At 54.4% G+C, this 70561-nt stretch overlaps 3 long non-coding RNA genes across 4 annotated transcripts; 1 reads left to right on the top strand and 2 right to left on the bottom strand.

Annotated features, from left to right (window-relative positions):
* Positions 1 to 5940: 5940 nt before the first annotated feature.
* LOC113611395 (uncharacterized) lies at positions 5941 to 7042 on the bottom strand. Its single transcript, XR_003429449.1, has 2 exons — positions 6815 to 7042; positions 5941 to 6261 (listed from the first exon to the last, which is right to left on the bottom strand). It is a non-coding gene; the product is annotated as an uncharacterized LOC113611395 (long non-coding RNA).
* Positions 7043 to 7227: 185 nt separating this feature from the next.
* LOC113611396 (uncharacterized) lies at positions 7228 to 9455 on the top strand. The gene is made up of 2 exons (XR_003429450.1): positions 7228 to 7343; positions 7989 to 9455. It is a non-coding gene; the product is annotated as an uncharacterized LOC113611396 (long non-coding RNA).
* Positions 9456 to 21654: 12199 nt separating this feature from the next.
* On the bottom strand, positions 21655 to 39039 carry LOC113611341 (uncharacterized). 2 transcript variants are annotated; one of them, XR_003429409.1, is made up of 4 exons: positions 28379 to 39039; positions 26120 to 28122; positions 25383 to 25451; positions 21655 to 24641 (listed from the first exon to the last, which is right to left on the bottom strand). It is a non-coding gene; the product is annotated as an uncharacterized LOC113611341 (long non-coding RNA). The 2 variants fall into 2 exon arrangements; XR_003429408.1 differs by having other exon boundaries at positions 21655 to 25451.
* Positions 39040 to 70561: the final 31522 nt, after the last annotated feature.

Below are 70561 nucleotides of genomic sequence, written 5' to 3' on the forward strand. Positions count from 1 at the left end.
AGGGGGAACTGCCTTTTCTGCCTCTTGTCAGCCATGTTGCTGCATCTCACTTCCTCCAGAATAAACCTCAACTCCCTCAGCCTGGAGTTTGAGGCTCTTGTGAGTTCGCCTCCAGCTCATGTGTCTGGCCTCCCCTTCCGCCTGAGCCCACCTTGTTGCCTGAGCCTCCCCTCCCCTCTGCGCTGTGTGGCTGCCCAGCCTGAGAGGCATTCTCCTCCTTTGGGGTTGAGTTCCTACTGTGTGATGTTACCAGCATCTCCCCCAGCCCTGGCAGAGGTGCCAGGCGCATAGCTGTGTTTGTTCTTTATAACTGACTGAATTCTATTTATTGATCTTCTAAAATGGAACACAGTTGCTGTTAATGTTTTCTTTTTCTTAAGCTTGTGAGATCTTTGAGTGAGATGGGAAGGGAGTGGCTCTCAATGTACAAAAGATTCAAGGAAGAATCAGAATCCCTCCCATAAAAGTAAGGAAATGGCTTTTACTTCCAGTTTAAGCAAGACACAGTGGAGAGTCTCAAATCTCAAGGTTGCGGTAAAGACTGTCGCGAAGCCTGGTTAGAGAACCCCTTTCCACCCAAGTCCTGGGTGGCAGAGGGAACACTGAGGACCCCGATCCAGTCACTTTCCTGACAAGGAGACCGAGGGCTGAGGTGGAACGTGATGGGCTTGGGCCCCAGGCTCAGACCCGATCTCCCCTCCTACGCTCCAGCTCTATGCTAACATATGAAATCCAACTTGTCAAATAGATATGTGATTTTAAAACCCTTAACACTCGTATCCCTCAACCCTGATGAAGAGACATGACCTCCCTGTGTGCCCAGCTGCCTGGCAGACCTTAGGGACAACTTCCCGTGGGAAGGACCAGTGATGCCAGCTCCCTCCTCCAGCTCCCCTCAAGGTCACCAAAGTCCCCACACACTTCCCTCCAGTCCTCTGTCACCTGGCTCCCCCATCCTAGCCTTACCTGGATTTCTCATTCCCTAAACATTCATTAATTTAACAAATATTTATTGAGCACCTACTCTATACGAGGCTCTTGCTGGGAGCTACGGCTATAGCGGTGATTGTGTCAGCCTGAGACCCTGGCCTGCTGTCATGTCTCTTTTTCACTAGGGTCCAGGGAGAGAGCTTTGAGTATCAATACTCAGCCCAGGGTGGGCCCTGCCTGAGTGGTACTCAGCCCTGATGTGGGCCTCGGGAAGTTTCGTCTTTTTTTTAATTTAAATATTTTTTTTCAAAAACAAACAACTTTTTATTAAAGTATAGTTGATTTACAATGTGGTAGTTTCAGGTATACAGCAAAGTGATTCAGTTATTCGTATATATATATATGTCTGTTCTTTTTCAGATTCTTTTCCATTACAGGTTATTATAAGATATTGAGTATAGTTCCCTGTGCTATACAGTAGGTCCTTGTTGTTTATCTATTTTATATAGAGTAGTGTGTATCTGTTAATCCCAGACACCTAATTTATCCCTCCCCCATCTTCCCCTTTGGTAACCATAAGCTTGTTTTCTATGTCTGTGAGTCTATTTCTGCTTTGTAAACAAATTCATTTGTATCATTTTTTAAAATTCCACGTATGTTACAGCATATAATACTTGTCTTTCCCTGCCTGACTTACTTCACTTAGTATGATCATCTCTAGGTCCATCCGTGTTGCTGCAAATGGCATTATGTCATTGTTTTTACGGCTGAGTAGTATTTTATTATTTTTATTTATTTATTTTGGGCCATGTTGGGTCTTCGTTGCTGCACGCGGGTTTTCTCTAGTTGCGGTGAGAGGGGCTACTCTTCGTTGCGGTGCCCAGGCGTCTCATTGCGGTGGCTTCTCTTGTTGCAGAGCATGGCTCTAGGCACATGGGCTTCAATAGTTGTGGCATGTGGGCTCAGTAGTTCTGGCCCGCGGGCTCTAGAGCGCAGGCTCAGTAGTTGTGGTGCATGGGTTTAGCTGCTCCGTGGCATGTAGGATCTTCCCAGACCAGGGCACGAACCTGTGTCCCCTGCCTTGGCAGGTGGATTATTAACCACTGTGCCACCAGGGAAGTCCCAAGTATTATATATATATATATATATATACATACATACATATAGTAAATAATGCTGCTAAAAGCAAATATTATATATGAATGCATACATATGGAATCAGTAAAAACGGGTATAGACAATCTTATTTACAAAGCAGAAATAGAGACACAGATGTAGAGAACAAATGTATGGATACCAAGGGGGAAAAGGGGGGTGGTGGGATGAATTGGGAGATTGGGATTGACACCAATTGTTCATTGCAGCATTATTTACAACAGCCAGGACATGGGAACAACCTAAATGTCCAATGATAGATGAACGGATAAAGAAGATGTGGTACATATATACAATGGAATATTACTCAGCCGTAAAAAGGAACGAAACTGGGTCATTTGTAGAGATGTGGATGGACCTAGAGTATGTCATACAGAGTGAAGTAAGCCAGAAAGAAAAAAACAAATATCGTGTATTAATGCATATATGTGGAATCTAGAAAGATCTTACAGATAAACCTATCTGTAGGGCAGGAATAGAGGCATAGACGTAGAGAAGGGACATGTGGACACGGAGGGAAGAGAAGGGTGGGACGAATTGGCAGATTAAGTTTGACGTAAATACACTACCGTGTGTAAAATAGATAGCTAGTGGGGACCTACTCTATAGCACAGGGAGCTCAGCTCTGTGCTCTGTGATGACCTAGGTGGGTGGGATGGGGGGTGGATGGGTGGGAGGGAGGTCCAAGAGAGAGGGGATATAGGTATACATATGGCTGATTCACTTCATTGTACAACAGAAACTAACACAACATTGTAAAGCAATTTTACTCCAATAAAAAAGAAAGAAAAAAGAAGATATATATACACTATTGATACCAGGAATAAAATAGATAACTAATGAGAACTTACTGTATAGCACAGGGAACACTCCTCAGTGCTCTGTGGTGACCTAAATGGGAAGGAAATCCAGAAAAGAGGGGATATATGTCTACGTAGAGCTGATTCACTTTGCTGTACAGTAGAAACTAACACATCTTTGTAAAGCAACTCTACTCCAATGGAAAGAAAAATCCTCTGTGCTCCACTGAACGCCTGATCTATTTACTGTCTCCATAATTTTGCCTTTTCTAGAATGTCATGTCGTTGGAATCCAAATACAGTATTGCAGCCCTTCAGACTGGCTTATCTCACTTAGCAATATGCATTTCTGGTTCTTCTGTGTCTTTTGTGGCTTGCTAGCTCGTTTCTTTTTTTCTCTAAAAAATGAATGAACATAACATCGTAAAGCAAGTATACTCCAATAAAGATGTGGAAAAAAATTAAAAAAATGAATGATATTTTTGTGACTGCCATGCATTCGTGTGGTTCAATATTCAAAAGGTACCAGAGTCCCCCTCTTAATCCCCTCCCCCAGGCACCTGCTTCTCTTCCTCGGAGGTAACTGATGTGAACACTTCTTGAAAGAACATCCTTCTGAAGATGATTTTATACATAGAGAAGCATTTTTCTCCGTCCTCTGTTTTCATTGTGTTAAAATACACATAACACAAAATTTACCATCTTACCTTTTTTAAGTATACAGTTCAGTGGCCTTAGTTTCATGAAATACCTTCTGCAGCCATCCCTGCCAGCCATCCCCATTACACTTTCCTTCTTGTGAATTGGAAACTGTCCCCGGGAAATATTAACTCCCCATCCTCCCCTCCTCCAGCCCCAGGCACCCACCATCCTACCTCCTGTCTTCAGGATTTTGATTACTCTAAATACCTGGATCGTTTCTTTTTATCATCGAATAATACGGGAATCCTTTTATAGAGCCTCCGGTGATTTGACGGGGGAGCTGGATTGAGCCCTTGGGCTCTTCAAAGGGTCCCCAGCCTGGTGAGCTTGCAACACCCTCCTTCAACCTATGAACAGCCCACTGGGTTCCCTTTCCTTCCCATTTTTGTAGCTGGTTGATCTTTTTAAAATTGATTTTTATTGTAGTATAGTTAGTTTCTGCTGTACAGCAAAGTGAATCACCTATATGTATACATATATCCCCTCTTTTTTGGATTTCTTTCCCATTTAGGTCACCACAGAGCATTGGGTAGAGTTCCTTGTGCTATACAGGAGGTTCTCATTAGTTATCTATTTTACACGTAGTAGTATATATGTGTCAGTCCCAATCTCCCAGTTCATCCCACCCCGGCTTCCCCCTGTGATAACCATAAGTTTGTTCTCTACGTTGATCTTTTATTTTCTTATTTTCCGGTGTTGGCATATCAGCTGCCCCTCCAGCCCCCCACCATGTCCCCACCTGTACTGTGAGATACGCTGCATGTGTCCTGTGGGCTTGGTCATCACTGCGCTGCTCCTTGGTGGTCAAGGAGCTGTGTGCTCCTCAGTGTGCCCATCTGCGCAATGGGTGTTAGATCTGCCGAGCAGGTATCTGTGGGCTCCAGGGGACTCAGGTTATAAGCTCTCTGCCTGTCGGGGGATGGTGCATTCCCACCGTGTTTTCTCTGGCTCCTGTGTGGGGTCCCTTGCGGGTGGTTCGTTCCTTCTCAAGACAGCAGGGAACCAGGGGTCTGGGTCTGCCCGTGGGGAGTGTGTGAATCAAAGGAACCGGCCGCAGCTGAAGCAACCTCGCCTGGATTCTTAATGCGGCCTCTTGACAGACCGATTGTGTAACGGCATTCCTCCCAAGGAAACACGTCTGCCCCCTCCGAGAAGGTGCGAGAGCTTCCCAGACACTGAAAGGGCCCTGCTGGGTAAATTAATTCTTCATTATTCCGTTCCCGGGGCTCCCACGTTGGCTCAGTGCCCGGCACACAGACGCCCGCCTGCACCGGGTCGCCCAGACGCGGGGGGCTCCAAGTGCCAGGTAGTCTCGGCCGTCCATAGAATCAGAGGATGAGTTCAAAAATGCAAATTCCCATCCATCCCTTGCCTCCTCCGCCTGGGACAAAGGGGCTGTTGTTGACATGCGAGCGGGCTCTCTAGTATCTAAATATTTTACCCCTAAGGACGCATAGGGTCACGTCCATCTGCACACGACAGCTTTGAGCAGGGCTGGGGTTCCTCCTCCGTGGTCATTGTTTACCCCTCAGCACCTCTGAGAACACTCCCACGGGACCGGAAATGCCACCTGCTGTTAAGACTTCCCAGTGGGGTCATCAAAACCCCGAAACTGGCCAGACTCAAAGCATCAAGAGCGCAGCGCCGACCTTGATGTCCCAGAAGTGGGCGTCCTGGGGGCACGGCTGCCGCGGGTCATCCCAGGCAGGGACAGGATATATCTTTACCGCGATGGAGCACACGCTGGAGGCTTTGCCTGCGAGTGAACCAGCATCCCTTCTCCCGTCTTTCCTACCCCCGCCCCCCTTCATCCAGGCTAGAGGCGGAAGTCCATCACCCCACCGATGAGCTGGGGGGTCCTCGGCCAGCTACCGAGGACCCTCAGTTTCCTCATCTGTAAAAGGGGGATGGTGATCTTGCATCCCCACGTTGGGATGTTGGGAATGGGAAGCGTTTGGGACGTGCCTGGCCTGGGGAGGAGCTCAAGAAACGGTGCCTGTTTCATCCAGTTGCTTTTCTTACTGATTCAAGAAACCATCACCTGGCCTGGGTGTGGGGGTCCCTGCCCCAGTGGGGTGGGCGGTGGGAAGGTCGTGAACAGGAAAAGTGCGGTCAGGGAATCCCTTCTAGGCGTCACCAAAGGGCCCTGAGTTTGGAGGTGACAATCAGAGCAGTGAGGTGGCCACAGTCACGGACACGGACGCCAGGCACCCAGCTTCACAGGCGAGGCTGCCCATTACCAGCTGGGGCCCCAGTTTCCCCAAATGTGAGACGCAGGCGGTGCTGGCGGCAGCTGCCCGTGGGGTGGTCTCGTGGATTAAATGAACGAGTTTGTGGGTGACGCGAGACAGCCTCCAGCAAGTGCGTCGTGGTGTTTATTAATACATAACTGTGTCTTCACCGTCACGCGGCTGGTATCACGGCGCCCAGAGGCCAAGACAGAGGACACAGAAGTTGATGGGGATTTTGTCCCTCATGGGCCTGAGGTCAGTGATCCACGCAGGACTCTTCTTGGAAGTGAGTGATCGGGAGGCTAGAGCAGGAAGCTCTCAGGAAGCCTTGTCCCTCCAGCCGCTGTCTCTCTGGGCTCCGGGCTCTTCCTGCCGCTTCCTTCCCAGGGCAGCAGGCCGGGAACCCAGAGCTGCTGGCAGGAGGCGTGGGCCGTTTCATGCACCTTGGGATGAGAGCGAGGTACAGGTGAGGCCATTGTTCTGGAGCTCGGGTGGGGATAATGCGTCCTGACAGCCCGGAGGACGGCCCCGCCAGCCTGGCTCGAGCCCCAGGGCGGCCCTTGTGGGCACCCGAGTTACAACACATCCTGTGAACGCTCTGGCCTCTTCATGTGTTTCCAGCGCTGGCGGCTTGGACACACCTGGGAGCGGCATGGCCCATTCACCAAGCGCTTTGGCGAAGGTCACCAACAGCTGGGGACAGAGCGTGTATTGTCAAGGGCGCCAGCCCGGCCTCTGTGCCTGCTGGCTGCCCCAACCACAGGAATTCCTCGAGCTCACCCTCGTTCACACCAGCCAGGCACCCACTCCCACCGGGGTTGGCCTCCCTCCCTCCCTCCCTCCTTCTCTCCCTCTGATGCTACCTTCAAGCCGGAGGCTGCAGCCTTGGCCAAACGAGCCTCGCCCACCATTTTCCACAACCTAATTGCCGCGCTGTGTCTGTGATGGGCACAGACCCAGGGCCCAGTCCTGCCAAGAATTTCCCCGTGTGAATACCTGCACAGGGCATCTCCTGTGGGAACCGGGAGTCACCCAGGGCCTGGCGTTTGTCCCCGGCTGTCTTGTGACATTAGGCAGATCAAAGCCCCATTGTCAACAGTTGTGTTCGCTCTGTTCGTCCGCTTGGAGCCCGTGTCCCGGGACTGCCCTTCCCTCATCTCAGACGCAGGGCGGGAGCTGACCCCCGGGACCGTGCTCCTGTTCCAGCTCCAGCACTCCTTCTGGAAGGGGTCCCACCGAAAGTGAATTGTCTTTTCTGAGTCTGAGGCCAGGCACACCCTGACGAAGAATGAGAACTCGGGGCAGCCCAGCTCACCCAGTGTCTTCAGAGCAGCAAGCTCTGACTTGGCTCTGCATGTAGCAGCTCAGAGGGGGAGAAGAATGTCACCGATGCTGGAATCACTGCCGGAGCTGGCGATGGGGGAATGGCAGCAGGAAGGGGCTGGGGGTGGCCGCCCCAGCTCGGCACCCCTTGGAGAGCAGGCAAGGAGGAAGGAACACTTTGACAAGCACGGAACACAGACCGGTAGGAAGGCGTCAGAGCCTCCCAAGTCCCACCATTTGTGCCCAAAAGGGGGGCAATCAAATGATTCAACTACCCGAGGGGCAATGTATGAGCTCGGGGGATCTTGTCACATCTCACGGTCCGTAGATCCATTGGTATGGGCTGCCTGTGCACGTGCTGAGCTGGGGGAGGAAAGGGCGCCCTGATGGATTAGTAATGTCTGTCCGGGAGCCAGTCTCTTGGTGACAGTGTGTGCGCCCCGGCTCTTCTGTGTTAGTCAGGAGAAGCTAGGTTTTGTTGCGATAACAAATAGGCCTCCAAATCTCAAAGGCTTCATGCCACAAAGGTTTGATTTTCTCTCACACAGAATCCAAAGAGAAGGGGGCAACTTCTCAGGGCATCTGTCCTCCCTGTGGTGAGTCTGTATCCAGGCTGTTTCATCTCAGCGTTCTGTGGGAGGATGGGCACACGGGGCTCTTCACAGCCTCAGCCTGGAAGTGACTTGGTACTTCGACTCACTTATTATCCAGAGCTACTCCTGGGCACTCTGCCCTCCCTGCTCCCTGGAAGTGCAGCGAGACTCTGGGAGGGAGGGGTGTGAATGGGATCCTGCCGGGTGTAGAATGTGGTCCCTGCCACACATGGTAAGATCCAATCTTCTTTTAGAGACGAGGGAAACGGTGCCTGGGCAGGGAGGTGACTTGAACCAAGCTGACGGAGGGAGCTGGCCGTGATCACAGTGTGGACCAGCCTAACTCCTGTGCTGGCATGGTTTTGGGTGGATCACAGTGCCACGCTGTCTAGATCCCCCTTTCCAGGCACTGCTCATCTGTCAGTCTGTGAACTCTGTCACCCAGAGGTTCCTTCTCTTACTGGGAAGTCCATTGGAGGGACCATGGACCTCGGCTCACTACTGATGGGTACTGTTCCCAGAAGCACCGTGTCCTCTCCAGTCAGTGCGGCATGACTGGGGGAAGGGCAGACCATAGGTGCCCAGGCTCCTGGAAGCACGAGGCCTGCCCCTTGACTGAGCGACCTCCCTTGTTCTCCAAAGACCACAGGAGCCGTACTCACACTTCGTATCTGTTACTGGACAGGAATCTTTCTGAGTATCATGACTTACACTCAGAAAGATTCTATAGCCAGTTACTAGAGCCAGTCAGTCAGAAGAATCTTTCTGAGTGTAAGTGGCTTATGCATTTGTTGAGAAGCCCAGGGATTTCAGCTTCAGGAATGGCTGAATCCAGCGGCTCAAATGATATCATCAGAACTCAATCTCACTTTCTTCATTTCTCATTTCTGTCTTCCTCTGAGAAGGCTCTAATGTCTGGATGGGCTCTGATTGATTTGATTGGGATCACATGCCCATTTCCAAATAAACCACAATAGCCAGGGGGCTAAGAAACACGGATTGATAACCCCTGGTCTGGGGAACATCCTTTGCATCTCTGGAACCTCATGGACTGAGAGAGGCTTGCACTGGGAGGGGCGCCAATGCACAAGAAACAGTGCACAGTGATGCCCCGTCTATTAGCAGGGGCACACGTGCCAGGGTCTTCCACGCTGGAGAAGTTGGAGAGCATTCTGCATCCAGGGCAGAGATGGGCATGGTTGCCCGAAGAGGCTGGTTAGGCAGAACTGAGGTCTGGCCAGGTGCGATATTGTGATTTTTAATAAGAAATATATATTCGGTCTTTGTCCCATTCCTGGTCCAGAGCCCCTAAAGCCCTTGGAATTTCCTGTGGAGAGAGCATAAAGGTGTCTTTTGTTATGTTAATAAGGTGGTTTTGGGAAATTACCTAAGGATGGAGGCTGGTTGTCAGAGGAGCCAACCACACAAACAGAGGTGAAAACTTTCAGTCCCACCTCCAAGGAGGGGAAAGGGGCTGGAGGTTGAACCCACCACCAATAGCTAATGATTTCACCAGTCATGCTGGTGCAATGAACCCTCCAGAAAACCCCAAAAGGATGGGGTTCCAGGAGCTTCCGGGTTGGTGAACACGTGCAGATTTGGGGAGAGTGGTGCTCGGAAACGTGGAGGAGCTCCACGCCCTTCCCCCACACCTCGCCCTGGGCATCTCTTCCATCTGGCTGTTCCTGTTATATCTTTTTATAATAAACCTGTAATCTAGTAAGTAGCATGTTTCCCTGAGTTCTGTGAGCTGCTCTACAAATTAATCGGACCCAAGGGTGGTGGGAACATCCAAACTATAGTCAGAAGCACAGGTGATAACTTGGATTTGCTACTGGCATCTGAAGTGGGGTCAAGGGCTCTTGTGGGACGGAGCCCGTAACTGTGGGGTCTGTGCTATCATCTCCAGGTCGGTAGTGTCAGACCTGAGTTGAACTGTAGGACTCCCAGCTCGCGTCTAAGAATTGCTCGGTGTGAGGGAACGACACGCACATCAGAATTGGTGTCAGTATCTTAGTTGGAACCAGAATCATACCAGGAAAAACACTGAGAGTCAGCCTAAGGAGCTGAAGTTTATCCTTCAAGCAGTAGGACCCACTGGGGGGTTTCAAGCACATGGGCCTGGTCTGATTCCTGCTGTGGACAGAATTCGACCGCTGCTCTGGGGTGTAGTATGGGTTGGACAAGGCAAGATGGCCAGAGGTAAGGGGGTTGTCCTAATAGCCGAATTGGGGCTGATTGAGTACCCGTTAAGCTCAGAGCTAAGAGTGGAGCTTAGCTTAGCTAGGAGCTGGGGCAAGCAGGAGACGAAGGGAGCGGGGAGGGTTGGGAGAATCACCAAGCCCTAACTTGGAGAATATCAGCTGTTCCGACCCCAGTCAAGAAGTGGGAAGGAAGCAAATAAAGCACAAGTTTTTCACAAAAGGCTCCGTGTTGATCCATCCACTATGTGCAGCCCCTCGGTCATAGCCTGATGACTCTTACTTTACACAAAGTGGTAACAGATTTTAAAACTTCTGTTCCTACTCAGTAGTAAATTAGGGACTTGTAAATTGGCTGTGTGTGTGTGTGTGTGTGTGTGTGAAAGAGAGAGAGAGAGAGACGGACAGCGAGATTTGGAAGGAGAAGAGCAGGAAGGGTAGCAGCTGAGATGAGATAAAGGAACGCTGTGAACTCCTTGGGGCCACTTGGTGTGGGACAAATAGTTTTACAAGAATCAATAAACCTTAAAGAAGCAAATCCCATTCGAGGGTGGGAAATTGTCACTAGTAGGTGTTGGTAGTTGCTGCCTTTGGCCACTTGAGGGCAAGACAATGGACAGTGACAGGGATGCACCTGGCTCTCTGTCTGGGTCTCCTCTGCTGACACCCCCTCATTCCTGAGAGCTGCACCCTCACACTGCTCCCCTCTGCCCACGGATGCCAGACCCTCCCAACCTGATGTGTGGGCTGCCCAGAGAGGAACCCACAGACTCCATGGGATGGGTGGGGGGATCCTACCCAGAAAACGTGGGTAGCATCACCCATGGGTGCACTTTTGCTGGGATCCTGGCCTCATTGGCTGCAAACCTGGCTGGGCTGGGCTCCAGACCTGACAGGGGACGGTTGTATAACCAGCAACACTGGACATCCAACCCCAAGGCCTCCTGGGAACACCAGGCTTTGCTTACTGGAGAAAAAAGGAAGGGAAGGGGCAAAGCCTACTGGTCCTGGGTCCCTTCCCACTTCCACCTAATGTGAGTGAGGGCAAGGGGGTGCTGGGTCTCCACTCCAGTACACGTGTGCACATTAACAGAGGTTCCTGGAGACAGATGTTATGGGCTAAGTTACGTCCCACCAATTTCCTATGTTGAGGTCCTAACCCCCAGCACTTCACTATGTGATCGTATTTGGAAAAAAGGCCTTTAAAGACATAATTAAGGTAAAATGAGGTCACTAGGGTAGGGCCTTTATCCCATAGGACCTGTGTCCTTATGAGAAGAGGAGATCAAGACACAGACACACACAGAGGGATGACCCTGTGAGGACACAGGGGGAAAAGGGTCATCTACACCACGAGGAGAGAGGTCTCAGGAGGCACCAGCCCTGCCCACACCTGGATCTCGGATTCCAGTCTCCAGGACTGGGAGACAATAAGTTTCTGTTGTTCAGCTGCCTGGTCGATGGGACCTTTGGAAAGGCAGTCCAAGCTGACTGTACAGACGCCTGGTTGCAAAGTAGGGGGTCTGCAGAGAGGCTGCAGGCTCAGGCCAGGGGAGAGCGAGTGCTGGGGACACAGGGACGAAGCAGGCAGGACACTCAGAGGCAAATGCCCACTACCTGCAGACGCTGATGAACAGCGTGTGTGCTGGGGACTCTGTGATGGACCCGCCTGGCCTTGGGCCAGAACACAGAGAGGTCAAAGCCACACTGGAGATTCCAGAGATTCCCGTTTTGAGGGATTTGCACGGCTTTAGGAAATCTAAGCCACGCCTCTCAGGTACTTCCCAAGCGCCCCCCTCTGTGATGCTCCCCATCTGGGTGCCCAGGACCCCAGAACACAAATAGCGGGGACCGCATCCCCGGTTCACTTGCTCCAGGCCTGGCCCCGACGCAGGTGTGCGCTTCCACATCACCTGTAACCATCACTGCAGCCTGGGACAGACGTCCTCACTCTACTATCCAGAGCCTGGGAAGGTCCCAGGAAGCCAGGGCCACACAGCTGTTGGGTGGCATGCCTGGGATTTGAACCCACATCCACTTGAAGCCCAGGCCCTCGGCCACTCAATCCCTGGCTGCGTGTGGACATTCAGCAAAGGGCAGTTCTTGGCCACTTTCGAAAGACTCCATGCGGTTTCTGGTGTGGGACCCTCGGCAGCTCCAGACCGGGCCCCATGCATCTCAGCTGGTCCCCTCGACCCCCAGCGTTGGGACCTGGGCTTTGGGGCACCAGGGCCCTGATGCAGGGAGAAGGTGTGGGGTTCAGGGCCTGGGGTCTCCAGGATGACCCCTCTGCTGGCCGCGAGGCCTAGCTTGTGGTCTCTGAGGGCCCACAGGGCTGGATCCATGGAAAGAGTTCTGGCCTTCTGTGTGCCCTGTTCCAGCCCAATCACAACACAAGTGGCAGTGAATTGCCCTGCATTCTGGAGCCGTGGCCACCGGCCCCTCCCTCTTGGGGTCCCTGCTTCTCCAGAGCAGGCTCTGGATTGGTCCCATGAGGACTCTGAGCCCCTGCAGACCCTGGGAAGCAGGCAGAGCTGTCAGGACCCCCAGTGGAGACTGAGGCCGCCCTTCCAACCCTGCCAGCCAGGGAGAAGGGCCAGAGCCACCACCCCGTGGGACACGCCATCATGTCGCTGAGCATCCCCGACTGGGGCTCTGCGTGGCCGGCGTCAGCGAGGGGGCACCTAGGAGGGCTGGTCCGGGAGGAAGGGAAGGCGGTGGGTTGAGTGAGTGCCTGGGATCAGAGTCACAGCAGGCAGGAATGTGGCCACTGAGAGAGCCACCTGCGTGACCCAGTGGAGGCCTGGGGTTGGTCTCTGAGTCTCGCCCAGGCTGTTCCTTCCACCTGGAAGGCCTGGTCCTTCCTCGGCTGGCCCTCAGCTCCTCTGGGAAGGGAAGTGGGGTGTGCTGTGTGCCAGCACTCTGCTCACAGCATCGTGTTCTGTCCTGCAAGGATTCCTCTGACTGCTCAGTCCCTTCCTCGGGCCACCCAGCTGGACTCACCTTAGGGTCAGCCAGAGGCCACCCCCACACCCTGCTAGTTTTAGACCTGGGGTTGATTTTCTGAGATTGCCTGGGAGGTATTTATGGGGGGAAGGGAGAGTCCCAAGAGGCAAGAAATTCACCCAGGAAATTGAGGAATCGGATACTTAGAGAAAAAACCCTTTCCCACAAGTGGCTGTGTCCCCTTGAACCTCCACACCTGTGAATTCCTGGCACTCACTGTTTATCTGCTGGAGATTAAAAATCTAAAAAAGTCAGCTGTTAGCATGCAAATCCCAGCAGAACCGGCCTGCTATGATTTGCATGGGAACCACAGCTCCTTCTGTGGCACAGCCCAGAAGGTTCCCAGTCTTCAGAACGGCCCCAACTCCCAAGCCAGGCAGGCCTTCGGGGGCCTAGGACAGTAGTTCTCAGAGTGGGGTCACCTGGCCACGAGGTAGAAATGCAAAGCCTCAGGCCCTCCTGATTACTGCATCAGAAACTCAGGGTAGAGGGTTGTGGAGAGGCGTTCCATGTTCATGGATTGGAAGACGCAATATTGTCAAGATGTCCGTTCTTCCCAACTTGATCTGTAGATTCAACAGGAGTCCAATCAAAATGCCAGCAAAACTGCTTCACAGCTATCAAGGAAACGACTCTAAAATCTAGGCAGAAAGGTATGGGTAGCAGAGCGGCCAACAGAATCCTGACAAAGGAGGAAACTTGGGGAGCAGGCTTAGCCATCTGTCTTAATGAGCCGTCCAGGTGAGTCTGGGGCACAGTCCTGAGAACCACTGCGAGAGGAAAAAAGCTGGGTGATGGTGCAGAGAGAGCCATGTCCTGAGGCCCCCTCCTTAGCAGAGCCCCTTTATATCTGCCCCCAGGGGCCCCTGCAGTCCTCTCCTGGTGGCAGTGGTCTGCGGTGTCTTTGATCCCTTGCCCATCCCACCCCCTGGTCTTTATTCATCAACCTACCTGGACTGAAGCCTCAAGGGCTCCACTCAGCCTGACTCACCTGACAGCTGACACCTCCATTCTCCATCAAACACACCCCAAAGTCCCTTTTGGGGCAGGGGAGGGAGCGAATCTGATCCAGTGGAGATGATGTTCTCTCTAGCATCAAGGATTGCCTGGGGAAAAGACAAGGAATAACACTTGTTTCTATCATATGTATTTAAGCTCTAATGTAATCCTGGCATCTCTCTCACACCCCTGCTGGCCACTGCTCTGGTTCATTCTGATATCTCCTCTCAGGACCAAGGGCACGTTCTTCCCCCTGGACTCCTCCTAAATTTCCAGCTGGTATCCTCTCCCAATGCTTCTCCCATACCTGCCACCAGAGTGGCCTTCCTAAAGCACAACCTTGTAAGACTTTTTATGTTGTGTACGTATGTGTATGTAATATGTATGTTGTGTACTCAACTTTTATTTTTTCTTAATGGCTTCTGGGTTTCCTATCTTGCTTAGAAAGACTTCCTGCACAGTGGTGTTATAAGAATATTTGCTTCTATGATCTTCCATATGTTTAGAGTTTTAAAAAAACTCCTTTACTTTGGATTCATTTGGAAATTACTCTTGTATATGGTGTGAGGTAGGGATTTAACTTTGACTTTTTCCAAATGGATCATCAATTGTCTCAACTCTTTCGAATAAAGAATCTGTCCTTTGTCATATTTTAAGTTCCTATATGTACTTAGAGGGGTTTCTGGACTCTTATTTCTTCCACTGCTCTGTCTGTCCCATGGCAGGAACGGTTTAATTACCGTGGCTGCAGAGTGAGTTTTAAATCTGGTTGGTTACAATCCCCTGCAGGGTCTCTTTCCGAAGTTGTTTTGACAATTTCTGCAGATTGATTTTTCCACCTAAATATCAGATTCATATGGTCCAATTTTTAAAAAATGAAGATTTGGTCTAGTTTTTAAAGCAATGACTCAGACCCAAACTCAGAAACTTGCTGGGATTCTGAATGGACTAGAATAAGTATATTAATACTTGGAGACCTGGCCAATTGTTATAGTCAAATCTTCTTCTTAGAGAACATTTCTCTTCATTGATTCAGGACTTGATTTAAGTTCCTCAATGGCGTTTTGTCATTTTCACGGTAGAGATCTTACCTTTGTTAAACCGATTTTGAAGTATTTCATGGCTCGCTTACCAAGGTTAGGGAATTAGGATGTGACAGGCCTGGGGGAAGCAGGGCAAAACCAATCACATGTGATGGCAAAGGGAGTGTCTAGAAAGCGCTTACTCTGTGGGGCCCGTGGCTATACCAGTTTGCAAGCACAGCTTGAGGAGATTTCCAGAGCCATGTTCATCTCTGAGCAAGATGTTCCCCCAGACTCCTTGGAGCTCACACTTGTGGTATCAGGATTCATCTGGAAATTGCCAGGTGGATGGTGACATTAAGGGGTGGGGCCCTCCCCTGTGCCCCCAGCATACACGTTTAAAACTGCTGGGGCCCTTTAAGACTTAAAGGGCCAGACACCAGCTTTGACATGGTGACTTGAAGTGTTGGAAGACCTTCAGTCTCAGACCTCCTCTGCGCGGGACCTCCTTCCTGCCCTGAAGTCTGTCCCTGTAGCCCTCCTTAGTGTCCCCTCTACGTATTAAAAATAGTCTTGTTCTCGGGGAGTAGAGATTCTGGTCGGATTTAAATCAGAACTGCAGTCTCATATCCAATCTACAGCCCCTTCCTACTCCATGGCCCTGCGGCCCCTCCTTCCTCCCAGGATCCACCCTCCTGGCCGCTCTGAAGGTCCCTTTTCCAGCTTGGCGGGATGGAAGACATGACCAGCCCTTGCGTGGCTGTGCCTTTGTCACCAGGCTGTCCTCATTGGGACCCCGGCATGAATCGCTGGCCCGGCTAGGAGCCCTCCAGCTGAGCCCCTGTGACTCCCCCAGCCTCCTCTCCAGGGAGTCCCCACCTGGCTCAGGGTGGTGGTTTCATCTTCTTGGGCAGGAGGGACCCATTCAAGATGACCTACTCCTGGCTTCCTTCCAGTTTCAACCACAGACAATACCAAGTGTCTGTGAGGATGGGAAGAAATGGGAACCCTCCAATGCTGCTGGTGGGAATGTAAAAGGGTGCAACCAGAGAGCTTGGCTCCTCCTTAAAAGGTTAAAAGCAGAGTTACCATAAGATCCAGCAATTCCGCTGCTAGGTAGATACTCAAGAGAAATGAAGACAGGTCCTCAAACAAATACTGGTACATGAGTGTTCACAGCAGCACTATTCATAACAGCCAGACAACATCAATGTCCATCAGCTGACGGATGGATGAAATGTGGCAGATACAATAGAATATTGTTTAAATAGAATATTAAATAGAATATTGTTTAGAAAGCAGTGAAGTACTGATATTGACACATGCTACAACATAGATGAAACTTGAAAACAGTATGCTGAGTGAATACAGCCAGTCACCAAAACCACTTATTGCATGACTTTATTTGGACAAAATGCCCAGAATAGGAGAATCTATAGAGACAGAGTAGATTAGTGGTTTCCTGGGGTTGGAGGGGATGGGGATAAATGGGGACTGATGACAGATGGGTACAGGGTTTCTTTTTGGATTGATTAAAATGTTCTAAAAAGGATTGTGGTGGTGGGCACACTGCTCTGGGAATATACTAAAAATACTTTAAATAGGTGAATAGTATGGTATGTGAGTTATGTCTCAGTAAAGCTGTTAGAAAGAATAGCCCAGCCATGACTTGCCTTTCTAGAATAAAGAGACCCAGGTCCGGGGATGGGGGTGGGGGGGGGCTGTTCTTTAGCATCTTACCTGCTCCTTCCTCCTTCCCGCTGTTGCTCAGCGTCCCACCTGCCTGGCTGTGGTCCCCTTGGCTCCTTGCTTCCTACAGCCCCCCATCCCCAGAGTAGGAGCAGAAGGTCTGCCCTCACTATCCCTTAGCACCCCCATAGCCCCTGGCTCCCTGGAATCACCAGAACCTCAGCTGTTGTGGGCTCTCCTCCCACTGTGTGGTCCCCACCCAACAGTTCATTTGCACCGATGAGCTTGTGCCTGCCCACATCCATCCTTCCACCCACCCACCCACCCATCCATCCATCTATCCATCCACCCATCCATCCATCCATCCATCCACCCACCCAACCATCCACCACCCACCCACCCATCCATCCACCCACCCATCCACCCACCCACCCACCCATCCATCCATCCATCCATCCATCTCTTAGTCTATTCAGGCTGCTATAATAAAAATACCCAATACACTTGGGTGGTTTATAAACAACACAAATTTATTTATTCCCCCCAGTTCTGGAGGCTGGATGTCAAAGATCAAGGTGCTGGCAGACTTAGTGTCTGATGAGGACCTCTTTCTGATTCATAGATGGCAGACTTTTCGCTGTGTCCTTACATGGCAGAAGCGGGGAAGGAGCCCTCTGGGGTCTCTTCTATAAGGACACTAATCCCATCCATGAAGCCTCCACCCTCATGACCTCATCACCCCAAAGCCCCCACCTCCTCATACCATCACCCTGTGGGGGGCGTGGGGCATTAGGATTTCAACATATGAATTTTGGAACGCACACATTTAGTCTATAGTACCATGTATCCTTCTATCTGCCCTCTCATCCCAGCTATCCATCCATCCACCCACCCACCACTCACCTACTCACCCACCCACTTGACCCTCCATCTACCCCGCAAGCGCTCAGTGAGCACCTGCCGTGTCAGCCTCCGTCTGGTGGGAAGACAGCTGAGTAAACAGACAGTGACAACTGGATATCTAGGGCCAAGAGAGAGAACATTTCCCACTTGGGTTCTGAAAACATGAGTCCACACGCCTTCTCTGCTCTGGGCTGCGTCTCCAAGGTAGCTGACCTGACCCATTTTACCCTCTACACCCAAATTGCTCCTCCTGGATTCCAAGGAGGCAGAAGGTGCCTGATCTGGGCTGAGACCAGGGCACTCAAAGCCCACACAGGCCCCAGCTGCCTCCCTGACTGGCCACACAACCTCAAGCAGTTTGCTGTCCCCCCACTTGGTCCCCGCTGCCCACACTGTGAAGGGACTGGGTTGGCTGCTTTCCAAGGCCCCTGCTGGGACTGGGCCACTTCTGCCACACATGGAACAGGTTGCCCGCCACTGAGCACGAGGCCTGCCTCTCTGAGTTCAGCGGTCCCTGGGCCTCCGTGGCTCCTTTGCTCCCACCTGTGCTGGGGCTACGGCACTGGTTCCGCCTCTTCCCCTAAACACCACAAACTGTCCTGTGCACCTTGACCCTGGAGCCCTGCTGAGCACCCAGCGCAGGGCCGGCGACACGGCGAGCAGTCGTGCAGTTTGGCCCGACGTTTTGCAGGGCACGCACTTGGTTCTGCTCTGCAGTAGCTATCTGGAAACTCTTCATCATTTTTGGACAAGAGCCCCTGCGTTTGGCCCCGCAGGTCCTGCCCATGGTCCTGCTGCCCAGGAACCCAAGCCCAGCCTGCAGAGCCCTGGCTCAGGCCACGCCCCCGTGTTCCTGTGTGGGAGGAGGGCTGGGGGTGACTCGGGGCTGGGACTTGCCCTCTCTGCCGGTCAGGGATGGACAGGCGTGCATTTCCAGTGCCCCCCCCCACCCCCGCTTGGAGACAATCGCTGGTCAGGAGCAAAATCATCTCTCTTCACGAGGGCATCAAAGCCGGGGTGCCGCCCGGGGTGCCTGCAGTAGATGAACAGAGGGTACCCAGAAGGGATGGGCATGGACTTTTCAAGCCAGGACGGTGTCAGAGCCTGGGTCACCTTCTGTAAAGTATGGCTTCCCTGGGGCCCAAGGCTCAGAGCTGTCACAGGGCCACCTGGTGCAGGTCAGTGTGAGTATCGGACAATGAAATGCCAACCAGAACAGCCTTCTGTAGTTTCGTCCAGAGGGGCCTAAACTCCCGTCCCGGCTCTCCTTGCATGTGAACGGAGCCATTGAGAGCAACTTCCGGCCTCAGGTTTCCCATCTGCACAGTGGGTGTAATCTCATCGGCCTCCAGGGTTGGGGGTGGTGGAGTGTCGTAACTGCTCTGGGAGGCCTGTGAGAGCCCACAGTGTTGTGCTGTTTTTGGACAGGACCACAGATGCGGGCCCTGTGCTGGCACAGAGGAGGCATTCAAGGAAAGCCGGTTACATGAAGGAAGGCAGGAACACATGGGTGGTGTGAGCTCCAGCAATGCGCCCAGACGCAAGGTTGCCAGGCTCGGGCCCTGTGGTGAGGCAAGGCCATGGCTGGGAGGGAGGGTGGGAGGGAGATGGGGCAGGAATGTCAAGGGGAAGAAGGAGCTGGCTGGCACTCAGGAAGGAGCAGTAAGTAAGCAGTGCCCAGGGGATTAGGAAAGCACCAAGCGGAAAGGAGAGGCGTGGAGGGCCCTTCACAAATCAGATGGGAAGCAGATTAGATGCTGAATCAGTTGAAGAGTCTCCAGCCGGATCAAAGGTGCTTCTGGGGGATGTGGATGGCTATTCGGGCTCAGGCTGGAAGGAGGAGGGCGCCAGGTGGCTGGGGAGCTGGGCCAGCTGGGACCTGCCTGGTGCCCACCTGGTTGCCTGCCGTGCCCCTCGAGCTGGGTCCTGCATTTGCCAGCTCTGTGGCCAGACCTCCTAGACGCTGGGGGCCCCAGAGACTCCTGGCTGGGGGAGAGCATAGCGGGGCGAGGAGAGGTCTCAGAGGGCAAACCCCACCAGCTTTATTCCTCCCCAGGGGACCCAGCCACCTGTCTAGGCCTTCCCGATGCCTCCTGAAGCTTTTGTCTCAGGCTGCGGGCTGCAGCCTCTGCTGGGCCGTGGGGCGCTGAGCTGTCTCTCCAGGGGCCCAGGTGGGGAAGCCGTCTGGCTCCTATGTCCTTGGTGGTGGTGTCGTGGGCTTTGATACCACGTTAATCCTCAGAGGAGGGAGACAACGGCAGGCGTCAGTCACTGAGTGTGGGTGGGGGGATGCCAGGAGCCCACGCCCAGTACCTGGGGCTTTCTAAGCAACCTCCTCCGGCCCCAACCCCACACCGGGCTGGGCCGGAGCCAGGAACCTAGCCCTTCGGGGCTTTGTGGGCAACTTGGGCAGTGTTTCTTAAAGAGGGTTTCAAGGAACACTGGTCCCATAAAATGTTCCAGGGAAAGAATTTCCGGGGTCAGATTAGCTTGAAAAACTCTGCTTCCTCCTGTTGGAGGCTCATCGTAGAGGCTCTGACCAGTCCTCAGTAAAGACTGCTTCGTCCTGTGATTCCCAAACTTCTTTGATCCTACTGATGTCCCGTGGAACTAGAGGTGGCTTTGGGAAACGTGTATCTGTGTTCTCTCCAAGCTAAGCAGGTGTCTGCAGTGCTGTGATCTTTATTTTCTCGAGTGGATTTTGTCTGCAGGGTGGGTCAGGTGCTGCCCTTGTCCCACACTGCAGATGCTGCATCGTTCCCCTTGCGGGGTGGGGCAGGGATAGGCATCAGCGACCCTCCAGAATCCTCCACACTGTGTGGGGCAGCGGAGCGTCTGCTCCCTCGGGAAGGAACACCTTTCTGCCTCTCTGGTGGGAAGGAAAAGCTCTGTCCTGATTGGATGCTGGGGGTCCCACACTGTTACAAAAACCATCAGAGCGGGTCTCTCCTCAGGCTGTTGGCCCCTGGAGAGTCTGGGGACAGGGGGTCCCCCCAATCCTGCCCAGGAAAGGGAGAAAAGATGGGAGGGCAGAGAGGACCCCGGGGCCCAGCAATGCCGGCTGTGCACAGTGGAGGCTGGGAAAGAGATGCCGGGGCAGAGAGGGGCTTCCCAGACCTCTGGTCCAAAGCTGGACAACCCGGAGCTGACCAGAGACCAGTGAGGAGCCAGTGGATATGGACGGTCAGCACGTGGTGGCAGGGAGCCACTCAGGGAGGTCACAGCGAGGGAGCCGGCCGGGTGCAAGGCCATTTGGGAAGGGTGGGATCAAGGGAATTTCAGGCCCCTGGTCAGGCCAAGGGGGATCCCCAGAGGCGGCAGAGTGCAGGTTTGGGCACGAAAGGGGGACCCCTGCCTAGGCTCACCTCCTCCCCAGCTTTTCCACCCCAGCCTTCATGTGAGACTTCCAGAAGTATCTGAACTTCCCGAGGAGCAGCCGGCAGAGGCTCTGCTCTCCTGGCCTTGGTGGGCTGGCAGCCCCTCCACACACCCACAGGGAGGGCCAGCCAGGAGCCTGGCCCACAGCCAGCCCCACGTGCTCTGTGGCTGGACGGCTGCGAGGGTGTTGGGTGGGCTCAGTTTGCCGAGTGGTGCAATGGGAGGCGCAGAGCCTTGGGAGGAGCTGGGGTCCCGGGCCTGTGCCAGGCGGGGATCCTGCCGTCAGGGCCCCTCCCCGGCAGCCGACGCAGCGTGGGAACGCTCGGGCTCAGGCTGCGAACGTTCCCGAAGATTGACAAGGTCCAGGGCCTGCGCTCTGCCTCCCGGGGGATAGGATTGACGGCTGATCAGTGGGGGGCGGGTAGCCCGGGCAGGGTGTGCTGGGAAGAGCGAGCCCCTGACTTCCACTGCGCCCCTCCCACTCCTCCCAGGCCTGGCCCCTCAGTTTGGATATCGGAGGGAAGGGCTGGGGCCCCCGCACGGCGACCCTGAGACGGTGGCTGCATTATGGCGGGAGGTCAGCTCCAGGCAGCCACCCTGCCAAGGCCGTGGTGAGCACAGCAGGGGAGGAGGGTGCCTGTGAAGGGACCCTGGCTCCCTCCGCCTGCCCAGGTCTTCCGCTGCCCCCCACCCCGCTCTGGGGCACGTGTGGCACATCGTGACTCCCAAACCCCCTCCATTCCTTCCACAGCCCCCCACCACCAGGCCCAGGACCTCCCAGACTCCTGCCCCATAAAAATCCCCATGTTCCTCACGCACCCCATCTTCCAAATGGACTCAGGATAGGGATGGGAAGGTGGTCCCAGAAGAGGGGTTGACCTTGGCCCAGCGCACATCTGAGAGGCAGACACCTTCGGCCAGGTGAGGTTAAGAGCCCTGACCAGCCGCCTTTCCAGTGCGGGCTCCGGTGACTTGGGTTTTCTTGGCCTGAATCTCAGTCTGCTGAAGCTGGATGAGCCCCGGAGACAGTCCCAGCCCGTGTGTCCGGAGACCCCTGACCTCTGAGAAGTAGCGCCGGGGTCTGTAAGGGGGCCTCCAGGGCTCCGCCGGCGGCAGCCGAGCGACTCCACCTACACCTGCCTGGGTTTTCACTCTGTCCGATTGCCCACCTGTGGCAGAGTCCCCAGGATGGTCAGGGCCCTCCAGGGATACATGTCAGGTCAGTGTCGAGGCTGGAGATGTGTCCCCAGCCCAGGCCTCTCCCTCCAGCTTCTCTAGTTGGGAGGGAAAGTGGCAGCTGCCTCCCCTCTGCCTGCCACAGGGCTGTTGGCACAGTAGCAGGGACACTGGTTCTATAAGGTGACTCTGATGTTCCCCAGGCAGCACCTGGACCACAGAGCTGGACCTCAGCTTGGGACGGGTTTTGGGTATTTGAGAAAATCTCTTGCACAGCTAGAGTTGGATCAGGTGGGACCTATATGTCCCCTCACCCACCTAACTTTCAATCCATCTCTCCATCCAGACAGACTTCTATCCTTCATTCCAATCCTCCAGGTACTCAGCCACCCATCCATTGGCTCGTCGATCCATTCATTGCTTATTTATCCATCTATCCATCCATCTTTTGGCCCATCCATTCACAGGTTTATCCATCCATCCATCCATCCATCCATCCATCCATCCATCCATCCATCTAACCATCTATCTGTCCCTCTGTCTTCCCACCCTATTTATAAATGTGGCTCTCATTTATCCAACCACCTATCCATCTATCTGTCCAATTATGCCACTGTCCATCCACCTGTCCATTCATTGACCCAGCCAAATATCCATGAACAGATAATGTCACACAAGGCTGCCATGTTGGTCACAAAGCGCAGAGTGACACCATTTCTTGGATTGTGTGACGATCCCTACTTAGGTGAAAACACTGGGGCATAGGAGGCAGCATATATATTGGAAATAACGACTTACGGTCAGACTGACATGGGCTCAAACCCTAACTCCATCCTCTCTTGAGTTGTGTGGTCTTGGGTCGGTCATTTGCCTCTCTGAGCCTCAGTTTCTTCCTGTGTAAAACAAGAATATGAACATTGAGATTGTTCTGGGAATTAAAGATAAAAGGTGTAACATTTTCCTGCACATAGTAGGTTCTTTTTTTCTTGAAGAGCAAACATTTATTTCTCACAGTTCTGGAGGCTGGGAAGTCCCAGATCCAGCTGCTGGCAGATCCAGTGCCTGGTGAGACCCCTCTTGGCTTTGCAGGCAGCCATCCTCTCGTGTCCTCACACGGTGGAGGACAGAGAGAGGGCTGCACATAGTAGGTCCTTAATAAAAGTTTGTGCCCTGGAGGAACAACCGTTGAGCCCAGGCTGTGCCCAGGGCTCGTTCCTCTAGTCTCAGAGCTCTTTGCCATCCCGTTCAGGTGGCCATCTGTTCATCCAGTGCAGCTGGGTGACTCCAACAGCAGCCTGAGCTTCAGAGCCGTGGGGGGCCATCGGACGCTTGCCACCCAGAGGTGGCCTGGGCCCGGCCTCCCCCGGCCAAGGCTGGCTGCTGCAACCCAAGCAGGCAACCCAAAGGTGCATGGCCTGTGCTCCCAGGACATAGTCTCCCTCTAGTCCCTGCCGACGTGCCCCTACCCAAGCCCAGCTGCCAGGCCCAGGAGGCGTGCACACACAGCGTGGAGCAGGAACCGAGCCAAAGCCCTCTGAGCTCATCTCTGCCCGACCGACCAGGCAGGCCGGTCCCTTCCCCACGGTAGGTAAATACAGGCATCTAGTTACGTGGCAACATGGCCGGTCTGTGGTGGCGGGGGAGGCAGCTTACAGAACGGCAGTGTGGCGCTTGGGCGCTACAGGAGAGGGAGGCCCCCTTCATGATGTGGCTGGTACCCTGGTGCCCACCCCTGGGGGTTACTTGTTTGATCCAGGAGCCGCAGATGGCCCAGGCAGCAGGACGTCCAGATACAAGGCATCTCTGTGCAGCCCTCCTGGAGTCACACACAGGTCTGCAGGCTCACCGCTGCCCAGCCGGCATCGCCACATGCTCTCACGGAATCCTCCCACTGTCCCCACTTTACGGATGGGGCAGCTGACCCCCAGAGAGGAGAGATGCTTGTTCAAGAGAAGTGTTGGTCTGACTCAGCCATGCTCTAGGGCTGAGACCCCTGCTTTGGGCAGCCTGTCCTTAGCTTGGCCAGCCCTGGGGTCCCTGGGGTCTTCCCCAGCTCCTGCCTCAGGAGCTCCGAGGCTGGCAGCCCCCAGGTAAGGCGAGGTAGCCAGGCTATGACAGACCCCATCCTCCCACCGCCTCCTCTCGATCACATGGCTCAGGGTCAGAAATGCACCCACACTTTCCTCCTCCTCTGCCTGAGGAACCCCTGGGTGCCCTGCCCAAGCCCACTCAGGCTGCCCCTCGGGGAAGCCCTCCCCGACCCCCGAGTCTCCAGGGCGAGGCTCCTGGGGGTCTGTGGACCTCAGGCTCTTCTGCCACAGGGGAGAGTGATCCCGGGAATCACCTTGCAGATTAGGCGAGAAAACTATTATAAAGCTCGTTCCGTGTCCCTCACACGCAGAAAGGGCCCAACACATAGAAGTTCTAAAATCATAGCTCAGATGGGCACCGATGCACCTCAGTAACCCAGTCTTTCTCAGGCAGCAGCTGTGTCCGGCTTCTCTTCGGCTCTCCTCCTGATGCAGGTCCAGTCCTGAGGGGAGGGAAAACCGCTGGGGACTAGTGGACGGTTGGATGGATGGAAAATGGGACGAATAAATGGACACAAGATTTAATGGGAGAGAGGAAGAGGGGAGATGGAGAGAAAGTAGAGGTGGGAGGTGGTCCAGCTCCGTTAACCCCACAGGCTCTGGAGTCAGATGAAGCTCACATCCCAGCTGTGTGACGGGTTGGGGACATCACCTCCCTGTGTCTCATTTCTATTATTTGCATCTAGAAAAGGGAACATAACTGTACCCACCCCGGCACGCTGTTGTGAAGATTAAACAAAACGAGCATGCAGGGACCTATCTTCATACGTGACACTCGGAAAATGACACTCAAGTTTCCTTCCTCCCGGACACCCCGGCTCCAGTTCCCAGCGAGGCCCGGTACCTGCCCGGCCATTCCTGCGCCGGGCGTGCCCCGCGTCCTCCCACCCCTGTCAAAATCCCCTGGATCAGCGCCTCTCCCAGGTATGTCCTGGTTATGTAATCACCGCGGAGCAGCTCCACGCCGGCCAGCTCTTCCCTGGCTCCTGTTTGCTCATTGGCTCAGGGAAGAGCTCCATTCAGAAGAAATTGCTATTGTTACTCAGCCTTCCCATGGGAAAGCAGCATAGGGGAGGAGCTCAGTGAACCGGCAGGGGAGGCGGGAGTGGTGGCAGAGGAGGAGGAGAGAGGGAAGCAGGCCCTGGCACAGCCCCGGGCTTTCTTGATACATACACAGGACTTACCATTCACTTGATCTCTTTAAAAACAAAAGCCTCAAAGAATTTTTTGCATGACTTGATTTTCTGATAAACCTGAAAAATGGTTAAGAAAAAGGCAGCCCATTATTCCACCCACTTCCTTCGTCATGACCTTTCACTTCACTTCTTACCATGTTTTGTTGACTTTACATTCGTTCATGAGTGTATGCATGCATCCATCCACATGTCCATCCATTTATCCACACATCCACCAGTTCACCCCTCCATCCACCCATCCACACACCCACCCACCCATCCATCAATCCATGGTCCATCCATCCATCATCCATCTACCCATCCACCCATCCACACACCCACCCAGCCATCCATCGTCCATCTATCCATCGTCCATCCATCCATCATCCATCCACCCATCCACACACCCACCCACCCATCCATCAATCCATGGTCCATCCATCCGTCATCCATCTACCCATCTATCCATCCACACAACCACCCACCCATCCATCATCATCCATCCATTGTCCATCCATCCATCATCCATCCATCCATCCACACACCCACACATCCATCCATCGTCCATCTACATATCCATCCATCCACACAGCCACCCACCCATCCATCAATCCATGGTCCATCCATCCGTCATCCATCTACCCACCCACCCATCCATCATCCATCCATCCATCATCCATCCATCCATCGTCCATCCACCCATCACCCATCTACCCATCCATGAATCCATCCCTTCTTTCACCTACCATGTATTAAGTCAGTAGTGGAAGAAATAGTGGACTAGAGTCTTGTGACCTGGCTTCTAGTCTTAGCACGGCCACAGTGTTGAAGCTGAGTGTTCTGTGCAGACAGCAAGGTATGAGAGTGACACCTACCCAGGTCTGGGTCTCACATCTGCCATCTTCACTCCTGTCTTTGGCTAAACCCTTCCCCTCTTTGAGCGTCAGCTTCCTCATCTGTGAAACAGAGCAGTAATGGTACTTGTCTTATTATTTTGAGGGCACGGTAAGAAAATTTACAGGGAGTTCCTGGAACCACGTGAGCCTTCCAGTAGGAGGTACTCAGGTCCTGTGCTTTGGGTGGGGGGGGCTGCCAAGATGGGACAAGAGCTAGCCCTGGTCTTCAGGGCTTTCTGGGCAGTGGAGCAGAAAAAGACCCAGCCAGCATCAGAGGGGTGGAAACGAAGAAGAATGAAAGGATACAAAACCAGAGAGGCATGGTAAGGAAAGGTCTTGATGGCCGTGGTGATCATGGGTTTTGAGCAGGGTAGAACATGGTTGGATTAGTATTTTGGAAGGACCCTTCTGGCTGCTGTGGATTAGAAATGGGGTCCCACAGGGAGGGAAACCAGTTAGGAGACTGGTAGTTGCCTGGAGTAAAGATCATGAGACTAGAGATCATGGTGGGGGGTGGGGAATGTGACACTAAACTTCACAGATATTTTTACTTCTAAATGTGAAAACTGTGCAGGCACCAGAATCAATGACCTGGGCCTCGGGTGACCTGGGTCACACCAGTTCCCTTGGTCTTTGGCAACACAGCACTCGTATCTTACCTTACCAGCCTGTGTCCCTGGTAGACATTGCTAATCAATTGCAGCTCTCCTTCCCCTAGAGCCTAAAACCATGCCGCCCAATATGGTAGCCACCAGCCATCATTTAAAAATGGTTATTTAAATCTAAATCAAATCAAATGAAATCAAATGAATAATTCTGTTGCTGAAATGCAATAGTCACATTTCAAGGGCTGTACACCTACATGGGAAGAGCAGCTCCCTGTCGGCCGGAGCAGATACACAACATTTCTGTCATCACAGATGTTCTCTTGGACTGTGCTGCCCTCATTGCTGGGAAGGACACAAACCCTCTGCCTTTTTGGGCCAAGAAGGCGTGAATTCTGCCAAACACCAGACTTGCCCGGGGGTCACATCTCACTGCAGGTTCCGTTTCCATCTGAATTTTACATACGGCAAGGTCAGCCTTGAAAGAGCAAGGTCCTTCTGGGCTGACCCTTCTCAAGTTCACTTTCTTGTCTCTAAGGAAAAAAAAAAAGTAAAACCCTTGCCATGCGGCCACACACATACTCAGCGAGTGTTGTTTCTGCCCTCAGCTCGCTTGATTTCTTCAGCCTCCAGAGACCTGGTGCTTCTGTTCTGCATGTATTTTTAGTGCCTCTGGGTGAATGTCGTTGCCGCCAGAGGCTGACATTTCATACTCTGGGAACCCTGACCTGCTGCTTTCCGGTTGTGAGCTAAACCTGCTTTTTCATGCCCCAGAAGGAAAGAACAATGATCATTAATAATCAGCATCTTCTGGAAAATAGGAAATGGAGCCTTCATGATCCGAGGCTGCCCTTAACCCCAGCTGTGCTGCCTGCAGGGGCCACCGCATGGCTGATCTACCAAAGTTTCCGTGGCTGCCAGGGTTACACCCTGAGGCCACCAGCCATGCCAAAGCACGGACAGTGGGCAGTAGGCAGTGGCCTGGCCACATAACTAGGGGGAGGACGAGGCTGGGGCAGAGTCATAAAAACTTGATGGAGAAAAAAGCGTTTCCAACTTGTGTAGAGACCTGTGGCCCACCTCCAGAGACCGGCACAGGGAACACCCTCCCAGGGCAGGGTTGGGTGGAGGCAGGAGTAGGGGAGGATGCCTTGCTCTCGGCGGGCGGGGGTGTCTTTTTGCGCTGGGGAGATTGAGTGATCCAAAATGCCGGAGCCTCTGACCCTGGGCTGGGTCCCGTGCTGGGTCCTGGGGGCCACAGAGGAAGGAGGACCAGGTAAGTGGTGGCAGGATATTGGCATAGGGAAGGAACACCGGCCAGCTGCTGGCTCAGGGATGGGGCAGAGGGGCATAGGGCCTCGCACCTGTCGGCAGGAACGAGGCTACAGGTTCCCCCAGTGCCCCTCCTCCCCAGGTGCACAGGTGGTCCCTCCAGCCCCTGTGGCAGTGGGAACCGAAGCTGGCCTGGCCTTTAGGGAAGAGGGGCGGGACTTGCCGAAATCACCTTTGACAAGGAAAGCAAAGGTCACGGGAACAATTCCTCCCTTTCACGCTGGGCGACCCGGCAGGAGTATGCTGGAGCTGACAGAGGGTGGCAGCCCCTCCCAGGCGGCCCAAGACAAACAGGGTGGCAGGAAGTTCCCACGCTCCCAGGACTGGCGCCCAGGAGCCTCTGCAGTCACCTGCTGGGGGTTGGGGCTGCCAGGAGGGCGGGGCCTCAGCCACCCACAGGTGAGCCTGGAGCCCCACAGCCTGGAGGCGGGGTCAGCTGAGCACATGCGCTGACACCTACTCGGTGACTTGCACTTTGCAAACACCATCTCCCTGAGTCCTTACAAAAATCCTGCTAGGTTAACATTATGGTCTTCAGTTCACAGAATAGGAACCTGAGACCCAGAGAGGTTAAGTGACTTCCTTTGGGTCACACAGCCCCAAAAGGGAAGAGTCAGGATTTGGGCTCAGGCTCCTCTGGTTTTGAAGTCTGTGCCCTTTAGTCATGTATTCACTCAGCAAACCTTTGCTGACCCCCTCCTGTGTGCCAGGCTCTTAGCCAGGGGCCAGGATGGAAATGTAATCAGGGCCATGGTCCCGTGGGCAACCTCGTGTCTCATTTCACAGCAAAAGTCCACATTAGCAGTGACCTAGGGCTCCATCTGCAAAGGGTGAGTGGGTCCCTAAACCGACCTCAGTGGAATATGCTAGGTGATAGGACAGCACACCCAGCTGTGGGGAGAAGGCCCTGGAGGAACACAATAGCCTCAACTCCTAGATTTTTGTTTCAGTGCTACTTCTGCTGATCTCTGGGCTGGGATGGGTGGCCTGGGGTGGGTGTCCCCCTACCCTTGAAATCGGGGTGACCGAGAGCTAGCTCCTCTAACCCCATGAGCACCTGCTTCCAAAGGAGTAGACGAACTGACCAGGGAGCCCAGGCCATGGCTACACGTGGGTCACCTCTCCCAAGCCACTCAGAGATGCTCCCGGGCTGGAGCTCTTGGAGGGCAGGGCTGCCCCTTTGCTTGAGGGACATTGACCCAGGGCTGGCCGTGGGCAGGCTCGGGGGTCCCAGAGGTGCAGACCGCCCCACCACCACCTCAGCACCCAGCACAGACCTGGCATGGAGTAGGTGCACAGGAAGAGCCAGCTGAATGATTGTGGCTACTGCTGGGTCACCAGCTGTCGCTGCTGCCCCTGTGGACAAAGGCTTCCAAGGGTCCCTGGGGCTTTGAGGGTCTTCAGGTCTCGGAGGACCCCACACAGCTGCCTCACGGGGACCACACTGCTGCCGGTACCCCCAAACAGAGCACCATCTTGCCGGTTCATCATGCCACCTCAGAGCCCATGTTTATGACGAGGTTAAGTTAGGTCAAAGGGCACCTCTCAGGCTGGAGTTTGGGACAGCAGCAGCTCCTGGAGCCCAGATGAGGGTGGGAGCTGAGAGCCTGGGATGGAGGGTGAAGCGAGGCTCTCCCCATCGTGGGCCCCCAGCCAGGAATCCAGTGGGACCGTATGGCCCCTCTCACCTCTCAGATTCCAGGCTCGCAAGGTCAGGAACCACTGATGCTGTGGCCAAAGGGCACGTGCTCAAGAATGACCCGTCCTCTGAGGGCCGGCTTTCCCTTCCCCGCAGGAATGGGGAGTCAGGCCTGGAGTCAGGGGACAGCCCTGCCCACTCACTTGTTCCACTGCCCATCCACTTATCCACCGTTCTAACGAACACTTACCAACGTCCGTCCAAAGGTACGCAGCTATCCCATCAGGTTACCCACCCGCCAACCAGCCGTTCACACAGGCGTCCATCCTGTCATCTGACCACCGGTCCACCTATTGACTCACCAGCATCCTCCACTGACGGTCCATCTACTCACTTAGCCTTCACCTGCCCATTGAGTTGTCCCTCTGTCCACGTTTTGATGTACCTGCACATCCGTCCACTCCCTCAAACCCCTAGTGCCAGGCCTGAGGCCATCAGTGGGCACAAAGCAGGGTTGGCTGGCATTAATTCCGGGTGATGTAGCCAACACCAAGTTGGTTCAAAGCAAACACTTTGTCACTGGCTTTGCGGCTTTCCCTCCAGCCACACCTGCCCTTCCTCTCCTGGGAAGAAGTCAAAAGGCATGGAGGGTGGGGAAGCGAGGGCTTTGGGTCTCTGCCATTTATTAGCTGCGTGACCTTGGACTTGGTAACTTTTCCATGTTGTATGATGTGAAGATTCACTCCAGCACGTCTTTGCTGAGCCACTGTAACAGTGAAATGCCCACCGTAAGTAATCTGCGTTATTGCCGTAATTAACTATCACTGACAGAGGCTGCACTGTCCAATTTCATCTGATGGTACTAGAAAGAACGGTTGCTGGGATTCCCGAATGCCAGGTTAGTGAAAAAACATCTCTTTCTGCAGCTTTTCCTTCACCCAAGCCTTCCTTTTTGTAGCTGGCCGGGTCTCGTTTCCAATTGCACATTTCTTTTTTATTTAAGCAGCACTGATAACACCTTTTTGATAAAAGGAAAACAAAACTTCCAGCGGAGATAAAGGAATGTCCGTGTTCTTTGTCAGCGGTCCTGGGAAGGAGCGTTCCACAGCCCATGTTATTTTCCCACTGGAATGTGACAAAGGAGGTGTGAAATATTTGTCCAGATCATTTCTCATCAATGGGACATTCCAATAACCACGAGCAGTGTTGGCCTTTTTTTCTCCTAAGCACAGCCCAGAGGGAGCCACTAGTCTGGCTAATCTGGATTTGCGGGCATAAGTCCTGGCTCACTGGCTGAACTGGGGGGACGGGGACACTCGTGTTCCACCGGGGCGGTGTGTTTGTCTGAGTCAGCTGCTGGCCTGCTGCTGGGTCTGGGCTGTGTCAGAGGCTGAACCTGAAGCTCTGGTACGTGCCAGACCCCTGGGCCCATGCAGCTTTATTCTCTCTCTTGCCTGGGAGAAATGATTCAGTATTCTATTTTAGAGGAGGAGACTGAGGGTCAGAGTGCATATGGGAGACTTACTCAAGGTCACACACATTTCAGATCTGATACCAACATCTAGCTCTGGCTGCCACGGCCAGAGGTGCTGCCATTCACCTGGTCATCCTCTCCCCAAGGGCCTTCCGAGGAGGCTTGTGTTTGAGAAGGGTGCCTCCTGGGCCCAACCGTCCATCATGTTTCCCCAAAAGTGATGACGGCCTGGTGTGAGCTTTTCCCCTCACCTGAGACAGAGGCCCACAGCTGCCTCTATGGTACAGGTCTTGTCTCCAATCAGTATGGTACCCCCACCTGGCACGCCCCCCTCCTCCAATCCCAGCTGTCTCTGAAACTCCTCTGACACCAGATACCACTGTACCACTGACCACTGGTCTTATAGCAGAATGCAGGAGCCCGGTGGGAGAGTCCGACAGGCCTGGGGTGGCAGCCAGTTCAAGACAGCCTCCGACGATCCTTGCCTGTTGGTATTCAACCCCTGTGTAGTTCCCTCCCACCTTGAATAGGCTCACCTGGTAGCCAGCGGAATGCTGTGGGATGCTGGAGCGTGACTCCCAAGGCCACGTCATAGAAGGCGTTGTGGCTTCTACCTCGTTCTCTTCAACTGCTCACTCTGGGGTAAGACGTCCGCCACGTTGCGAGGACACACAAGCATCCCTGTAGAGAGGCCCGTGTGGCAGGGTCCTGAGGCGTCCTGCCAACAGCCGGGTGAAGGAGCTGTCTCGGAGGTGAGTCCTCCAGCCTCGGTCAAGCCTTCAGATAACTGCAGCCCCGGCTGCCATCTTGACTGTAGTCTCCTAAGAGATTCTGGTCCAGAGCCACCCAGTCTAGCGGCTCCCAGATCCTTGACCCACAGAAACAGTGGGAGGTAAGACATATTTGTGGTTTCCAGCCACTACGTTTTGGGGTAATTTGTTACACAGCAAGAGATAATTAATACCTGAACTTTGAATGGTGTGCTTCTCCTTATGAGTTAAGTCACCTGGGTCAGGTGACTCCGCTTGGAGCCCTGGTTTCGTCCTTTACAAGACAGGCTGATCATAACTCCCTAGAGAACTGTGCTGAGAGCCAGATGGGATGCAGCCTGCACTGTGCCTGGCATCCCAGGGGCCACCGGGCTGCTATTATCATTGCTGCAGCCACCTGTGCCTGTGTGGGGTTCTGACCTCCCTGCTTGGGGTGTCAGTACCTGTGACCAGGGCCACCTTCTTACATCCCTCTTATGCCCCCCCCCCCCACTCACCTGGACCAGTGCCTGGACCAGGGCTGAAGTGGGCTCTCAGGCACTGCTGCAGAACTAATGAATGAAGAGGGATTTTTTTTTAATGAAAATATTTTGTGACAAAATGCTAGGAACGTGAAATTTACCCTCTCAATCATTTTTACGTGTCCAGTTCTGTAGTATTTAAGTACATTCACATTGTTGTGCAACCAACCTACAGAATTTTTTCCTCTTTTTAAACGGACCCCGTTCAACAGCAACTCCCCATCGCCCTCCCACCGTCCCTGGCATCCCCATCCTACTCTCTGTCTCTGTGACTTTGACTCCTAGAGGGGCCTCCCGTACGTGGACTCATGTAGCACGTGTCCTGGCTTGTCTCACAGCATATGGCGCCCTCCAGGCCCCCACCCCCCCCAACGTTGGAAAATGTGTCAGAATGTGTCCTTCCTCTCTGAGGCTGAGTAATATTCCACAGTGAATGGTTTCTTGTTTTGTGTCCCTTCTGCTCCCATCACCACCATGAGATTGTTGGGGTCAGGCATGAAGTTTTACTTATCTGCTTGTTCCCAGCACGTATCTTGGAACTTGGCCCTGAATCAGCCTTACTCAAGATGCATTTATGGAAGAAATGACTAAGGTCCGAATGCCTGGGTTTGTGTCCTGGTTCAGCCACTGGTTGGCTGGGTGGCCTCAGCAGGTGGCTTGCCCTCTCTGAACCTCCGTTTCCTCGTCTATGGAATGGGGATGGTGACTCACAGGGCAGCTGTTGGGGTCAGATGTGATGACTGGGGTGTGAGGGGGGTGTAGATGCTTCCTGATTCGACTCCTAAGGTCAGAAACGGTGACACTGCCCTGCCTGACCCCAGCCTGACCCAACTGCCACTCAGCAGGGGGCCGGGCGTGGTGGCCTCTCTGTCGTTTCAGCATGGCAGCACAGGACACTTTAATTACCGCCTGTCTTCTGAGATAAAGCCGGTGGGTCCCACATTCCATACCCGGTCATTTCATCGATAAGACCCTAGGGCCAAGCTGAGACGTCTTATGCCCAGGAATGCCGGTGAAAACGATAGCAGGGGAAGAATTAGACCCAAATTTGCTTCACACAAGGTGCAATTTTAGATACATGCTGATAACTTCTCTGGGGGCTAAAGGCTCCGGAATTCCAACTGACCCTGGACGAGAGGGCAAAGGAATCAGGAAAGTTGGCTTTGCGTAGGTGAGAACGTGAGCTGTGGGGTCGGACGGCCTGGATTAAACCTCAGGTCAGCCACTGGCTTCTTAGGTGACCTTGGGGATCTCGCTGAACTGCTTTGTTCCTCAGTTTCTCCATCTGGAAAATGGGGATATTAATCGTTCCCATCATTTTCTGGCTGTGGACCAAACACAGTGAGGCTGGGGGTGTGCCTGACACGTGTTGAGAGACCCTGGCTGTGTCCCTCCTGGGCCTTGGTGCCTCTGCCTGTAAAATGGGGAGGTCTTCCCCCTCGCCCCGTAAGAATGGTTTGTTGATCCCTTTTCTCCCGCCCCCACTGCTTAGATTTGGTAAACTGGCCAAGTCATCTTTCCAGAATCAGGGAGTGTTTCCAATGTGCTTCTTCCATACTGGGGTCAGCCCATGCCCCTGAGCTCTGTGTATCCGAGCCTCTGCCAGCATCCCCACTAGGGTTGCTTGTGGCGCTGCACACCTGGCGTGTCCCCCAGGGGCTCTGGGTTTCAGCTCCCTGCCCCCCGTTCCTGTCCTTGCTTTTCCCGCTCAGCAAGTGCACCCCTCTCTACCTGGGGGCTCAAGGCCAGAGCCTCTTCGTCAGTGCTTCCAGCCCACATGGCCCACACCCAGCCCCTCACCTAAGCCCTTCCCTCCTTCACCCCTGCTGGAGGAGACCCACAGAGAAGACCCTCAGTGGACCACAAGAAGAGGACAGAATGGATTCAAGGTTTGGGTTTCTATGTTATGGCAGCCCAGCCTCGCGAGTCCAGACGAATTCAAGGTCCCACCTTAGCCAGAACTGGCCCTGGGGAGATGGCGCCCTGCGCTGGGTGGGCTCAACACCTCTCCTGGGCTCCCTGACCTTGGACTTCTCCATCACCTCCCACCTGGCTGGAGCCGCCAGCTCGCGGGACCCCCTCCTGGCCTGACACCCTGAGGCAGGTGCATGCCACCCTGCCCACGTCTCTGTCCCCAGGCCCAGTTCAGAGTCATCCTCTCTGGGGCTCCGGCTCTGCCAGCTGAGCCTGTTGGGAGACCGGCCTTGGCAGGGACCCAGCTATCCCCCGCGTGTGCATTCTTCCTTCCCGAGGAATGTCCTGGACCCAGGTTCCCACAGAGGTGCCCGAACCAGGGGAGTGACTCTGAGCCCTGGCTGTTGTTTTGCTGCAGAGAAAGCCATTCTTTTGAACTCTGCTAAGTGAGCCCACGAACGGGGCATAACTGAGACGCAGGAATTCCTGGGTCAATGGGCATTCACTCGGGCAGGGCCGCCCTTCCCCTGCGGGTCAGCAGAAACGTCAAGTGAAACCCGTTCTAATTAAAGGGAACGTTAAGCAGGGGCCTTTAGAACACGGCCATTTCCTAAAATTTTCGCTTGATACCAATTAATTTCCCAGAGGAAGGAGCAGGGGTATGGTGGGGGGGAGGCAGAGACCCCTTGGAAAGTGCGGTTTTCCCACCTCAGTCACTCATTCTGCATTTATCTAGAACTTCATCTCAAGAGTAATTTAAAGACTCCAGGAAAACTTCTCCAGGCCCTAATTCATCAACTGTTTAATGGGAGTGCTGTCCCTAGGCCGCCAACACTTCCTGGGGGGAGAAATGACCATCAGGGCGCTAGGACAAGGGAGTTGAGACATTGATGCGGCCAGGAGACAGAGCTGGGGAGGCCAGGGCTGGTCTGAAGACATCTTGGACCCACAGGTGTTCCTTCACTCAACAGGCATTAATTGAGCAGCTTCTGTGTACCAAAAACTGTCCTAGACACTGGGACAGAGCCACAGATGGGCCTGACTGGTGCCGTCTGCCACGTGGCTTACACTGCACTCTGCTTCAGATCATTTGTGACGCACGTGGGCTTGCTCTGCCTATGTTCCTACGTGCATGTGTGTGTGTGTGTGTGTGTGTGTGTGTGTGTGTGTGTGTGCATGTGTGTGTGAGAGAGAGACAGAGACAGAGAGACAGAGGAAGCTGTCTCATTCTCCCTTTGTACTGGTTTCTACAATCTTCCAACTGTCTTGGCCAAAAGTGGTCAGAGTGTGGAGAGGAGAGTCAGAACCTAGTGGGCTCATGACGAAGCTGGGTGTCCATCTCACTGAGAACAGTGGCTCAGACCCCAGACATCCCCAAGGATCAGTTGCCTAACTGGACTGAGAATTCTACCATTGATTAGTTTTGTCTGCCATGAGTGCAGAAACAGAGAGTGACAGCACGTGTGCTCTGCAGGTGCTGACCCTGCTCTAAAATCTAAACTGAAGTAGCATTTGAGGAAAAATCATAAAAGCTCTTGGACAAAGCCACAGAACTTTATCTCAGGGACCTGGAGTACCTTGTGACATGGTCTAAGGTTAAACTCCCGCATTGGTCCCGTCCATTGCCCAGGGTCACCTGATGGCCTCAGACACCAATGAGGGTTAAACCTCTACCCGATGCGCCCACAGTCACCGGCTTTATGGCCGCTGCTCTCACCCTCTGGGGCCTTCCTTGTGCCCTATTTGGCTGCTGGCTTGCCATCTGCAAAGCTTCCTGGGAAAGTAGTACATTTGGTTAATTAATCATCTGAGTCAGTCTTGGAAGGAATAGAAGCAAAGGAATTCCTTTCGAGAAGTGAGGCCCAGGGTTGCTTCCCGGAGGAGATGGCCCACCTCACGCCCGGCAGCTTGCAGTTTCCTGACAAGTCACGTCCATTCCGGCCTCTGTACCTTTGCTCAGGCAGTTCCCTCTGTCTGAGATGCTTTTCCTCACCTGGTCTGCCTGGAAAGCACTTCTCAGCTCCATGGGGCTCAGAGAAAGCCTCCTGCCCTCCTTGGCCCACCCTCCCTGAGCTCTGCAGCCTTCCCAGCAGACCTGGGCTTCGCACGGATCACACCACGTGGTAAACAACATGTGTGCTGGGTCTCTGTTCACTGCTCGATTCCAGGGGCCCAGGACACAGTCCAGCCTGGGGTGTGCCACATGGCAGGTGCCCTCCGAGAGTCACAGTGCGGTCACGTCTCCTCCTGGTGCCTTGTGTCGGCCATTATTTCTGAGTCTGTCTCTCCCAGAGCTCACAGAACCAGTGACTTGGTTCATTTTGGTCCTAATGGTGTCAGCGAAGGGCCCGTGTCCAATTCGTCCTGAGTCTGTGGACACAGGAGAAAGGCCCTTGCAGGTCTTTAAGATTTACTTTTTATTATTGTTTGATAAATACTTTCTTAAACTCCTCCGAAAGGTTCTTGAGGGTGTGAGTATGTGGACTTTTCCACTGGACAGGCAGGGTCCCTGTCTGCCCCAGGAGCTGGGGCGGGGGGCACAAGCCGGCCAGTTTTTTTCCCCTTGAGGGTGAGATTCCCACTTGGGGTTCTGACCAGCGAGGCCGAGATGCTAAAGCCTGTTTTACTGCTACAGGACTTCGCTGGGACACCTCTTCCATCTGCGTGAAAATCATAATACAGTTGTTGTTAATATTAGCATAGTATTACCACCCGTGAGTTCTTAAATACATACTGTGTTCCAGACACGGAGCTAAGCACTTTTCAGTGCATTCTCTTATTTCATCCTGCCGCAACTTGCTGGCATCGATCTGAGAAGTGGGAGGCCCAGAGAGGCGGGGCAAGGTGGAGGTTTGGACCAAGGTCTCCCTCCCTCTCTCTCTTCACAGCCTAGGCCACCTGAATGTCTGTCTGTATCAGCTATCTACGCTGTGTAACAAACCACTGCAAATTTGGGAGCTTCAAACAACACTCATGTACTAGCTCACAGCTCTGCAGGTCAGAAGTCAGGCACAGCTTAGCTGGGTCCTCCACTTGGGGTCTTGTGTGGCTGCAATCCAGGTGCTGGGCAGGCTGCATTCCTTCTGGAGGCTCCAGGAAGATTCCACTGCCACATCGTTCAGGTTGTTGGCCAGATTCCATTCCTCAAAGCTGTAGGACTGATGTCCCCCTTTCCTTGCTGGAGAAAACCCTCTGCTTCTAAAGGCTCCCGTGATTAGATCAGGCCCCCCTGGCTGAGTGATGTCCCTTTTGTACAGTGAACAAGTTGTGCCACGTGACGCAAGCTATTATGGGGGTGGAATCCATCATATTCACAGCAGCAGGGAGTACATGGGGCGTGTACAGGGTAGGAGGGATCATGGGGGCCATCCTAGAATTCAGCCTGCCACGACGTAACAACGCACTCAGTGACATCAGCATCACCTTGGTCCTAGGTGCTGCCTTCCCATGGGGGCAGCAGGTGCAGGGCTGCGCTGGGTGTGCTGCCTTTGGCTCTAGGCGGCCCCAGGCTGGAATTACCGCTCCCTCTCTAATGGTTGAGAGCCTCAAGGAGGCACCTTAATTGTTCCAGGCCTCAGTTTGCTCATCTGTAAAATGGAATGACAGCCGCTGGTGGGGCAGCTGGACAGCTGAATGAGTCAAGCAGACAAGGGTTTTGGTTTTGTGCGATGAATGAGGCGGCTGTGTCGTGGTTTTTAAACAGTCCAGCCTTCCGTTTCATTTCGAGCAGGATGTGATTGATGATAAAGCACGTTTTCAGGCTCAAACACATCCAAGTACACTTTAGGCATCTTTCAAAATCCAAGTGTGGCCAGAGAAGGGCCTGGTTGCCAGATGGGGTCCCTGAGAGGCGTGCCATGTGCTGACCAGTGCCGGCCCCGGCTGGTGGTTGCAGCCTGGCCCTGCCACTGTCCAGTTGCTACAGAGCCATATCCCCTCAGAGCAGGAACCTTGGGTGGGTAGTGACGGCAGGTGGAACATTCGTGTTCCCACGGTAGTGGAGTGGTGGTCCCTCATTTGCAGTGCCCTGAGGGGCACCCACAACCCTGTGTCCCACCTTTCGGGGACCTCAGCTTCCTCCTCGTGTCTTATTGGGGAAGTTTGGCCAGAATGGTATTGATGGGGACAGTGTTGTCCTTTGGGGGCAGACAAGGAGTATCATATGAGGGGCCACAAGGACAGGCTCTTTCGTAACAGAGGTAGGGTAGGTAATGGTTAGTGAGCAGATTCTGGTGCAACCTCCTGGGTGAGCTTCTCAACTCTACTACTAACTGTTATGTGACTGAACCTCCCTGAGGTCAGCCTAATTTTCCTCCTCTGTAAGATGGAGACAGTGGGGGACCGAGCTCAAAATGTTGTCATGAGGATGAAATGAAATAGTGTGGGAATGCAGTTGGCGTGTAATGAATGCTCCATAAAAGTTAGCCTCACCATTTTCATCTTCATCCCATCCTCATCACCATCGTCATTATTACCATTATCACTGTCATCATCATTGTCTTTACCATCACCATCACCACCACCATCACCATCACCATCACCACCACCATCACCATCACCATCACTATCACCACCACCATCACCATCACCATCAGCACCACCACCACCGTCACCATCACTATCACCACCACCATCACCACCATCATCACCATCACCATCACCATCACCACCACCATCACCATCACTATCACCACCACCATCACCACCACCATCACCACCATCATTACCATCATCACCATATCACCATCTATATCACAACCATCATCATCACCATCATAATCACTATCATCATCACTATCACCACCACCATCACCATCATCATCACCACCATCATCATCATCACCATCACCACCACCATCACCATCACTATCACCACCATCATCATCACCATCACCACATTCATTACCACCATCACCATCTATATCACAACCATCATCATCACCATCATAATCACTATCACCATCACTATCACCACCACCATCACCATCATAATCACCACCATCATCATCATCACCACAACCACCATCACCACAATTATCATCACCATCATCATCATCATCACCATCACTATCATCACCATCATCATCATCATCACCATCACCATCACCATCTCATCATTGGTTAAACAGGTGGGTTTGCACCCTGAGTATTGCAGGCAGAAGGAGAGAATCCAGCCGAGACAGGTCACAATTCTATGGTACTCCCCACCTCCCAGCGGGGCTCAGATGGGCTGTGGTTGGGGAGTGGTGGTCACAGAAGCAGACGTTGGCCCAAAGGAATGAACTTCGTTGTCCAAAACTAGCCTCCGGTGGGACTGAGTCTGGGTCAGCATTGGGTGCTGGAAGTATCTAGGATTGCTGGGCTGCTGATAGCAAACTATAGTGGGGTGAGGCATCTCCTGGCACCCACCTCCTTCCATCTGCTCCTCAGAAGGGACTCATTGTGGAGAGGGGCTGCCTGGCAGGACCCCAGAGGTCTCACGCCACCTCCGCCTCTCCCTTGCTGGATGGTCTCAGACAGGCCCCTTTGGTCTCAGTTTCCTCTTCTCTAAGAGAGGGACACATTGGGACACCACTGGGGGCCTGCCCTGAGTAGCCCATAGATGGTGCTGATGGGCGTGAAAGCCACCCGGGGGCAGGTGGCAGGGGGGCAATGGGTGTGGACGAGCTGCAGGGGCCCCTGGAATTCCCGAACTGAGGTGCTGGCTACTGTCAGAAGCTCTTCCCTTCCATTCAGTGGCGGCGCAGACCCTGCTGGGACGTCTCAGCAGCTGTCCACAGGCATCTGCAGCTCAGTGTAAACCAAATGAGGGGTAACGAAGTCCCTCCTGCGTTACCCCAGCCTCCACATCTCACCAAATGGTGACTCTGTCCTCCCAGGAGTTGTCTGGACACCCCCTCACCTTGACTCTGTCCCTGAGCCCTGTCAGAGTCACCTTCTGTCCCACCACCATCTCCCACTAGGGACCTGTGTGACCATGGTCACCTCCTCTCCTGCCCTTTCCAACCCCCTTCCATGCAGCGTCCAAGAAGAAGCTTCTAAAGTGGAAGAGAAGGCCCTGTTCCTGTCACGTGCAGGGTCCCGGCCACGGGATAAAGTGCAAGGCCCTGACAAGGCCTGAGAGGCCCCGTGAGCTCTGGGGCCGGCTGGTGGCTGGTGGCGGCAGCTCTGTCTCAGGTGGAGGGCCGGCTTGCCACCAGGGTCCGGGCACACGGAACTGACCCTGAGCAGGGCCGGGGCTGTCTCCTCTCTGGGCCTTGGGCCTCCTCTGGGCCTCCTCTCTGGGCCTCCTCTCTGCACTCACTCTCCCCCCTCTTCCCACCCATCTGTCTCATGGGGGGCGCCGTGTGGGGTTATGAGTTACTGCGTGTCCGCTTATGGGACGCCTTGTGTATGGGAAATCCTCAAGAATGTTCTGTATCTGTACACCTGTTGTTACGAATATTATTGATATTGCCCAGGAAGGGATGAGGAAGTGAATGAATAAATGGAAAGTGAACGAATGGAGGAAGGAAGGAAGGAAGGGTACTCGGCTACATCACCCCCTGGTTCCCTGGGGCCTCCAGGATCACTGAAGGAGTTGGCCGTGTAGATCTCCCACAGGGGGGACCCAGACAAGCCAGGGAGGCCTGACTCACCCGGGGCAGGTCTTGGGTTGGGTGTCGCTCCACCCTGACCTTAACCCAGGGGAAGGAATCCGTGGGGGGAAGAAAGCCCCGCCCACCCAGGCTGCTCCGCCCACCTCACTTCCGAGGTCTTGGTTCTGTTCTCTTTCTGTTCCTGTCCGGGTCCCATCTACCGGCCCATTCTCTTAGAAAGGAGGAAGGTAAGTCTGGAAGGAGGCAGGTGACTTGGTGCTCCAGGGCTGCGGCTGGGCTAGAAGCCAGGTGCCCGGGGCTCCCTCCCACCTGATACTGTGACTGTCCCCCACCCTCTGCCTCTCCTGTGCCAGGAAACAGAGGGAGGGAACTTCTGGTGTCATCACTTCTGGATCGGGCACGTCCACCTGCTGTATCTCCCCCCCCCAACCCCCATATCCAGGGTCCCAGCTTTCATACCTCTGGGGCCGGGGAGCTCACCACCTTAGAGACAGCCTGTTCAGCTGCTGGGCAGCTTGTATCAGGGAGTTCCACCAGCTTTGGAGCCATAAGCTACTTTTTCTGGATGTTTCTCCTCGTTGCCAGCGGCCTTGCCTTCCGGGGGGTGGGGGGAGGGTGGGGCAGGGGGCCAGCTCAGCTCAGGCCCCACCCCCGTGGAGATCTGGGAGATCACGGTGGGTGTTTCCCAGACAGAGTGAACGGGGAGCCTCCCTCGGGCTCATACCTTTTGGTGGTGCAGTTGTTGGGTCCGTCTGCTGGCCTGGGACCCCCTGGAGGACAGACAACTGCCCGCTATCAGGTGGGCCTTCAGGCGAGCGGGAGAGGCTGAGTTTTATTCAGAGAGAGGCGGCCGGGCCTTGGTGGGTGTGAGTGGGGGGGGCAGCGTGTTTGATACATTCTAGGCAAGCCCTTTGGCTGTTGTGAAGAGCTGGCTGGAGGGGGCAGAGGGCAGCAGGGGCCCACTGTGAGGCTGGGGCGGTCATCCCCGCAGAGCCGGGGACGCTCAGACAGGCAGGTGGGGCTGCAGGTAGAGACGGAGGGGTATTTTGGAAGTGAACCCAACAGATCTTGTGGGAAGGGCCGGGGCCACTGCTGAGCTGCCCAGGTCCTCCTCTGCTGGGCACGCCTCCCACCCAAGGCAGTGGTGGGGCTAGGCTGCTACGCGGCGCGAGGCCTCCAGCTCCCACCAAGATAGACCAGCGGCTTCTGTCTGGTCACTGCCTTGTGCGTGAAGACGGCAGGATGCTTCTCAAGGCCCCAGAGCCAGGGCCGAGACCTCAGTGTCCTTGCAACTTTGGGCTGGTAAGGCTGCTCACCCACTGTCTCCAAGGACAGTGGGAGGGACTCCTGGGCTGGGACCGCCCCGTGGGTTTGGGCAGGTCTCTCCACCTCTCAGGTCCCGGGCTGGCGAGTGCAGATGTGAAGGAACCCAGACGCCGAGGGACCCAGGCCCGGACCGTCCGCTGGCCCTCGGCTTGACGGAGGCAGTGGGAGCGCCCAGCCCGAGGAGGTGACACATTGGTGGCAGGTCTCCTGCAGGGCGGCAGCCCCGCACAGCCGTGACAGTCAGGATCCCGTGGGGGCAGGTGTGCGCCGCCCGAGGCCGCAAATAAAGCTAGTCACCGCCTCCAGTGACTTACTTCCCTGCTCTTAGGACAATGTCCGGCGTCTACTCCACACGCCCTGGAGGGCCGGCCCGCCGGTGCGCTGCCCACAGCCTGTTCCCACAATGCACTCTCCCCAGCTGGGCCTTTGCACACCCGTTCCCTCCGCCTGGAACAGCCTCCCCTCCCCTCCCTGCCTCCTCCTTGACTTCGGTCCTCGGTTCCGGGCCCCCCCTTGGCCAGCCTTCCTGACCACCCCGGGCAGCGGTGGTGCTTCCCTGACTGCCTGCGTCGCTCTCCTCTGTGGCAATGAGCACAGCCTGCTGATGGTTGGGAGTGTCACTGCTGTCCCCCTTGAGCACAGGGCAGGATGCTCCGTGGAGGGATCCAAAGCTGGGCCCCCGCAGCCCCATCCTTCCCTCTGCTTTGTGGGGAGAAGGCCTCTCGGGGTGACACCTGCCCCTGGAGCCGGGAGTGGACAGAGGGAGAGGAAGGAGGACGATAGCCAGGAGGCCGGGACACGGACACGCCTCGGGGCCACGGATGCCACCGTGAGCCCCGCGTGGGATGAGACGCAGGGATTCTGGGACACGGCTCTGCGAGGGTGGCGGGCGCCAGGCCCAGCACTGCTCACCCTGAGATTGGCCTTTCAAGGGGAAGTTGAAAAGGCCATTAACTCTGGTGTGAGGAGGTCCACAGGAAATGGCTCTGGACGGAAATGACATGGTCCCGCATGAACACAGCACTCAGCTGTCACCTTGCTGCGTCCTCCGGCCCGAGCCAAGGGTACCCAGCGTGACCCCGAGCTGGGAGGGGGCCAGGCAGCAGCCTGTGGCCCGAACAGAGCTGCCTCTGACTGTGACAGGCTCGACAACCCCGCCACGACCCCTCACAGCTGCAGCCCTGGACCCTGCTCTGGCGGCGCTGGGTGCCTGCCGAGCGCCCACTGGGTGCTTAGATCCTGGGGCCTGGGGCAGGGGAGCTGAGAGGACTGGCCGGCAGGGTCACCCCACTCCCACCTCCCCCCGTCAGGCCCTTCGTGGTGGTGACAACGTTGCCCGTCGTTGTCACCTTCCTCCTTGCCCCCGGGGGCGGGGGGGGCCTCCAAGTGGTCCTCAGGCCTGGCCTCATTTCATCTTTGAGACGACTCCAAGAGCTAGTTACGAAAAGCCTCCTTTTAACAGATAAGGAAACTGAGGCCCAGAGAAGCCCAATGACTTGCCCAAGTCCAAGCCCCTGCTGCCCTCCCTCCTGCTGTCCTGCCCCCTCCCCTTCTCCTCCCCCTTCCTCTCTCGCATTTCTTTCCCTCCCTCCTTTACTGGACGGTTTTTTACTGCGCGCCCACTGTGTGCAGGCACCAGCCGGGTGTTGGGAAGACTAAGGTGACTGAGGCCCTCCTGGGCCTCTCCTCAGCTGCTGGATGACAGGCAGGTCAGTCCCCAGGCTGACTCTGGTGCATTGGCGGTGGCACCCTGGAGAATTGTGCGCAAGGGGGTTGGGAAGCAGAATCCGGCTCTGGGAAAGTGTGCTGCAATCCATTAGTGATGTCTGCCATGAACGGAGGTGCAGGAGCGGGGGCTACTGTGCTGTCTACCTGTAGACCCCAAATCAGCAGGGCCCCTAATATGCGTCCAGGCAGTGCTGGGTGCCTCGCCTGGCCCTCCAAACCAATTCCAGATTCTTCCCTCCGTTTTAAGATGAGAAAGAAGATTCTAAGGTCTTACAGCTCATCTGTAGCAGAGGCTGGGATCTGAACCCAGGTTCCAAGGATCCCAGTTTTCTGTGGTGTCATGCTGCTATACCCCGTTCCCCTCTTTGCTTCGGCTGCTGGGGAGCTCAGAATGGAGCTGTAGCTTGCTCCCAGGTGCCACATTGGCCTAGGCTTTGGGACATTTTTGTCACCCTCTCCTCTGGGCTCTTTCTCCTCCCTGCTGGGCCTCCCGTGGAGCAGGCCGGACATAAGTTATCAACTATAAATAAAGCGAAGACTTCCGTTCTGGCTCTCTTTCACTTTAGTTTCCTGGTGCATTTTTTTAAGTCCTTCATGGGGGGAGCTGGGGAGATTCCTAATGGAAGGTGACATCACCATCAGCTGGCCCTGGGGGGCAGAGGCCCCCCAGCCCCACAGGCCCGCGTGGGCCCTGAATGCCCCCATTATGAGGGGTAACCTCATTACACAAGCTGCGCCGCACGGTGGAATTTCAAATGGGGTTTTGTGGTTTCTGCCCCTCTCAGCAGAGCACACACAGGCAGCTGCGGTCACCCGGCTTCCTCTTCTGCCGCAGCCCTGGCACCCGGCCAGCCCAGTGACCCCCCATCCCATCATGAGTCAGTTTCATTCTTAACTCTCTGACTCAGACCCCTTTAAAGGGACAGCAGAGCTGATTCCTCCGGGCGGGCAGGCGAAGAGGGGGTTAGGAAGAAGCTTGGGGTTCTCTGGCAGGCGGCATCCCTCCATCCCCCCTCTCTGGAGGTCGAGGGGGTTTCCTGCCCTCTCCTGGGGAGCGGAGCCTGTGATTTCACCCCAGGGCTGACCGACTGCAGGGCGGGAACCCCCGGGCATTTGACAACCTTGCTTCTTGCCTGGCCAGAAACCCTGCCCAAGCTCAGAAAGGCCAACAGAGCTTTGCCAGCCGCCCTAGTTGTCCCGCGTTCTTCTCATCACCGTTCCTAGAACATCCCGAGCTGCCTCCCGGGCAGCCCCTCCGGCCACCTGGAATGCGCGTCCCTGCTTTTCGTGGTTCCGTCCCCTCCTTCAGGTCTCCTTCCTGCCCCCTCCTCCGATGTGGCCCTGCCAGGCCCTGTCACAGAGCTTGCCAGCTCTACCAGCGTGAGTAACAGCCCACCGCTCTGTTGAGTGTGTGTTCACTGGCTTCCCCCGCCCGAGACCGTCAGCCCCATGAGGGCAGGGGGACACTGTGTGTCTTCTTTACAGCAGAAGGCCTGGCACATACTAAGCGGGAATAGGAATCTGCAGAGCGGACAGATGGACGGGTGGGCAGCCGCAGGGCCCTCCGCGGCCGTCCGCTGTCGAGAGCATGGGGGGCTCCTCCCTGCAGACAGGGCACCAGGGGACAGGCCAAGGTTACTTGTGGGCAATCCTGAGTCCAGGGGCTCCCACAGGGGCTGGGCGCGTAATTCCAATCGGCTTTAGTGGAGCCTTAAGAAGAATTTCCCTCTTTTCTTCCTCTGTCTGACTCACACTTAGGTCTTGAAGTTCCCTTTTTTGTCAGCGTTTCTGCCGAGGTTACAGAGTGGTCAGGCGAGGCCGGCAGGGCCTGGGCAACGGCAAGAGCCAGGCCACTGTTTCATTCACAAAAATAGGACCTGCCTGCTTCCCACGTGCTGCTGGCTCGTGGTGTTTGCAGGTTTGCTGGGGCTGGGGCGCTCCTGGGGGTTTAAGAGGCCCGAGGTCGTGCATCCACCCGGCTGGCGTCTATCTGGGCCTCTCCCTCCAGCCTCCTGGCTCATCTTTCCTGGTGGCTGGGGCAGGGATGGGGGTGGGGGCATGGATGCAAAGCAGAGACAGGGAAAAGGGAAGGGAGGTCGGGACTGGTCACAGGGGCCGTGGTCCTCCCCAGGGGACAAACTGGTTTGTCCCAGGCAGCCAGGATGCCAGGGCCCCTGTGGGGCAGTCTGCCTCCTGCCCGATGCGCCTGTCCCCTCTGTGGTCACCACCTCCCAGGCTGGGTTGGAGAGAAGGATGAGGGAAGATAAAGGGGTGAGAAGAAAAGGATGCCACTGGGGCACAAACTCCCAAACTCTGCCATGTGTTCCTCCCCCGGGCAGCGTTTCAGCCACCTGCAGGGAGCCCTGGGGTCTTGCCAGCATCACACATTGTTCGTCTTGCAGCCCCTCAGGGCCAGGGTGCTCCAGGCGCGTCAGTGACTCGATGCGATCCCGACCTCCTGAGCTGCCAGTCTGAGGGCGGAGGCGGATGGGCAGCTAGACGGTGAGAACACAGGGTGGGAAGCAGGAGACGTGCAGAGAAGGGGGCCGGCCCCGCCAGGGGGTCAGAGAAGCCGTCCAGGAGGAGGGGGCGCCTGGGAAGACCCCTGAAGGGTGAGGGGGTGCGGGTGGAGGGGAGGTGGCGGGGAGGGGCCCCAGGCAGAGGGACAAAGGCTTGGAGCAGAGACCTGGGGTGCGTTGGAGGCCTCGAGAGCCGTCAGGGCAGCTGAGCAGAGTGCTCTGGGATGGGGCCCAGGCTGGGACGAGGCGGGGGCCCTGCTGAACTAGAAGGCCGAATCGAGCAGCTCAGACGTTTCCCAAGGGTGGTGAAGGGCTGTCGTGGGCCTGGTCTGCTTCGGGAGCTTCCGGATGCCTCCTTGGGCAGGGTGGATGGGGGAGGGGGTGCCTGGGGGAGGGGCAGGCAGGCGAGGCAGCGCTACCCCTCCTGCCAAGCCCCTGCCCGAGCCCTGGGGCTGCCCCAGAAGGGTGCCAGGAATACCCCCAGGCCCGGCAGGCAGAGGGAATTCTAAGACCCGGCACCTTGGTCGGTTTGGGAGGAGCTGAGGCAGGGTGGAGGTGGGGTGGGCCTCAGCCCTGAGTTGGAAACCAAAGAGGAAGTCCTATGAGTGAGAGGCACAGCCAGCCCTGCTCCGGCCACCCAGGGCCTGGGCCCCTCTCTCCGGAGCAGAGCAGTATCCCTGGGAGTGTCCCCAGAGACGTCTCTGCAGGCTCCAGTGGCTCTGGGACCCAGAGGAGAGGGGGGCAAGGATGGCCCAGCGCAGCCATCAGTCGGCCGATGGTGCTGCGTCTGCGGCAGGGCTTGGCCACGTGGGCTCCCGAGCGCCCTGTCGGTCCCGTCTGTCCGCCGTGGCCGTTTGTTAGCGACGAGTTCAGGTACCTTGCTTGGGTGTCACAGTTAATAACAGAGAAAGTCAACGTAACAGGGAAAAGAAAAGAGGTTGCGGATGCTTAGAACTGACCCGCAGGGCGTGACCGGATGAAGAAGGTGCCGGAGGTTACCATGAATCCTCGTGTCTGTGGCACCTCTGGACCACTCCAGGGGACGAGCAGTCCCAGCGCCAGGTGGGAGGGCCCCATCCCGTTCTGCCACCCTCACCCGGCTGACCACAGCCTCCTGTAATGAGCCCATAGGGCACCGGGTTGGGTTCTCCAGTAGAGGTTTCACTTTGACCTTGTGCCCCTCTGGCCAGGTGGGAGGAGACAAGCTCTGGAGGACGTTCCAGCCTAGGGTCACGAAGGGCCATGCGGTGCAGTGGTCCCTCGACCACTCCCCTGACCGCCCCCCCCCCCCCACGCATGGCTGCTGCAGGCACTATATCCAGTCCTAGGAGAGAAGCACTTTGAGATGCAAAGTCTGGAAGATACGATTAGGATTATTCAAAACACAAGCAATTAAGGTTTTAGGAGGCTGAGCTGCCCCTCTGGAATTCCGTCTTATCCCGCGATCTCAGAGTGCTGGGCCCATCCAGAATTAATTAGGCCCTGCGGCCAAAGACTGCACACTGCACCTAGGAGCGCGGGGAGGGGCGGGCGGGGGCCAGACAGGAAGCAGTGAGCATTGTTCACGCTCACTGCTGCCCTGGAGTCTGGGGCCCCTGGCTTCCTCCGGAGGCCCCAAGCCTGCTGTTCCTGACCAAACTGGCAGGAGGGTGGGGAGACTGGAGGCCTCTCCCCCAGCTCTGACCCCACGAAGGGTGAGGATGAGCTACAGCAGGAGGAGGGTTAGGCTCCACAGACAGCAGGGAGGCAAGGACGGGGCAGCTTTGCCTGGGCTAGAACCTTCTGGGTCCAGATCCCAGAAAACTGGCGACTGTAAGCTCCTGAAGATCATGGGCCACGGCCTGAGTCACAGAGGCTGCTGGGATGGACAGGGTCTGATGGCTGGAGAAGAGGGAGTGGGCTGTGGAAGAATGAATGGATGGGTGGATGACAGTGTGGCTAGATGGATGGGTGGGTGGATGGATGGACGGTTGGATTGGTGAGTTGGTAGACAGTGGAGTGAACGTACGAGTCCACCTCAAAGAGGGAATGTGGGCCATGTGAACTTGCTGGGACCAGCAGGACCTCCTGGAGGGCGTACTGGCGTGCATAGCATGATGCCCACGTCCTCCACCAGCTGGGCAATAGCCTGGGGATCAATGATCCAAGCTAGGACAGGAGGGGGGCCTGGATCCTTTTCCTGATTCAGCTTCATTGGCTCCTTGAGTCTGGTCAGTTGCCTCCCCTCCAGGCCTTCGTTTATCTGTCTGCAACGTGAAGATGCTGGATGAGATGGGCTTCCGAGGAAGACCCCGGAGGCTTCCGGGTCCTCCGTGGGAGGGGGGCAGCAGCTCAGCCCCTCCCCCTCCAGCTCACAGGCTCTCCCTCGCTCCTTTCCCAGACTCTGTCCAGGCACCTGTTGTGCTCCCTCTTTCCCACTGCTCTCCAGGACTCTGGGCACAAAGCCAGCTGAGAGACAGGCCCTGGGGAAAGGAGCCCTGGCCCCTGCCCCGAGGCTGGAGGAAGAGGGGTTGCCAAGGCCACAGAGGAGGGGCCGTTCAGCAGGCCCCTGGCGCGCTCCAGGCTGAGTAACCCTGAGTCACCACTGTCACTTCCTACCACAAATTCTTTCATCCCAAAGGCCACCTCCCTGGAATCTCCTGGGGCATTTGCCAAGGGTGTGGGGGGCACTTAGCCTGCCCGGGCCGGATGGACCAAGGGCTTGGTCCCTGGAACCCTGGCAGGGAAAGAGGACCAGACAGTGTGACTTCCCAGGAAGGGGGTAGACATCCTCTGTGTTTCACTGGCTAGGTCCTTGCTGCTGTGAAGACCTGAATCTGCCACCTTGAGATCTGGGGACCTGGGAACACTGGGCCTCCCCCAGCTCACTGGATTTCACTGGGCCGAGGAGAGGGAAATGGCCCAGCTGCTCCCCTCACCCTTCCCCTGCCCTCCCTTCATTCATTCATTCATTCATTCCCTACTTATTTCTTGCACGCCTTCAGTCTACCCAGCGCACAGCCCTGGAGAAACACTGACCACCCCCCCTTGACCACTCTCTGCAGATCTTGCCCAAGGAGGGGGTGGTCACGGCCAGAACACCAACCTGCTTTACCATCCTTGCCAACATCCCTCCCCCTGGGAAACCATATATCCCAACAAGGCTACAATTGTTTTGTATTTGAAATTCCACTAATTTTTTCGTGTCTTTGCATTCATGATTCCTCTTTAAACATCAAAGGGAACCATAGGACGTTTTTACTCTTAAACGTTCTGTACTCGAGGTTTCTGGTCATTACCCACGGCTCCAATGATAGGCTGCAGTCTGTTCAGATTCCCAAGATTACAAAAAGGAAATTCAGCTAATTATAGTTTGATAGAAATTACAGTCCTGCCGATTCCTGATTGACTCGGTGGGTTGGCATGAATCATTGTGTTCTTGGATAAGATTTTATTAATCTTTCACAGGAATTTCACGAGGCACCTCCTTCAAGGAGAAATTTCTTTTGTGCTTCTCTCCCATGAAACACCGGCCCAGGTGACTCCCAGAAGATACGGATTAGGGGCATAGAAGCAAGAACAGAGGCCTGGGATTCCTGGTCCAAGGATCCTGGGTCTGTGTGCAGCCAGTAACCAGCTGTGTGACCTTCCGCAGGCCCCTTGCCTCTCTGGACCTTCTCTGCTTCATTGGAAGGGAAGCAGTGTGGTGCAATGGTTAAGAACAGGGCCTCTGGGGTCAGGCTGCCCCTTTCTAGCTGTGCGTCCTCGGGCAACCTCTTGGAGCCTCTGTTTCTTCATTGGTAAAATGGGGATGATGGTGATAATAATTCCCTCGCAGGGTTGTTTGAAGAATTGAATGCGCTAATCTATGCAAGCTGATGTAAGATATGCAATATTTGTAGAGCGGCTGCCACCCAGCAAGAGCTCCAAAGGTGCGGGCTCCTTTCTTATTGAAGTGCCCCCTTGTGTGGGGCAGAGCCGTGTCCGTGGACAGAAGCTGCAGGTGACCCCCACTATTCCGTGCAGAGCAGAGGTCTGCGTGGTCAGAGCAGTGAGGGAGGCGGGGCCCCATCTCACAGACGGGGAGACTCGAGGACGGGTTTACAGTCCCACGGGTAGCAGGAGGCCCGAAAGAAGTCCTGAATGTTCTCATGTCCAGTGCCATGCCCGGAGGCCTCTTAACATGGAACTAACCCAGAAGGATCTTTGAAATGGGCTTGGCCTGCTGGGACACTGGGCACCCGGCAATAGGTATCACCAAGGCCTTCTTGCTTCCGGCGTGGTCAGGGAACAGGGACACCGATGGACATCCTGAGGGCATCTGGGGTTGGAGGGTGGGGTTTAGGCCTAAGAAAAGACCCCAGCCAGCCACAGCGTGATTTCTCCTGAAGCTGATGACGGTCAGATCCTGGCCCCTTCCACGCACGGACCCTTTCCAAGGCCCGGCGTCCTGCTCCTGTGTATCCACAGAATTTGCTGAAGTAAGATATTTTAGCTGCAACTGGTGACAGTCATTGTCTCCATCACATTTTCTCTGTCAGCCCTCCCCTTGCGTTGGGGAACATTGGCATGGCCGTAGGCATGTTTGGGATTCGGTTAAGGGGGAGATCGAGCTGGGGATCTGTTTAGTTTGGGTTTATTGGACGTATCTGTGTAGTTAGGACACATTTGTGTACAGTTGAGCCGTTGCTGGCCGTCCTGGTGTAGGAAGGGCCTCCAGGGGCACCTGCCAGTCCTGGAACTCACCCAGCACCGAGCCAGGAAGATGCAGGGTCGGGGAGGGCACTGTGATATATCAGTACATACCATGTGCTGGGCGCCGGTAGTGTAGACAGAGGTGGAGGGAGGGGGCTTGAGGCCGGGAAGCTTGGGATTGGAATTCTTCCGATCAGTGGGGGATGTTAGATCTCATATGAGGACTCTTCCTTTCAGGAATATACCCAACAACACAAGCAGGGGACACGGAGGCCTGGAGAGGGAAGGGGACTTGCCCAGAGGCACAGAGCCAGTTACTGGGAGGACCCCAGGAGCCTAGGTCCCCCTCTGCTGCTGCCACACGGTGGGCTCGGGACTGGGGTCACCCCGCGACTTCTCGGACAAAGAAACACGTCAAAATTAAACCTGCTGACGGGCAGGAACGCTCTCCACCAACCCCTGCTGTGCTTGACTCTAGAATGTTCTTCCTTCCCTTTCAGGGAGCATTTGCATGTTGCAAACACCACTTCCCTTTGCCACCAGGAAGTTAGCTGCAGGGCCAGGGTCACACAAGCAGCCAGCTGAGTTGGAAGGTGCTGGCTCAGGAACCAGTGGGCACCCGGCTCCCCAGCACCTGGACCCATTGGCCACGGGCCGTGTCTTCCAGAAGACCTTGGGTCCTGGGGGCTCCTCTCACTCCAAGATCCCGGGGGATACCAGGTCCTGCCCAGCCAGGCCTAGAGGGTTGGGACTGGATGAGGCGAAGCAGGAGTAGGGAGCAGCCTCTAGTTTCTCCCATCAGGGCCGCCGGACCCCAGCCCCACCTTCCCAGGTCAGGAGAGCCACCTTCCCCTCCATCGGGCTCCCACACCCTGTGCCTTGGCTTTAGCTGTGCTCATCGTCCCCTGTATGTGTGTGTTATTTATTGACCAAACTCTTCTCGCGCCCTGAGAGTATAACTCATGCCAGACACACTGCAAAGCGCCTTCCGTGTCCTGGTCCGCCCCGTCCGTGCACGTTCAGAGTCTGCTGGGTCCTGCCACTGCCCCCTCCCTCCGGCCTCCACCCCTGGCCTCCTCAGAGGTCTTCTCTGGCCCCCCAGTGATCTTTTTTTTTTTTGCTGTACGTGGGCCTCTCACTGTTGCGGCCTCTCCTGTCACGGAGCACAGGCTCCGGACGTGCAGGCTCAGCGGCCGTGGCTCACGGGCCCAGCCGCTCCGCGGCACGTGGGATCTTCCCGGACCGGGACACAAACCCGTGTCCCCTGCATCGGCAGGCGGACTCTCAACCACTGCGCCACCAGGGAAGCCCCGCTGCCCAGTGATCTTGTTAGAATCTGAGCCTGGTCATGCCTCCCACCGTTCCATTTCAGAGGGAATGGCAGAGTCTTCCCTGGACCTGCAGCCACACATCCCTGCCCCCCACCCCGCCCCATTCCGGTCCCTTCTCTGGCCTCCTCCCTGACCCTTCCAGGGCTCCAGCCACAGTGGCCACCTTGCTGCTCCTCGGACTTCGGGGGCAGCCTTCTACCCCAGGGACTTTGCACTTGCTGTGTCCCCAGCTTGGGACACTTTCCCAGACACTCGCCGGCTCCGTTAGCCTCCCCCGACCCCCTATTTATAATCGCCACCCCCTGCCCCTGACGCTGTGACACTCACTACCTGACACGCGAGATAGTTTCTGTGTTTATCGTGTTGATAGCTGTCTCTCTCTGCTGGGAGGTCAGCAGCCTGCCAGCAGGGACATTGGTGTTTCATCTGCGACTTTGTCCCTTACACCTAAACCATGCTTGGCATGTACCAGATGCCCATAAAGGTTCACTGAACAAATGAGGGAAGGTCCCTGCCGGACAGGTCATGCTGTTGCCTGCATTTCATACGTGGAGAAGCTGCCTGTCAACACAGAGATGGACGGCCTGCCTGGGGTGTCCCTGTTCTTCTGTGGATTTGAACCTGGCTTTGTCTGACTGCGAGACCCGGCTTGTCACCAAGGCCCCCGCTGCTCCCCGCTCGCACAGAGAGCCCCTCCTGGTGAGGGAGGAAGCCACCAGGCAGCACCCAGGATACAAGCTGCTCCCGGGGGTGCATCCCCAGAGCAGAAGCCCCTGGGCTGAGCCTTGAGGAGGTGACAGGAAGGAGGGATCTGGCTTAGCTGGGGGTGTGGGAAGAGCACTTTAGGAGAGGGAAGAGCGTGTGCAAAGGCAGCAAAGAGCAAGATTGGGTTGCCCCACTGGGTCCCACACAGGGGGCAGTGGTGGGGACCTCAGGACACGGCTTGGAGGAGGGCTGAGGGGTGGCAAGGTTCGTGGGCAGAGAGAATCAGAAGTCCACCTGGAGGCCCGTGGGAACAGGAGGTGATAATGGCAGGGTCCTGCTTGAAAGACTCCTGTGACAGGTGCAGGGTGCATCAGGAAGGGAGCCAGGTGAAGCAGCAGCCTGGGAGAAACGCCCCACTGAGCCTCCCTCCTCTGCCCTCAGTGGGGCTCCGTGGAGGGGCCGGTGCATCCCCAGGTTGGGGGCTGGTGACTGGGTGCAGGAGGAGAAATCAGGGGACAGGAGGTGAAGAGGTGGGTTTGGCTTGGGGCGTGCTGTGGTTCTGCCGCTTGCGGTCTCTCAAGGCCAAGGGAGAGCCTTGGGCTCCTTCCTTAGCAGCTCTGGACCCAAGGAGGGGTCTTGGCCAGAGAAAACGATCTGGGGGTCCCAGTGCTCACGTGGTGACTTCAGATGGAGGCATGAGGTTCCTCCAGGAGGGGGCGCCTGGAAGAGAGAGGGCAGTTAGCTGTCTCAGCTCCAGGCCCACGGGCCGCTGCCAGGTGCTCCCACCACAGCACCTGTTGTGCATGGGCACGGAGATGCTGGCGCCCGGCTCGCTCTGAAGCAGGAGGCCACCAGGGCTGGGGATGTTCTGAGGGTCCTCTGTCTGCTGCCTCCGATTTCACAGTGTGAGTGACCAAGGCAGGTTTGCTCTTCTTTTTCACCAGAAAAAAAATGTATAGATTTTGGGCTCTTGCCAATGTTTCAAGAGGAAAACAGCTGAAAGGATTTGTGTTTTCAAGGGAACATTCCTCTTTGGGCTTTGTCCACCCTGCTTCCTCTTGGGAAGCCACAAGGAGGGCTGGAAAGGGTCTCCAGGCTGGGCTGGAGGGTAACGGAGACCCAGGTCCTGGTCCCAGCTCTGCTCGTAGCTCTCTGTGTGATCCTGGGACAAAAACACGAACAGTAATGGCCGGGCATCTCCCCGTGGCAATCTCTCCTCCGAACCCCAGATCCCCTCTTTCCAACCATCAAAATGCCGTCCTTGGGTGCGCAAAGGCACCCCCAGACCTATCTCTGAATCACCTATTCAATGTCATCACCACGTGCACAAAGGCACCCCCAAATCTATCTCCCAACCACCAATTAGGTGTTCAGAGTCTCCCTCAACTCAACATACCCCACCCCAAACTGGTGACCAGCCCCAACCTGGGCCTCCAGGGTGCTCCGCATCTCAGGGAACGGTGCCAAGCCTCACACGTGGCCATCACCGCCCACAAGTCCTTCCAAAGCCCATTCCATCCACCGTATCTCTCGGACACAGCTCTCAGATTCTTCACTTCATTCCGGCGTTCCAGCTCCTTCCATGAATCTCAATCCATCTCATTCTCCTCATCTCCAGTACCTCCCCTGTATTTCACTCAGCTGTCATGCCTCACGACAGGTCCCTCTCTCCATCCCCACGGGCCCTCTGATGCCCCACGCGCACTAGAGTGAAAGCTTCTAGGTCAAGGTCCTACCCCAGCCTCCTGTGGTTTCCCACGGCACCCGGGGAGGGGAGAAGAGCAGCTGAGAGTTAGGCAGAGATAAGCCCCCAGTCCCTGCCCTCCAAGACTTGAGTCCAATGGGACATTAGAATAAGTTTAATACTCCAGGGAGCTGTGACGTGCTGAGTGCAGGGTCTGGGGAGAGTGGAGTCCGGTCCTGGGGCATGAGCCTGTGGAAAGCCTCCAAGAGGAGGGTGATTGCAGAGTGGGGCCTCAGGACACGGGAGTCCAGGCTGTGGGGATGTGAGAGGTGCGCCAGGCAGAGAGAGTGGATCCTGACCTCTGCCCGTGATGATGCTCGGGGAGCTGGCTGGGTCTCCACCAGCTCCGGGACCGCCCAGGGCTGACACTGAGCTTGGGGATGAATAAATAACATTTATTGAGCGCCTACGGTGTGCCAGGCCCTGGGCAACACTTGACATGCGTTCGCTCACCAAGCGTCCCAGCACCCCAGTTTTTACTCCTAGTCGGCAGGTGTAGAGATGGCGGCTCAGAGCAGTTCCGTGTCTTCCTCAGTGTCACACGGCGAGTAAGGGCTGAAGCCGCCTGGCTCCAGGGCCTGGGCGTGGGTGGCGGGGGTCTGAGTCTTGGGCAGGGTGAGACATGGAGGTCCCAGGTGCTCCCTCGGCAGTGGCTCAACCCCGACAGAAGGTATCTCCTGACCCTGCAGCCTCTCCCTTTCATCACCCCCGGGACTGAGGTCCCCCAGGATCCCCAGCCTTGGGGCGGGAGTCCTGCCACACCCTGTTGAGGTCTTCACGCCCAATGCCTGCCTCAAACCTTGCAAAAAGCCCAGTGTGTGCTCACACGCATTTCACAGCGGGGAGGCGGAAGGTGCGGGAACTCAGGTGACTTTCCCAAGTACCTGTACATCTTGGACTGGAACCCATGTCAGTCTGATTCCAAAGCCCACCAGCCACCTCCAGAGTGAGCCGTGGGGGTCGTTGCCCATATCAGCTGAGATTCCCTCTGCATCTCGCCCTTTACGAGGTAAAGTCACGTAGGCCTCAGGACGACTCAGTGGTGTAGACACCGTAAGGTCCCCTCTTACACACCTGGAAACCAAGCCCCAGAGAAAGCAAGACACTCCCCCAGGGCCTCACTGCTCTGCTACTGAGAGGCCAAGCTGGCGTGTGAACCCAGGCAGCCTAATCTTAACCTCTGTCTATACTACACACATAGAGAAAATAGCCGGGAGAATCCCGTTTTCACGTGCTGCGTTTCCTCCCAGAAGGTGGAAGAATCTAACATTTACCAGCACCTACTGTGTGCTGGCTGGTTTCCTACCATTACTCTGCAAAGGAATATTCTTAATTTTATAGACAAGGAAATGATACTGAGCTTCCTTGCTCTCCAGGTCAGCTAGAGATGGGGGACAGGAGGCAGGGAGGAGAGATTCACTGCCCGGAACCCTGGGGTCCCCACGGAAGATGCCCGAGCATCCTGGCCCCATGAGGCCGGCCCCTGGTGGGGGACAGGGCTGTCTCCTACTGCAGCAGCCTCTTCCCTCCCCCTTCCCGCCTGGGGAGAATTAAGTGGTGAATGTTTTCAAAGTCGACTGTCAAAAGAAAATGGTTGGAGGAAGGAAATGTGCAATTAGGAGCTTCAGAGGAATTTCCATCGTGTGGTTTGAGCTCGACTGTAAACACTCAGGATGGAGAGGACACGGCTTTTCCCCTGGCTGGGGTTCCTGCCAGCTCCGCAGGGCCCCAGAACCGGGTGGGCCCAGACTGGGGCGGTGGGCAGCCAGCCTCGGACCAGGGAGGTGCTGGGGGCCGCGGGGAGCCCCCCTTCCCAAGAGAGGCTTTCTCCAGCAGAAGGTGTCGGCATTACAGAAAGGAAATATTAACATTATAATTATAATTCTGTTTATTTAATTAAGTTATTAAATAGGCCCGGCCTGCGAGAGAGACAGAAAAAAAAAAAAAACCTTTAGTTTCATTCTAATTGCTTCTCCCAGGATGAAATTAGAGGCTTTGAGAAGGAATCAGAGCCAGAAAAGGCACAGGCTCTGGTGGGCCTGGGTCTGGGCCTGGGGTCCGGGCCAGTGAGTGGGCAGGGCCGGCCCCAGGCGGAGGGGGGACCAGGCCAGGGGAACACAGGCTTCATGAGGACAGGGATGCGGGCCTGTGGTGTCCCCATGCCTGGTACGCAGTAGGTGCTCAAGAAATAGCTGTGGAATCAAGTTGAAGGGCTGGGGAGTGACAGTCTCAGCTGCCCCGAAGACCCTCGGCTGACGGTTTCTCCAGAAGAGAAGCAGCAGCTCCTTGCTGGGGCCAGACTCTGCCAGAACACGTAGCTCTGTTCCCCGTGGTGGTCAACCAGTGTCCATCCCAGCAGTGGGGGACCTTCCTGCATTGCCTGGTGTGTATACTGACCTTCACCTCTTCCTGCAGCCTCTGCCCCAGTCACTGGTGGCTGATGACCAAGGAGGACAGCGTCACCGTGGGGTGGGGGGCCAGCAGATCCTGCCAGCCCCCAGATCCCAGGGCAGCTCCTGACCCCAGGGCAGCTCCTGACCCCCATGCCTCCTAAAGGGGCACGTTTCCTAAGGCTCTGGACGTGGGATCTCAGAGGGTTCCAGCAGCTGAAGCCCCGCTCCCCAGCCCCCTCAACTCCAGCCCTCCACTCTGTGGAGCCAGTTCAGGGACCCGAAGCCAGGCCAGGCCCGGTGGAGACTCCCCTGAGGCCCGGGAAGGGGCCAGCCCCCAGGAGGCCCCAGATCCGGTCCTGCGCCCTCCAAGCTGACAGCTGCCCCCAGGCTCCGTGTAGAACCTCCCGTTGGACGGGAAGTGTCTCATTCCAGCTGGCACAGCCTTATCGAACAGTCGGGCTTTGTAAGTGTGGACAGCTGCAGCCATGGGGGCGGCTCTGGGCTGGGGGTGGGGGTCGGCAGAGGGGCTGGATTTGGGAAGATGGGGGGGGGAGGCCAAGGCCAGCAGCATCTGCAGTGAGTGGTTCATGGAGGGGATCATGGCGATTCGGTTCTGGCGGAGCTTCCTGGAAAGCTGAGCCCCTCAAAGGGGTGTCAGAGTACTAGGCCTAATTGGGGAGGGGCCATGAAGAAAAGAGGAATGTGTGGGAGGAAGGTGGGAGGGCCTGGGCCTCACCTCCAGGCCTCCAAGCCTTGGCCCTGGCACCCATTCTTCAATGGGTGACACTGAGACAGCCACAAAACTAACCATTTTGGAGGAAAGGGAGGGTGTGAGGACCCTTTCTATACACAACCATCCATTCCACCCATCCACCCAACCATCCATCTACACACTCACCCATCCATCAACCATCCATCCATCCATCCATCCATCCACCCATCCACCCATCCATCCATCCACTCATCCACCCATCCATCCATCCATCCACCCATCCACTCACTCACTCATCTACCCATCACCCATCCATCCATCCATCCACCCATCCACCCATCCACCCATCCACCCATCCATCCATCTACCCACTCACCCATCCATCAACCATCCATCCACCCATCCATCCATCCATCCGCCCATCAATCTATCCATCCAACATCCATACAAAATTTGCACTCAATTACCTGCTCTGCTGGGCTCTAGAAAATGATCAGATTGTTCCTGCCCTGGTGGCACTCCCAGTGTGTGTGTGTATGGGGGCGGGGGCAAGGGAAACAGACAGAAAACAAATAAATCCCTATGGTGACTCAGGGAAGTTCTGTAGCAGAGAAGGTGTACTTCAGTTGTCAGGGAAAGACTTGATGAGGAAGTAACATTGAATTGAGACCTGACAAGGAGTCAGGTAAGAACTATGGATTGTGTTCTGAGCAGCATGTGAAACCAAGGGAGGGTGTTAAGAGGAGGATGACTGGTCTAAGTTTTTCAAAGGATGTCTCTGGCTCCCACGTGGGGGTGTACAGAATGATGCAGGGGTGGAAACAAGGAAGGTGGTGAGAAGGATATCACAGTAGACCAGGCTAGAGAGGACAGTGGAGACACAGCTGGAGAGGTGGGGCAGGCTCAGGACATATTTTGTAGGTAGAGATGACAGAGTTGGTTTGTGAATTGTCTGGGGAGAGAAGGGAAGTGGTGTGATTCTCAGGTATTTGGACCAAGAAACTGGGAAGACGATGAGCCGTTTTCAGAGACCAGGATGACTCTAAGAAATAGGTCTAAAAAACAGGTGGGCACACACCTCAGTCTAAACATACAGGCTCTGGAAACAGAGAGACCTATGTTCAAATCCTAGCTCTACCACTGTCTATGTGTTAGTCGCTGAACTTCTCTCAACCTCTGTGACCTCACATGGAAAATGGGGACGTCGTGACAGTTCATGTAACATGCGTGGCACAGTGCCTGCAGAAGGTAGAAGCTCAGATAAAGACTACTATTAATCATTACCTCTCCACTGGATGGGGAGCTCCTCACGCCCACCTCAGCAGCCCTGTTCCTATTTTTCTGTTTCAACACACCCTAGAAACTGGGTTGCCCAGAGCAGCTCCTAACAGCTGCCACCGCCCCCACTCCCCTCCTCAGGTTCCGGAGCCTAAGGGTATGGGGTGCCCATGGGGACGCTGTTGGTTCCAGGATCAAGCAAATCACAGAGCAGGTTTTGCAAGAGTGGGAGGGAGCAGGAGAACTGGTCTGCTAGGCACCAGCAAGGAGCCCCATTCACAGCAATTTCCCCAAAGCAGCTGTCATTGGCAGAGAAGGATCCCCAAGGCCCCTCTCTGCTTCATAAGGAGCCTGTAATTAGTAGCTGGGCATCAAATTGTGCAAGGTTAGTTGAGGCTCTTCTTGGGGGGCAGGGTCCTCTGAGATGTGGGACTGAAAGGGTGGGTGTTATTTGCAGGTACCTAAGCTCTCTAGAGCTCAGTGTTTGTGTTTTTGCTTTTTTGGTTTTTTTCACTTCCCAGTGAGATTGAAGACTTTGACTGAATTGAGAGTTACACCACTCTCCAAAGCCTTAGATGTGAGCTCGTCCATCTTTATCTCCATGCTGATGACTTTCAAATATCTATCTCCCAGCATGGTTTCCCTCCTGAATGTCAGACCCATATCTCCAATCGTATATATTAATGTCTCCACTTGGGTATCCTACCCAAGTGGGATGGATACACGAGTGGAGACATTATGCCCAAGTGGATACCCAAGTGGAGGCATCGTGGGATGTTTCAAACCGAGTAACTCATGATTCCTACCCGTGTATTTATTTCACTTTTTGTTCTTTTCAGTTCTAGAATGTCCATTTGTTTCTTTATTACAGTTTCCATTCCTCTGCCTAGATTCCTTATCTGCTCCCTTATGATGAAGATATTTTCTATTAATTCTTTGAGTAAATTTTTCTTTAAATATTTGAACATATTTGTTACAGCTGCTTTGAAAGATTTGTTTGCTAAATCTGTTATCCAGGCCATTTCAGGATTGATTCTGTTGACTGTTGCTTCCCCTCTTCTCTATGAGTCACATTTCTGTTTCTTTGTGTACTTGGTAATTGTTGATTATATACTGGGCATTGTGCGTGATAGATTGTAGAAACTCTGGATTCGAATATCCCCCTCTGAAAAGGGTTGATTTTTGTTCTAGCAGGCATTTCAATTACTGGTTGATTACCTGAATGTGGGTGGTCTTGGTTTATTATTTGTTATGGCAGATCTGTGGAAAGCCTAAGGCATCTCTCAAACTTCTCTAACTTGGTGAGAATCAAGCTCCAAGCAAATCTTATTAAGGCTTCTTGTTATAGAAGGTCTACAATAGGCTTTAGTCCAAGGTGTGAACCTAATTATTAAGATGAGGCCTTTCTGGTGTCACAGCTAGATGCCCTAGTGTTAATGAGGTTATTCCACTGTGGTTGGAAAAGAACCCCAAAGTCCCCTAGTGTTGCTTGACATCTAGCATCTCTGTTCCACTCTCAAAACTTTAGGGCTTGAGACCACCTGTTAAGCCTCAGGTGGGGACTTCCCTCGTGGCGCAGTGGTTAAGAGTCTGCCTGCCAATGCCGGGGACATGGGTTAGAGCCCTGGTCCAGGAAGATCCCACATGCCGCAGAGCAACTAAGCCCGTGCGCCACAACTACTGAGCCTGCGTGCCACAACTACTGAAGCCCACGCCTAGAGCCCGTGCTCCACAACAAGAAAACCCACCACAATGAGAAGGCTGCGCACCGTAATGAAGAGTAGCCCCCGCTTGTTGCAACTAGAGAGAGTCTGCACGCAGCAACGAAGACCCAACTCAGCCAAAAATAAATAAATAAAATAAATAAATTTATCAAAACACAAGACTCAGGTGGTCTCATCAGAACCCAGGGACCCTCACGTGGACTTTCTCCCCTCTCCCCATACAGCTTCCAGCTCTGAAGATTCTAGCTGCTTCAATAATACCAAACTCTCGTCTCTGCACCGTCTGTTCAGTGGGATTTCTGAATTCTACATAGACGCCCACATGCTGCACCGCGGTCCAGGAAGTATCCCCAAGTACAGATCCAGGGAGATCTCAAGGCTCACTTCATGTTATTTTCTTCTCTTGGGGTTCACAGTCTTGCCCTGCCTTTGATACAATGTTGAAAACAGTGGCCTCATATATTCTGTGCAGTTTTATGATTGTTTATGACAGAGGGGCTGATCCAGTTCCAGTTACTGTGCTGTGACCAGAAATGAGGAACTCAGCATCTTACCCCAAACCTTCCTCCCCCATGTCTCCATCTGAAGACTTACTACAATCTACCCATTTCTCCAACACAGAATCCCGGGACTCATCTTCGGTGCTACCCTCTTAATCACTCCCTGTGGGGGATCCATCAGCCCTAGGGGCCTCTTTCACATTCATGGGAGCTCTTGGGTCTGACGAAATTTCCTTCTCCACCCCCATCACCCTAGGCTATCCTCCCTGGGACCACTCTGACAGCCTCTTCACTGGCCTCCTGACCGCGAGTCTCGCTCTGTTCCAACCCATTCCCCACCCAGCAGCAGAGGGCTCCTTCTCAACCTGACCATCTGGCCTGGGCACTGCTGCTGTTGTCTCGGGGGGCAACTCTTGAGATCTGTCCCCACCTATCTCCACACCCCCTTTTGTTGCCACCTTCTGCATTCCCACCACACGGGCCTATTTGCAGCTCTCAGGTGACATCACCTCTTATCTCAGAGCCCTCACTTGGTGGGTAAGCGGGATGCCATGCCCTGGGTATTTTGCATAACAGCTGTTCAGATCTTAGCTCACGTGACCTTCCCTGGTCTTCCAAGCCTGAGTTAGATGCTTTTTCTATGTATAAACGCTATATCTGCATTTCCTCCATCATAGCCGGCTCTCAGATCTTTAAAAAACAGAGGAATGGCACTTTTACTGTGTCTCCCCAAAGCCTGGCTGGGGGACCTGCCCCATCACCGTGTGATGAAAGAGCCAGTGTCCAGGACTATGGAGGGACCAGTGGGTGGAGGTGTCGGTGCATCCTGAGGCTGGAGGTGGAGCCTGGGGGTTTCTCCAGGGGGATGCAAGCCCCAGGGAGAGAAAGGATATTTCCACGGGCTGACTGCCCCTGGCAATGATTCTGGGGGTTTCTGGTCCCTGAGGGTCTCCCACAGGGAAAGAGATAGCGAGAGCTCATTGTAGGAATTGTGGACATACCAGAATGAGAAGGCACTGCAGACAGGGCTGTGTGCACACCTGTCCCCAGATGATGCACCCAAGACCCCCTGCAGCCCCCGGAGGACCTGCAGACGCACTGCAAGACCTGGCATTGGATGGATGTCCTATTCCACCTGCGCGCTTCACAGAGGGGAAATTCCCTTTGGCCGCCTATCTCCCCTTCCCAATGTCGCCCCATTTTTCGTAGGGAAACTCCAACGGATACCTCTACTTCCTGTGACATTTCAACCTCTGGCCTCAGACACATCCTAAGATTCCCCAGGCCGAGGACATTTTCTCTTCATCATAGGAGACACAGGACCAGACGCCCACTCTCTGCCCCAGGGGCTGAGCCTGATGGACCCCTTTATTGGGCTCCCATACTCTCTGGCTTCCCATTGGGTTTGGCCCTGGGCCTGTGGCTGCAGGTAAGAGAGGGGAGGAGGGTGAGGTGTGAATGTCCATGTCACAGCATCTCCCCTGGGCTGTCACCTTGGGCAGGCTGTGTCCCTGGATTGAAGTTCACGTCTCCATTGGCAGCTCTCTCTCCGGGATTTCCTCCTCCCAGGCTCTGGCAGTGGTACCTTCCCCTTCTCCCTTCGGCCTAAGGGTGACAGCAGCCTGGGGTGCGGTAGGCTGCCGACCTTGCGTGGTTTCCCTCCACTCTGCAGTTTTCTCAGCGTGAGTCCTCTCTTTCCTGGTGGAACCCAGACTGACAGTCACCCCAACCCGTGGCAGCCCAGGGGGGCACTCTGCACCCCCAAGAGGCTCCTGACGTGCCATCGCTCAGTGCAGGGAGGTGGGGCACACCCTCGGCCTCACCCAGCACCAACCACCCAGCCATCCTCCCCCAACGTTGGGAGAGAGCCACAGAGAGCCCATGGCAGAGCGGGACGGATGGCAGAAACAAAGGGCCAGCTGGTGACAGTGCGGGGCAATGATGTCTGTGGGCTCTGCCGTCTCACAGATCGGGGCTCGAGCTCTGCCTCTTCCTGTTACCGTGCAGCCTTGGGGTGCAGCGTTTCATCTCTCGGAACCTAATTTCCATCCCAAGTTCCACAAAGGAGACAACCAGAGCCTGAAAGCACAGCCCGCAGGACCCACCCCAGCCTCCCGCAGCCCCAGCGCAACTAACGAGGAGGGCGTGCTCCCACATTCACCGCCTGCTTGCTGGTGACCCGCTGCTGAGTCAACTCAGCAGGTTCCCAAAGTAGAAACCTTGTCAGATTCCAAAGAATGTCAGGCTCGGTGACTCACGTGTGTTGATCCCTAAACACCATCCCAGGCCTTTGGGATCAGCCCAGTCATCTGGGAGAAGCATCGCAATGCTGTGAGTGCAATGCTGGGTTCCGGCCACGGAAGAGCCAGGCCCAGGCCTGGCTGCCGAGAAAGGAGTTCCCACTAGGAAAATCTGATTCAATCAACTTCTCCTTTTCGGTTTAGGTTCACAGCTCCTTGGCAGTGCCTATAGCTGTGAACTACGGCTCTGTGATGAATTGCCCAGGGGAAGGTGTTAGGGATGTTTTTGTGATTGTTATGGTGATGGTGGTGTTGATGATGGCAGTGGGGATCCTGGTGGTGATGGGGGTGATGCCTCACAGCCTGAGCCTGAGAGCAGAGAAGTACAGCGAGATCGGACATCAGAGAACCTAACTGTTGGAGCTAGTTCTGCTACTTACTACCTGGTGCGCTGGACCACTTACCCGGTGTCCCTGAACTTCTGTTTCCTCATCAGTAAAGGGAGAAGGATCCCATCTGCCTTTCTGGACTGTTTGGGGATCAGAGTGACCAGGGCCTGTGAGTACTTACAATCACGTGGAAAACCCGGAAGATGAAAGCTGTAAAGCTCTGAGCACGCGCCCGCTCGGACAAGTACTAGAATTTGTAGAATGCGGCTACAGTGGATCTTGGCTTCTGCAATTTTTGTGTGTGTGGAGCAGGGTTCTCCTCCTTCTTCAGGAAGCAGCACGCTCTTTCCTTTGGAAAATTTCGACAATTTCTCTCCCCCTCAATATGGCTTGGAGGGAGCTGGCAGTATTCATACCCCACGTCCCCCGGTCACAAGGATGGGCTTGTGGTCCAGGCTGGGCAAGCCGAGTTCTTGCTAGGGCTTGCTAAGTGCAGCAGAGATGAGAAGAACTGAAAGTAGAAGGTAGGGAGAAAGGGGAGGAGGAAGAGAACCCCAGGGGCTTTGTTTAAGCCCCTGGATCCAGCTATACCTAAAGACAGCCTGATCTGGCCCTGAACCTCCAGGTTATACAGGTCATGTTAACAACCTCCGGGAGTTTGAGTTGGATGTCTGTACTCTGCAAACCAAAGTGTCCTTCCCTATACCTCTAATGTCCTCAGTCTCCTGGAATCCCCAGAACCTTTCCAAGAAAGCAAAATTTATGACAGTCTGCCTTCCAAGTTTGAGGACAAAAGACTATTGTCTTGCCAGACCCAATCTGGCTCCTTTGCCCCCTCTTTTCAGGGAACAGATTGGGACTGACCCAGCTTCCAGATATCGGGGCACAAGGGTTGAGATCCGTTGCTATCCCCCGCCACTTCCCCAGGGGATACCTTTGTCGGGCAGCCCTGTTATCAACTGGAAAATGCCATGACTACTTTTGCTGATTATATAGACAAAGTCTCACCTAACACAATTCAAACGATATAGAAAAGCACAAATGAAAAAGTAAAAAACCACATGATAGTGACCCCTGCCTCCAGAGATAACCCTGGGACACCTGCAGACCTCTCTCCAGGTCTCCGCAGGTACAAAGGCTCCACTTCCTGTCGGTGGGTCAAATACTTGCTGCTCTGGAACTTAATCCAGGTACCAGAACACTGTGGCGACCTCTGGCCACTGGACACAGCTTCCCGCTTTGTCAGAGTTGGGCTGCTCAGCAGAATCCCGAGGATGTATTGTTCGATCCCCAGTGATGCATATTTGGGTCGTTGCCAATTTTTTTTTTTTTTACTATTTTAAACATCACTGCAGTGAACATATGTATACGTTCAGATTTCCCATGTCTGAGCATTTCGGTGGGGGCATTTCCTAGAAAAGGAATTTCAGAGTCAAAGAATATGAATAATTGAAAGGCGTTTGGTATATTCTGCCTAAGGGTTCCCAAGGAGTCTACGGTTCAGGTGGACGAAGGCGCCTAACTCCATAATCATGACAATGCTGGGTTTTTATTCATCCCATAAGAAATCTTTTTTTTTTTTTTTTTTTGCAGTACGCGGGCCTCTCACTGTTGCGGCCTCTCCCGTTGCAGAGCACAGGCTCTGGACGCGCAGGCTCAGCGGCCATGGCTCATGGGCCCAGCCGCTCCGCGGCATGTGGGATCTTCCTGGACCGGGGCACGAACCCGTGTCCCCTGCATCGGCAGGCGGACTCTCAGCCACTATCAGTTTTTTTTAATGGATCATGCTTTTGGTGTTGTATCTTAGAAATCTTGGCCTAACCCAAGGTCACAAAGATTTTCTCCTATGTTTTCTTCTAAAAGTTTTACAGTTTTAAGTTTTGCTCTTAGAGCTGTGATCCACTTTGAGTTAGTTGTGGTACATGGCATAAAGGGTCAATTGAAATTTTTTTTTTTTTTGCATATGGGTATTCAGTAGTTTCAGAACCAGTGAAAAGATTATCTTTTCATACTGATTTAGTTTCGTACTTTTGTCAAAAAACAACTGATCCTAAGTGTGTGGGTCTCTTTCTGGATTCTATGCAGTTCCATTGATCTGTGTGTCTCCATTTAGGCCAAGAAATCTGCTGTCATCTTGGGTGTTTTCAAGATCCCACCTTTGTAGCATCAGCTTCCAAGATGGTGCCCTCAGTCCCCACAGTGAGTAGCTGAGGCCTCCTGCCAACAGCCTTGTGAGTGGGCGGATGTCCCAGGCTTCAGATACTGCAGTCCTGGTCGACATCTTGACTAGAGCCTCACGAGAGACCACGAGCCAGAAACACCCAGCAAAGCCCTTCCCAGATTCCTGACCCTCAGAAACGCTGTGAGATCATCAATGTCTGCTCTTCTCAATCTGCTAAGATTTGGGGTAATTTGTTATACAGTAATAGATTACTAAAGCTCTCTGTTGTTTTAAACAATTTGATGACGATGTACTTTGGTACATTTTGCTTCATGTTTTTTGTGTTTGAGTTTCATTGAGCCTCTTGGACTGGTAGGCTTATAGTTTTCCTCAAATTGAGAAACTTTTTATCTATTATTTCTTCAAATATTTTTTTCTGCCTCCCCTCCTTCCTCCAGGGATTCCAGTGATGCATGCATTTGGGCATTTGAAGTTTTCTCACAGTTTATTGTCACCATGCATTTCTTTGACAGTCTTTTTGCTCCGTGTTTCATTTTGAATAATTTCTGTTTTTCTGTGTTCGAGCTCACTTCTCCTTCCTTCTGCAATGTCTAATATACTATTAACCCCACCAGTGTGTATTTGATCTGAGACATTTTCATTTTCATCTCTAGAAATTCACATTGGGTCTTTTTATATCTTTTATGTTTCTACTTAACACATTCAGGATTTCCTCTAGCTTTAAAACAAATAAACATTTAATTTGGGAATAACTTCAGGTTTATAGAAAATGTGCAAAGGTAGTACAGGTGTACAAAGTACACCTCTCACCCAGTTTCAGATTCCTGCTCATGCTTTCACATGATATTACCGTGGTGTAGGAATATAGTTTTATTATCTGTTTTAATGTTCTTGTCTATTAATCCTCTCATATTTGTCATTTCTTTGTCAGTTTGGTAGATAGATTTTTCTCCTCGTATTAGGTTGTATTTTCCTGTTGATTTGCATACTGATAACTTTGTTTTTTGCTTTTTGTTTTTCTCTTCCAATTTATTGAGGTATAGCCAACATACAGCACTGTAAAAGTTTTAGGTGTACAGCATAATGATTTGACTTCCATACCTCATGAAATGATTATCACAACAAGCTTAGTGAACATCCATCATCTTATACAAAGTTAGAGAAATTTAAAAAAAAAGTTTTTCCTTGTGATGAGAACTCAGGATTTACTTAACAACTTTCATACAGCAGTGTTAATTATATTTATCATGTTGTACATTACATCTCTGGTACTTATATCTTATAACCACCTTTATCTAATTCCCCCTAACCCTACCCCTACCCTCCACCCCCACCTCTGGTAACTACCAGTCTGATCTGTTTTTCTATGAGTTTGCTTGTTTCTTTGTTTCTGAGGTAGAATTGACCTGTAATACTATGGTAGTTCCTGTTACACTACAGAGGGATTCATTATTATTACTATACATTTGAAAACGATCAACACGGTAAGTCTAGTTACCGTCTGTCACCATACAGAGATATTACATAGTTATTAACCATATTCCCTCCACTGCGCATTTCATACCCACGACCCATTTGTCTCCATCACCTATTTCTTTCCTCCCCCGACACCCTATGGCAACCACCTGCTTGTTCTCTGTGTCTATAACTCTTTTTCTGTTTTGTTATGTTTGTTCATCTGTTTTGTTGTTTAGATTCCACATATAAATGAAATCATCCAGTATTTGTCTTTCTCTGTCTGACTTATTTCACTTAGCATTATGTCCTCTAGGTCCATACAAGTTGTTACAAATGACAAGATTTCATTCTTTTTTATGGGTCAGTAATATTCCATTGTGTGTGTGTGTGTGTGTGTGTGTGTGTGTGTGTGTGTGTGTGTGTGTATACCACATCTTTATCCATCCATCTATTGATGAGAACTTAGGTTCCTTTGGTATCTTGGCTATTGTAAATAATGCTGCAGTAAACATAGGAATGCATATATCTTTCCAAATCAGTGTTTTTGTCTTCTTTGGGTAAATACCCGTGAGCGGAATTGCTGGATCATATGCTGATTCTATCAGGTCAGGTCCTAGGGGTCTCTGGCTGTAGGGCCATGGGGATCCTGGAGCTTTTGTTGGCCTGCTGGTGAGTGGGACTCAGAAGGTCCTGGAGCTGGTGCTGGCCTGCTGTCCTAACATGGCAGGCTGCAGTGGTCCTAGGGCTGATGTCTGCCAGCAGGTGGGTGGGGCCGAGGCTCAGAGGAGCCCAGGGTTGCTACCTGCCCATTGGCGGGCGGAGTTGCATCCTGGGGTCTCTGGCAGTGGGGCCCCGGGGGTCCTGGGGCTCCTGCTAGCTCACTGGTATGCTGGAGGGCAGGGCTGGGTCTGGGGGATTGGCCATGGGCTCAGGGCATCTTAAGGCACCTGGGCTGCTGGTGGGTGGGGCTGTGTCTCTGCCTGGCTAGCTGTTTGGCTTGAGACGTCCCAGTACTGGGGACAACAGACTGGTAGGCGGGATGGGTCCCGGTGCTAATGAGCTAGAGGGAGGATTCCAAGATGGCGCTCACCAGCACCAGTGTCCACGTGGTAGGAAGAGCCCCCCAAATGGCAGCCTCCGGTGCCTGTGTCCTCAGGTGGAGCTCCAGGTGTCTCCTGCCTCTCTGGGAGGCTCTCCAAGGTCAGCAAGTGGGTCTGACCCTGGCTCCTTTCAAATGACTTCTTCTGCCTGGGTCTTAGAGCCTGTGGGGTTTCGTATGTGTCCTTTAAGAGTGGAGGCTTTATTTCCCACAACCCTTTGGGTCTCCCTAGAGTAAGCCCTGCCGGCCTTCAAAGCCAAATGTTCTGGGGTCTTGTCTTCCTGGTGCAGGACCTTTGGCCTGGGGAGTCCAATGTAGGGTTCGGACCCCTTGGTCCTTGGGGAGAACCTCTGCAATCGTGATGACTTTACCGTCTGTGGGCCGCCTACCTGGGGGTGTGGGTATCGACTAGACTGTGTGTCTCCGCCCCTCCTACCCATCTTGTGTTTTTTTCTGTATATCTTTAGTTGTAGAAGATCTTTCCTGTTAGTCTTCTGGTCTTTCTCATCAGGAGTTGCTCTGTCAATAGCTGTAACTCTGTTGTGCTCATGGGAGAGGGTGAGCTCAGGGTCCTTCTGCTCCATCATCTTGGCCACTCCCCCCCGTATGTTGATAATTTCCGATTGCATGGCTGACATTTTTACAAATTTTACTTTGCTGGGGGCCATATATTTTTTGGTATCCAAAAAAAAGTCTTCTTGACCTTGTTCTTGGGTGCAGTTAGGTTCCCTGGAGACAGTCTGATCTTTATTTGGTCTGCTTTTTTTTCTTTTTTGCCGTACGCGGGCCTCTCACTGTTGCGGCCTCTCCCGTTGCGGGGCACAGGCTCCGGACGCGCAGGCTCAGTGGCCATGGCTCACGGGCCCAGCCGCTCCGCGGCATGTGGGATCTTCCCGGACCGGGGCACGAACCCGCGTCCCCTGCATCGGCAGGCGGACTCTCAACCACTGCGCCACCAGGGAAGCCCTGGTCTTGCTTTTAAGATTTGTTGGGTGGGAACAGCACAGTGTCCTGTCTGGGGTTAGTTTTACCCCCACTACTGAGGCAAAATTATTCTCAGTATTCTAATGAATGCCCCATGAGCGGTGAGATTTTCTCCTCTGGCTGTTTCAGGCTCAATCCCCAGTCCTGTGTGCTCTGGGCTCTGTCCCCTCTCATCCCTTTGGGCGGTTCTTTCCCCACCCTTAGGTTGTTTTCTCACATGAGTCACTAAAAGCTAGCAGCCTGCCTTGTTTGGTGAACCTCAGATGGCCTGCCTCCCATGCCTTTGAAAAGTTTGGTTGCCCAGAAATGGGAGAGACCTGCTGTCTGCTTCCATTCCCGCATTAACCCAACAGATGTGGGCAGCCACCATGGACAGAGGTGCAGGTCGCACCCTGCACAGTGCTGATGGCTGCTCTTCACTGAGAATGGAACCAACCTTAAGGAAGCAGAGT

Source organism: Aethalodelphis obliquidens, unplaced genomic scaffold (assembly GCF_003676395.1).
Source record: "Aethalodelphis obliquidens isolate GAN/ISIS:26980383/991018 unplaced genomic scaffold, ASM367639v1 scaffold69, whole genome shotgun sequence".
NCBI lineage: Eukaryota > Metazoa > Chordata > Mammalia > Artiodactyla > Delphinidae > Aethalodelphis > Aethalodelphis obliquidens.